Here is a 72,089-nt window from a genome sequence, read left to right on the forward strand (position 1 = left end):
ATATTTGGTCAGCAGACGGGGTAAGTCCAGGTCTTTTAAAACATTCATGCCCAACCCAGTGGACACTGCCTTGTTAACTAGACCGCAGGTCACCACTACTCCTACACTCTCTCTGCCACTTGGTCCTCAATCTGTACCCTGACCCAGGTGATCCCTTCAGCCAAGATATGCAAGTTATCGGCTACTCTAAGCCCCTGTACACACGGCCAGACATTCTGCCAACCAAATCCTTTGTATTTTGTCAGACGGATTGTGTCCGAAACTGTTGCATACACACGGTCGGACCAAGTTGTCGGAAAATCTGATCATTCAGAACGTGATGACGTTATTTCGTTACGACGGGACTACGACGGATTCTCCGACCGTGTGTACAAGGGCTAAGAGACAGCCAGCAGGGGTCCATTTGTTCCTGTACGCCCTTGTACACACGGTCGGAGAATCCGTCGGAATGTGTCCTATCGGACCGTGTTGTCGGATAATCCGACTCTGTGTGGTATGCATCGGACTGATTCCGTCAAAAAATCCGTCGGACCCAATTTTCAAACTTGTTGGAAATATTTTCCGACAAACTGGTCTGATCGGACATACTCCGATCATGTGTAGAGAATTCCGATCGGACGAAGTGCCACGCATGCTCAGATCAAATTCCTACACCAAAGCTATTGGCTACTAGCCTGAACGTAGTCCCGTCGTAACGAAATAACATTGGATTTTCTGACAACTTGGTCCGACCGTGTGTATGCAACAGTTTCGAATACAATCCGTCGGACAAAATCCGTCAGACAAAATCCAACAGATTTGGTTGGCAGAATGTCCGACCGTGTGTACAGGGGCTACCACATGGTACTTCTTGCCAGAGATCAGGGTGGAAACCACTGGGCTTGGTGGAACCATGTTCTGGGTCTTGCTGTGACTTTGTGACTTCTGGTTATCCCTCTGCCCCGGGAGCCACTAGTTTAGCAATGGCCAGGAGACGTTTTTAAACCCAGATTGTCCACAGTTTCTGGAGATACAGTGTATATATGTAAATTGTTACAAAGCTGGTGTATTTCCTTAACAGCTTGATATGGTCCACATTCAGAAAAAAAAAAATTAAGCTGGAGCCGTATAATTAAGCTGTTCTGACAACCCTTATTATCTCAGCACCTGCAGAAAATGATGAAAATTGGTGTCACTGACATGCAGTATTTGCTACACTGTCCTATGATTTTTGCTAATCAGTGATGTGAATGTTCATTAGCAGTTTTAATTAACTGCTTGAGTCAGAAATAACTTCCCCAGAGGATGCGTCTAAATGAAATTGCACTTATTTGCATAAACATACGCTGTTAATGATCTAAAAGCATTAAACACACACACAGTAATAGAAAACAATTTTATTCTGCCCTTTTGATTCCTGGTATATAGCTGTCTTTGCAGAGTATCTTACACTCTTCCATCATTTCACAATACATTCCAGTTCCCAGTGCTCTGTTTCTTAGTACAGTTATAAATTATGAAAAATGTAGGGGATTTGTTCCCCCCTATTCATGCAAGTAGTGACAAATTACACACTTTTATAGCATGCTCACTGACACGGATGATAAGTGCAAACCTAGATCTGAACATACACAGGCAAGTGCAAATTTATGTTACATGGATACAGTCAGTGCTATGAGCATGTAATGCTTATTTGTAAGTCATTGTGATGGCACCGAAGGACATAGCTTAGAATGAACATAGATGGGAACTTTGCTTTAGGGCTTCTCCACACTAAACTGAGTGGAGACTGATTCAAGGTGAGTTTTGTGCTGTTTGCAAGTTTTTTGAACTTATGATCCAGTGCTTGAAAGCATTAGCATAGTCTGTTTAAAAAAATGCTTACCAATCACCTTGATCCTATTTGGCTTTCAAAGATTTCTTCTTAGACCATCCTTTTTCAACCAGGGTACTGTCAAATCCCCAAAATAAGAAACGGCTGCACTTCACGTGGGCTCCAAGTAAATTTTATTGGAATATGAAAATATCCAAAATGACACCAGAGGACACCAGCAGTGGTCAAGGTAGATGCGTTTCACAAAACAGATTGTGCCTAATCATTAATCAGTGAAATGCGTCTACCTTGACCACTTGGAGCCCACGTGAGGTGCATCCGTTTCTTCTTTTGACAATTTACCATGGAGGCAAGCTGGGGCTAGCACTCAGGTGTGTTTTCCAGTGGGCGTATTGCCGCGTATACACAACCGGTTTTTCTGTCAGAGTAAACTCTGGCGGTCTTTCCGACGGAGTTCTGCTGAAACGGACTTGCCTACACATGATCACACCAAAGTCCGTTCGTTTGGAACGCGGTGACGTACGACGGGACTAGAAAAAGGAAGTTCAATAGCCAGTAGCCAATAGCTACCCTAGCGTTGTTTTTGGTCCATCGGAATAGCATACAGACAAACGGTTTTCCCAATAGGAATTGATTCCATCGGAAAGATTTAAAACATGTTCTATTTCTAGATCAGTCAGAATTATTGAAAAAAGTCAGATGAAGCCCACAGACGATCAGAATATTGATGAAATGATTCCGTCTGCCCTTTTCTGCCGGAAAGTCCGATCATGTGTACACGGCATATCAGTTACACCTGGAGCGATGAGTTCTTTTCATTTCTACTGTCAAACTCCATTGGTTCCTCTGGACCTTGCTATGGGATCCTTGAGCTGTGCTGGGTTTATCTCCCACATGATGGTGCTTTCATATATCCGGCATCAACTTTACTCAGCAGAGTCATTGGTGTAAAACTCATGACCACCTATGTAAGGGAGCCCTTCTGGTCCTTCTACACTGATCACAGAGATCAGAGGGTCCCTTCTGCTCTCACCACATATGGAAGGGGGAGCTTTTGTGTTCTTGCCACCAGTGTAACGGGAGTGGGGCCTTCTTGTTTTGTCATCACTACATGGGTGTTTTTCCCCTCTTGTATAGTGGAAGGTGGGACCCTCTCATTTCACTGCCAATGTAAAAGGGTTCTTCTCTTTATCACCAGTGTAAAGGAGTCCTTCTACATTAACCACAAATGTAAGTGAGCCCATATTCACTCATTATTGAAAAGGGGTCCTTCTTATCTATCTGTATCTATGTAACTATGTGTCTATGTATCTATGTATCTATGTATCTATCTATCTATCTATCTATCTATCTATCTATCTATCTATCTATCTATCTATCTATCTATCTATCTATCTATCTATACACAAACACAGGTTAGACATAAAAAGTGGAAACACAAGATGATTTGCATTCCCAGGAGAATTCAGGCCATCTTGGGTGCCAACGGTGTTTCAGCACCATATTAGGTAACGATTTTGTTCTTTTACCATACTTGTTTCCATAATTTTGTCTAACCCCTGTTTTCACAATCAGTGCAAGGGTGGGGTTGGGGGCTTCTCCTCTCACCAACAATACAAAGGGGGCCCTTCTCCTCATACCCAATACCCTCATACCTAGTGGAGGGGGTGCCCTTTCTGGGTATGGCGTAGCCATGATGGCCATGGCCCTGGATAGACTGCTTTCCCTGAAAATCCTCCTAATCATTTTTAAACAAAAATATATCTTAAAGAGAAGCTCCAGGCTCCTTCAGATTTTTTTTAGGTCAGCAGCTACAAATGCTGTTGCTGCTGACTTTTAATATTAGGGCACTTACCTGTCCAGGAATCCAGTGGTATCCTCACCCGAGCTGATTTTTCGAATATCAGGTGCTGCCGCTGCCATCTTGACTAAGGGAAACTGGAAGTGAAGCCTTACGGCTTCACAGCAGGTTCCCTACGTGCTGCGCTTTGTGAATGGGCCTGCTGTGGGGGAAGGAGGAGGGGGGCCTAACTTCTGTCTGAGTTTGCCACAGTGAACTTAGCCGGAAGTGGGAGCGGGTACCTGTGAAAACCAGGTACCTGCTCTCCTCTTCCCCCTCAAAATGTGCCAAACGTGGCAGTGGAGGAGGCAGACAAGCAGAGCTTCCCCTTTTAGGCGGAACTCTGCTTTAATTATGGGACCTCTATGTTTTTATTTATGAGGAAAGAAGGTTTTCCTAGCAGCTACAAATGCTGTTGCTGCTGACTTTTAATATTAGGGCACTTACCTGTCCAGGAATCCAGTGGTATCCTCACCCGAGCTGATTTTTCGAATATCAGGTGCTGCCGCTGCCATCTTGACTAAGGGAAACTGGAAGTGAAGCCTTACGGCTTCACAGCAGGTTCCCTACGTGCTGCGCTTTGTGAATGGGCCTGCTGTGGGGGAAGGAGGAGGGGGGCCTAACTTCTGTCTGAGTTTGCCACAGTGAACTTAGCCGGAAGTGGGAGCGGGTACCTGTGAAAACCAGGTACCTGCTCTCCTCTTCCCCCTCAAAATGTGCCAAACGTGGCAGTGGAGGAGGCAGACAAGCAGAGCTTCCCCTTTTAGGCGGAACTCTGCTTTAATTATGGGACCTCTATGTTTTTATTTATGAGGAAAGAAGGTTTTCCTAGACTGTTAAGGTACTATGTTTTTATCCTTTGAGGTAGTGTTGAAGGCATCACTTTGAGAACATTCAGAATTCATTGACAGGTGCATTTGATCTGCCGTTTACCACCTTCAAGTAGGCTTTGCATTTCTATAGACTTGAAACCTGCTTGAAGTGAACAAAAGCCTGTTGATGCAGGCCTCACACTACTAGAGAGAGAAAAAACAAATTGCAAGCTGAAAAATCTGGATTTTTTAACCAGCAGATCAGGGGTAGGTAACCACTACACTGGCTTCCTCCCACTTCATTGATAGACTAGAATTACACCAGAGACCAAAACAATCTAGGGCAAACATTGCCTTTTCTTCTGCTATTGCAGAAGAATGTTGGGTGACTGTTAGGAATGTTCTCAAGAGAATAACTCTTTGGAGTGCTTCTAAAGGAATCCTGGTCCTATTCAATAGCAGGGACGGACTGACCATTTGTGTACTACCCGAGGGCTTGGGGCCAGTAGGGAGCCCCATGAGAGGCCCCTGGCAGAGAGAAGACCAGGGTCACTGTGAAGTGACCACAAGGATGGTGATGGGAATTGCAGGGCTGAAAGCGGCTAGAGAAGTTGCAGAAGTTTTCTGCACTTAGCGCAGCCTAGCTACAGTGCCCCAAAGTGGCCATTCAGAAAGTTGCTCCAGGGCTTTTACAATCCTAGCAGCACCCCTGGCACATTGAACATCCCTGCACATCCCCACTCTTCACGCTGGTGTACTAAGCACTATGATCTTGCCAACAGGCCCACTGACTTCATAAAATACCCCTGATTACACTGCAGGACAAGGAAGGAGGTGGCTTGTCTGTGGTCTATGTACATGATCTGTGGATGATCTTCTATTCCTACCCTTGTGTTTTTCACCTTTCATTCCTTCCCTGACCACACATATTACAATCACATTTTTCTGTACGCTCTAATTTTCATTCGCATTATATCCACTAAGCTGCGCTGACCGGCGTAGATCATTGAAGGCTTAAAGAAGAATCCCAGGTATGAATATTTTATTAATAGTTACATTGGTCCAGCTTGGACCAATGTAACTGTATACACTATACCCAGCCAATGCCCCTTAAAGCTGGAGATCAGTTAAGTAGACATCGATACTCCAGTGATCTCCACTTTCTTCCAGGGGTCCCATGCCAATCAGCCACCAATATATATGTGTGGCTTTTGTGTGGGGGTAGCTTGAGTGTGGGTGGGGACACAGGGGGTCCCATGATCTCCTATTGCCCCGGGACCCCATGAGTTGAGAGTCCGCCCCTGTTCAAGAGTGTGAAGAAGAGAGATCAATCGCTGATAGTTTCTGCTATGCAATTAAATTGCAGCACTGTGTGATCATGAGTGACCAGTCGTTCTACCACAAGTGTAGCTTTTGTCCAACTGCTAGAGTTGGATAGTAAAGGAAACCCATTCTGATATACAATACATGTGTCGTCAGCATTTGCTGACATCCTTCTAAAAGTCCTGGTACTTGGCTATCAAATTCAACCCTTTAAGTTAACTGGCCCAGAAAAATTATGCCTTCAGAAAATGTGCATAACAGCTAGGCAACTAATACTTCCAGAAAATCAAAAAAGGTAACCTTTGTCTCAACCTGTGACCAAAATGTTCAGCACCATAGACAGTGTGGCTTCTCTGATATAGTTGCTATTGTTGCTTGCAGAGTTGAGGGTACATTGAGAACTCAAAGAAGCATCAGTCATATGGCATTACTCTGTATCCATTCATCTAATCTGGCACCTGTCATTTTAGGCTGTGAGGAATGATCAAGTCTTCCAAGTACCATTCATACAGTTGAAATACAAGTCTGAACTACACAGGCATTTTTTAGTAACACAGTGCCAGGAGCAGCCGATCCAAAAGGGGCGCAGGGGCACCGCCACCCCTAGTGTGCATGTGGAGCACCAGACTAATTTTCAAGCAAATGGTTAGAGCCTGGGGCTTTAAATGGCTTGAAAAAGGTTGAGCTCGAGGTGCAGAACCCCCCCCACTTGTGACACTAGTGAATCAATATTTATTATCGGTTTCCAGCTTTTCCTCCTGGCCAATCAGGACAGGAGGCAGATCTAAAAAAGACCGGATTAAGCGGGAGAAAAAGCTGGAAAAGCTGTGACCCTGGATGGGCGGGGGGTTTGTTCGCGGGGGGGGTTTGTACGCTGCCCCCCAAAAAAGTTTAGCACCAGCCGCCACTGCACAGTACTAAAAACACTAGCGATTGTGATTGGTTGAATCAATAACCCATGGTATAATACTGCTACACACAATTGCTTTGTTTACTATTCAATCTTGATTTTCAGACCTGGATTAAAAATAAAGCATCTGATTGGTAGCTCTTGCCCAAAATTCTATTTTTCTTTAGAACCTCTAAGGCTTCTAATTTTAGGTTTCTGAACAAACATCAAGGTGTCAAGGGGTATGGCTATGACCATTGTCACTGCTGATTTATAAACCTGTAGCTTGTCAATCAGCACCTAGCCCTGCCCACTGCTTTCTGGGTTGACATTAATGCTTCTGTTGCTGAAACCCTCCCACTGTGAGCTGCAGTGTCTGTGAGGGGAGCTAGTGAGACCCATATGAAGGGAGATTTTGTTCAGTTAAGGAACTTAAAGGTTTTGTTTACTTTATATTGTGTGTCACAAAGAAAGCTTTGGTTATACGTATACATTACTTAACCAATAAAGCAGAAATGTTTAGACTACCTGGTCAGCTATATGTATAATTGATCTATTCTATACATTTTTATAACATTCATTATCAAAGTAACCTTTAAGTTATGAAAGTTTGCGTTCTTCATATCAGGTGTAAAAAACACTTATGATCGCTTGCTTACAGTGTACGTTCAGGAGAGAAACAATATTGCAGAATTGTATCTAGCTACAGTCATGGCCAAAGACAACATGGATTGTGTTACCCTAAATGAACCTGTAACAAAATGAGTAGTGTAATAAGCATATATGTGTATCACAGGGAAAAGTGGATGAAGCTAGTCTTATTTAAAGTTTTTTGTGGCACTGCTAAGCATGTGCCTAGTTCCTCTACTATCAAATCAGCCAAGTAAAGGTCAATTACTGTGGCAGTATCCATTAGATTTCAGTGAGAACAATTTCTGACTTTTGCCTTGTTTCAGGCATTGGCTGCTTGGGAGCCAATTCTGGGTAAACCAAGAAACCAGTGAACGTAATGTACTTTCCATGGTTGCTGTAGGCGCCATACCCTTCGCGCTTGTGGCTGTAAAGCCACACTGTGTCTCCAAGCTGCAGAGACAACATTATACTTTGGCTCTGCATCTCTCGTTTTTTTGAGTGACTGTCATCATAAATCATTGCCTGAACCTCGTTCTGGTTCTTCATCAACTTAACAGACATGGTTTTGTAGGGCATTTTTCCTATGGTGAAAGAGAAATAATAGGCCCCCGCCAAACGGCACCAAAATTCTCCGGAAGACAAATTGAAATCACTTCCAATATTGACAAACTCTGTGTCAAAAGTGATTGGCTGATGCTGTGTCTTTCCTTCATCTGATCCAATGAGGCTTTTGGTTCGGGCAACTGAAAAGGCTGACCGAGGATCTTTGTTTACTATTGGTTGGTCTGCTGCCATTGCATTCTTGTTGTAGACTTCATTGTGCTCTGAGGAACTCTCTTGAGACGTCACCATGTTTTGTGAGTCTTGCAGCTTGTGGTTGTCACTGCCGCTCTGGAAATAATAAGATGTATCTGGGTAGATTAAGTAGCCATTAAAGGTCGTATAAGGCCCAACATTGCTGTAGAGGGCATATTTTGGATCTCCATGTAGCCGAAGCCAAACTGTGTCTCCATAATCCAACTGCAGCATTGCACTCTGACTGGCAACTTTGCGCTCATTGTGATGATGTTCATCATAAGCAATAACCTGGACCTCATTCTTGTTCTTCATTAGCATTACTGAAAGGTTCTTCTTGGGGAACTTCCCGACAGTGAAGGAGAAGTAGTAAGCCCCCGGAATGCGGCATCGGAAAATACCAGCCTTTGGATCAAAGTCCCCCCCGATGTTCACATAAACCTTGTCGAAGGTGATGACCATTTCAGGGCCCCCTTCCATGCTGCTTGTACGGGCAACAGAGAAAGCTGAGCGGAAATCGGTTCCCAGGGCCAAAGGAGAGAGAAGAAGTAGCTGAGCCATCAGCCCGAGAAGAGAATGAGCGCCAAGGGAAAACATTTTGCCTAAGTAAAAGAAACAAACATAAAGTCACATTTTCTAAGCACAAAAATAGGCACTACAACCTTGTTTGAGTTGTCAGAAAAACTAATTCCTTGCAAGTATGAATTTTGATTTAGAGAACACTACTCTGTACATTGGAAGTCCCGTGACCACATGAGTGCATAATGCTTGGGAACCTGTGCCTTTTTAAATGTCATGAAACTTCATGGTGAACCCTAACATCCATAAAACAGAACTCCAGACAAAAATAAGATAACAATGAATAGTCCGATTAAAATATAAAATAACAAAAACAGCTTTGCTGCAATATTTACCTCCAATCAAGGCATTCATTTTTTCTGACACGTCTTCAGCCATGGCCAGCATCATTTAACTCATGTCTTCTGAGCCCAGGTTGTCCTTGACCTGCCCCATCATGTGACTGGACAGGGAAAGGGAAAGCAGTACAATGATGAGCTCATCTCTCTTAGCCCTTGTACACACGGTCGGATATTCCGATGGACAATGTCCGATAGGACCGTGTTGTCAGATAATCCGACCGTGTGTGGGCTCCATCGGATACTCCGACGGACCAAGTTTTCCAGCTGGGCTATAAAATTTTCCGACAACATGATCCGATCGGACTTTTTCCGATTGTGTGTAGAGAATTCCGATCGGACAAAGTGCCACGCATGCTCAGATCAAATTCCTAGACCAAAGCTATTGGCTACTAGCCTGAATGTAGTCCCGTCGTAACGAAATTACGTCATCACGTTCTGAACGATCGGATTTTCCGACAACTTTGTCCGACCGTGTGTATGCAACAGTTTCGGACAAAATCCGTCGGACAAAATCCAATGGATTTGGTTGTCAGAATGTCCGACCGTGTGTACAAGGGCTAACACAGCTTTCTCCACCAATCAGCTTGCTACTTATCAACATATGAACTGATTGGCTCTCTGTACTGCTTCTTTCCATGCTCCAGGCACAGGGACCACTTGAGGTTGATGCAAGGTGCAAATTCAGGTGATTACACTGCTTGTATTTAAAAATACATTTTAATTGTATTTATGGTTACAGAGTTCATTTGTGTCTTTTATAGATTTGAGTTCAGCTTTAACAATTTATTACATAGGTTTATTATTCCTGGTAAACAGAGTCAGTAACAGGTACAGATAAATATTGATGGAAAGACATAAATAAAAATAAATGATAAATAAAATAAACAATGGCCTATTTGGATCATTACCCCAGGTTACATTGATGAGAACCAGTAACTAACCCATGACTAAGCTTATACAAGAACCTGAATATTATTATAACTGTGCAAACTTACTTATAATAAATAATCTTCAGGTTTTTTTTATTTTACTTGCTGTATTTCCTTTTGTCTGTATTTGATTCTAGCTTATGTCCTGGCTTTTTCAGACTTGTCTAAGTCCCGCCACCAGCCACTATCCAAGTAGACTGCCTTGGTGACCATGAGAGACCCTTATTGAGCAGAGTTGTGGTAATTAGTGGAGCTTGTCCCTGAAGTCAGGCCCTAGAAACTAAATCAGAGAGGAGCTACTTTTCTGGGTAGTAAAGATTATATACTGTATATGCAGTGGAACCTTGCTGTTACTGCATTTGGCCAGAGGAGTGGGAGCCTCGGGGACACTCGGAACGATTCGGAGCCGCTCGGAAATAATCAGAATCACTCGGAAATACTCAGTTCCCAAGCCTTTCCGAGGCTTTCTGAGTTCAGTCGAGCTGTCCCTGAGTATTTCCGAGGCTCTCCAGCGCCCCCCCCCCACCTCTGGCCACATGCGGTATTGCATGTAATAGAAGTCAATGTATAATGAATTATTTCTGATTCCATTGAATTCTATGGGGAAATTCACTTTGATATGCAAATGCTTTGGATTACAAACATTCTCCTGGAACAGATTATGCTCGTAATCCAAGGTTCTACTGTATAGTAGTGTATGCTGTTAGACTGGACATAGTTTAAATTACAGGTTGACTTTAAAGTAAAACTCTAGTCCACAGTGCTTACATCTACTCCAACTATACAACAACCACAAGCTTGATCGCTGCTGCTGCCATCTCTGCTTAGTCTTCTGGGTTTGGCATCATCAGCCAATTTGATTAACTGGCCAGGGATAAGGTAAATTTCGAGCATGTGTACAGGAGCCAATTCATCTTGGCACCAAGCCATGCCTACTCTCTGTGAAAAAGCAGAGGTCTTTCTGCAGAGGAATGACAAGAGCTTTTAAATCACTAGGGTGCATGAGCTTGGGCATGAGTTTTACTGATTGCAAAACTATAGAGCTGACCCAGCAGGGAATATGTTAGATCTCTGCAGAGAAACCCCTCTTTCCACAAAGAGAGAAAGGGTTCTTCTCCAAAGCGTGCTGGCAGAGGACAGGCTTGTGTACTCGAGCTGTGGCTGCTTTCCATGGCCTTGTTCAAACGTGCATTAGGTTTTTTTAACATCCTGCACAGGATTGCATTTTAGAGATGGTTTAGAGCAGGTTGACAAATGTTCAGGAGGTGATTTTTTTTTATCCACAAGATGGTATTTACATTGAAATCCCACTGGACCCAGCAAAATTGTGTGCCTTAGATATGGTTGCAGAGTGGTCCAGCAGATTTGAATAGGGGGCTGTTTGCAAGCACCACCTACCAACTGTGACATGGGGGGTTTATTTACTAAAGGCAAATCCACTGTGCACTGCAAGTGCACTCGGAAGTGCAGTCACTATAGATTTGAGGGGGATATGCAAGGAAAGTCTAAAACAAAATTTTTGCTTGCACATGGCTGGATGATAGAAATTAGCATAGCTTCCCCCATTTCAGATCTTCCCCTCAGATCTACAGCTACTGTACTCCCAAGTGGACTTCCAAGTGTAAATCAACTCCATGGCATTTAAAATTTGGCGTATTGCCAGTAGGCAGTACTACTTGGCAGTAAAATCACCCGCTTTTCACCCATTCAATATTTGAGGGTTCAGGTCACTAGGACATATATCAGACTAGATCCCTGATAATATTAGAACCATTATTTACTGTCCTAAAGACAAACCTGGGCGCAGCTCCCACTAGGGGTCGTGGGGAGGATAAACCTATATGATCTGGCATTCCCCAGTGCTTATCCCCCTTAAGATCTCCAAACCAATTGATCCCATTTTGAATAATTTTGTATGGGGTACAGGAAGACACACGTTGTCCTGGCTTACGCTAAAAAACCCAACTAACATGGGAGGGACGGCTTTACCTGACATTCACTCCTACTACCTCGCTGCTCAACTATCTAACCTTTATCTCTTGGGCAAATTTAACCATAATAGATATCAAGCTTTGGTGTGTAGAAAGTAAGACCGTCTAGCTCACACACCATTACAAGTTATTTTTCATGGAGGAGGGAATGCTGTGACATCATATGACCGTACCTCTATGCTATACCATCAAAAAAGTGTATGAGAATTGGCCTTGTGATGGCTACATTTCACACACATGTCCCACTATGGCATTACCCCCAGTTCCTGGAGCAATTCTCCACTTCGAGTCATACTTTGTGGGCCTCTAAGGGGGTCCTCTGCCTTCACCAGCTGCTCATGCCTGATGGCACTAAGCCATTCCAGACCTTCAAGGAGGAATTCAACCTCCCCCATTTTATGCTATTTACAACTCCACCATGCCCTGCTGGCCCAGTTCCCTGACATGTTTCCTACACTTCAGGTACTACCATTAGTAGATGTTATTTTGGTTAGGTAATTACTAAATTGATATAAATTGATATCTACTTTCTATAATATACTGCACACCCCCTCTGCCACTGACATGGCCTATAGGGTTAAGTCGCCCTGGGAGGCAGATATAGGGGCTCTAGACAACTCAGGAAGTAGGTGTTGAATTATAGCCACAAACTGGTTTCCCCTAAGGTCTCTCTCCACCTTATGCAATTATGCACTGACCGAACCTTACTCCACTCCGGGTATCTAGCTATCACCCAGACCACATCCCATTGTGCCCCCCAATGCTCTGCTGCATCAGACACATTCCACCACCTGATTTGGAGCTGCTCAGTTAAACAGGCCTTTTGGTCACAAATCCCACATGCCCGGATGGGTTCCCCTCTCCCACTAGATCCTAAACCCTGCCTGCTTCTACCTGACCCTGATACAGACACATTTTTAATTATATTTCTGCATGTGACCCTTTTCAGCCCCAGGAAGCTTAATACACACTCCTGGGTGCAGGCGACTTCTATTCTTCAAGCCTGTTTGAAAGATGTTAACTCCACACTGCCTTACAGAAAGTTTATCTTCATAGGGGTTCCCTGTCCAAATGTGGAAATATGGGATAGGTGACTTACGCAACCTGATACCTGTGTTTAACATTCACATTGCTGTATCAGATTCCCCTATTATACCTCATTGAGCCCATGAGCAAAAAAATAACTCAACCGCTTGCAGGGGCGGACTGGCAACTCATGGGGCCCCCAGGCAATAGGAGATTATGGGGCCCCCAGGCAATCAGAGATTATGGGGCCACACAGTATACACATACACACACATACAGTATACAATCACACAGTATACACAGACATGTTTCTATTGGATGAGAAAGTACTGGAGAGGTGGGGCAGCTATAATCTCAGGATTTTTAGACCAAAAGGATGTCGGTAAGGGACATTTCAGAGACAGATGTAAAAAACCCCCACAGATTTTGACATACTTTCCTGGGTTTTAATGAGGCTGGCAACCCTGATGGGGCCCCCTAGTGGCACGGAGCCCTCGGCAGTGCCCGAGTGGCCCAATGGTCAGTCCGCCCCTGACCGTGTGTTTTTACTGCTCCCCCTCAACCGCAAATGTAAACTAACTGTCAGAGTAGCCATTCTCAACCATAGTTCTGTGGAACCCTAGGGTTCCTTCAGAGATTGTTCAGGGATCCTTGAGCTGTGGCTCATTTACCTCCCATGGGGGGGATTAATACCAGTTGGCAGAGCCAGTTGCATGGCGCCAGTGATCACTTTAGCTGTCTGCAAGGGTGTCATTCTTCCCACTGGTCACAAATGTAAAGGGGCATTTATCCCACTGTGACCCCTGATGAATTGATTTTAGCAGAGATTCCCCAAGACCTGAACATTTTTTTTCAAGGGTTCCTCCGGGCAAAAAAGTTGAGAAAGGAGGCCTTAAGTGTACAAAGGTTTATTTTTATGCTGGTTTGATGCAACCGTGCTGGGGGGGTGGTAGAGATCTCACGCCTGGGATTCCTTTTTTTTTTTTTATAAATTCTTTATTTAGAAACCAAAAGGGTATATAACAGTACAGAAAATAGAACGTGACTGTCATGGTTATGCAGTGATCTTCCTGTGTCTGCTTACCTCCCCTCATGTCTTCAGCCTAAGAGCCCAGCCACTTCCACCTGGTGGTTTTTATAACCTCTCCTCTAAGCATGGCTCCACCCCAGGCCCTATCAGGGAGCCCTATATTAACCTGTGCACTGCAGGCCATCAGTGCTGATCAACCATTGTGTATTCCTTTGTGTGTTAGCTTCCTGTTTCCTGCCTTGTGCTCTGCTACTGTTTTCCGTTACCGACTTTGGCGTGTCTTGACTATCCTTGTTTGCCTGTGATCCTGACCTTTTGGCGTATACCCGACTATTCTTGTCTGCTTGTGGCCCCGACCTTGGCTTTGTCCCTCACCATCCCTATCCTCCTGTTGCCTACTGTGGGTGTGAGCTGGGGGACCCTGGGGGTCGCGACCTGGAGCCAGTTGCAGCCAAGTCCATCCTCACCACTGGAGGCTCTGGTGAACACCTGCTGGCTCTTAGACTCCGCGCCCCAGGGAATCTTAACCACTTGCCGCCCGCTCTATAACAAATAGACGGTGGCAAAGTGGTTGCATAATCCTGACCGGACGTCATATGACGTGATCAGGATTATGAGCCGCTGCGCGCCCCCGGGGGCGCTCATCGCGGCGATCGTTGTTGCGGGGTGTCAGTCTGACAACCGGCAACTACGATCTCGGTAAAGAGTCTCCGACGGAGTCTCTTTACCACGTGATCAGCCGTGTCCAATCACGGCTGATCAGTGTAAATAGGAAAAGCCGGTGATCGGCTTTTCCTCACTCGCGTCTGACAATCGGCTGCTCCTCTGACAGGGGGTGTCTGTGCTGATCGATTATCAGCACAGCCCCCCCCCGAGGATGCCCACACTGGACCACCAGGGACGCCACCAGACCACCAGGGATGCCCAGGACAAGGTATGCCACCCTAGACCACCAGGGATTCCAGTCAGTGCCACAATAGATGCCAATCAGTGCCCATAATGGATGCCAATCAGTGCCCACAATGGGCATCACTGATTGGCATGCATTATTGATTGGCACTGATTGGCATCCATTAGTACAATATATTATAATACAATGCTGTCTATCAGTTCCCATCTGTGCCGCCTATCAGTGCCCATCCATGCCACCTATCAGTGCCCATCCATGCCAATCCGTGCCAGCTATCAGTGCCAATTTGTGCCACCTATCAGTGCCCATCCGTGTCGCCCATCAGTACCACCCATCAGTGCCGCCTATCAGTGCCACATATCGGTATCCATCAATGCCACCTCATCAGTGCCACTTCATTGGTGCCACCTCATCGGTGCCCATCAGTGCCGCCTTATCATTGCCCATCAGTGTAACCCCATCAGTGCCCATCAGTGAAGGAGAAAACTTACTTATTTGCAAAGTTTTGAAACTGAAATCGTTTTTTTTTATTTGTTTAGCAAAAAATAAAAACCGCAGAGGTGATCAAATACCACCAAAAGAAAGCTCTATTTGTGGGAAAAAAATGATAAAAATTTCATTTGGGTACAGTGTAGCATGACCGCGCAATTGTCATTCAAAGTGCGACAGCGTTGAAAGCTCAAAATTGGTCTGGGCAGGAAGGTGTTTAAGTGCTTGGTATTGAAGTGGTTAAGCTCTAACCCCAGTGGGATCTGTCCCCCGTCTGCAGCAGTCAGCCGTAGGGTCCACAACCTTGCGGTGCACTCCTGATCCCTACGGCGTGCACCTGTCACCTCGCCTCAAGGTGACCTGACAGTGACAATGTATAAACTGCTGGGATTCCTTAACATTACGGACAACCCAGTGACAGATCAAGCCTTCCTATGCTCCACCCAGATTAGGTATACCCATAATGCTGGAGCTGCTTTTCAGCGTTTCTGTAATCAACAATATTCTGCATCTCTGTATCTCTCCCCTGAGTGATTCTCAGTCTAATCACATTCACCTTTATTGTGATCATGACTTGTGAGAGTGCTGAGCTTTACGACTTAAAGATCTGTGATCAAAGACATCACATTCCCATGAGTGGCAGTAAGCGGCAGACTTCGGAGTGAACCCAGAGGGGGGTGCAGTGTGTCTCCAAGGCAACCGCAGACTGGAGGGGTGTCTTATATTGCAGGGAAAAAGAGAAGTGCCAGAAAAATATGTTCAGGATCTCACAGAGAACAGTCTTTCCAGTCTTTTCCGAGCTAGGATGCCATTACATATCCTTTCTCCCAGCCATGAGGAATCCTGACATTCAGGCGAGAATATCCTTATTCAAAGATTAGATTACAAATCTCAAAGGCTTTTTTTATCTTACCACTTGGCAGATCATCTTTATTTGAATGTTCTCATTCATTAAATGAGAATTAGGAAATAATGATAGCGCATATTCCTTAAAAGCCAATCTGACTTGCAGAGAAAGCCATACTGAAGCGTTGGCATGAATAATTGTAGATTTTTCTGCAAAGATATACAAGTTGTCCAATTTCTGTAAAAATATATACACTATATCACCAAAAGTATTGGGGCGCCTGCCTTTACACACACATGAACTTTAATGGCATCCCAGTCTTAGTCCATAGGGTTCAATATTGAGTTGGCCCACCCTTTGCAGCTATAACAGCTTCAACTCTTCTGGGAAGGCTGTGCACAAGGTTTAGGAGTGTGTCTATGGGAATGTTTGACCATTCTTTCAGAAGAACATTGGTGAGGTCAGGCACTGAGGTTGGACGAAAAGGCCTGGCTTGCAGTCTCCACTACAATTCATCCCAAAGGTGTTTTATCGGGTTGAGGTCAGAACTCTGTGCAGTCCTCACCCCAAATTCGCTCATCCATGTCTTTATGGACCTTGTTTGTGCACTGGTGCAGAGTCATGTTGAGACAGGAAGGGGCGAGTTTGGATATAGAGAAACCTGACTGGCATGCACCTGACCTCAACCCGATAGAACACCTTTGGGATGAATTAGAGCGGAGACTGCAAGCCAGGCCTTCTTGTCCAACCTTAGTGCCTGACCTCACAAATGCGCTTCTGAAAGAATGGTCATGCACTCCCATAGACACACTCCTAAACCTTGTGGACAGCCTTCTAAGAAGAGTTGAAGCTGTTATAGCTGCAAAGGGTGGGCCAACTCAATATTGAACCCTACGGACTAAGACTGGGATGCCATTAAAGTTCATGTGTGTGTAAAGCCAGGCGTCCCAATACTTTTAGAAATATAATGTATACCAACTGTTTTTGGCTGGACAGGTATAGGTGGTGCTTAGAGAGCTAAATCGTCTTCTGGTTTCTTATATCTTATGGTACATTCAGTAGCAAGTTCTGTTTCTTTAAAAACAAAAATCTAAATATCAATTTTAGGTAGACAGAATCACTCAGTTCGAAGGAACAGGCATGCCACACCAAGACGATAGAATCCAAAAATGTTTATTCCGCTAAAGTAGGTTGAACAACATCGGTAGGTACAGCTAACATGTTTCAGGTACCCGGAATTACCTTTTCCATCATGGCTTGTGTTGTATGTACACTATATTACCAAAAGTATTGGAATGCCTGCCTTTACACGCACATGAACGTTAATGAATCCCAGTCTTAGGCCGCGTACACACGGGCGGATTGTCTGCCCAACTAAGTTCGTCAGACAATCCGACAGACAGTCCTTTCAACTTTTGAATGAACGGACTTGACCACACACGATGAACAGACAGTCCGCTGAAAGCTTGCGCGATGACGTGTACAGCACGTACGACGGGACTAGAAAAACGACGTCCAATACACTGCAATGCAACCTTCGGCCGTGTAAATCCTTTCTGAGCATGCGCCATACTTAGTCCGTCCAACTTGCCTACACACGAGCGGACTGTCCGCTGAAACCAAGTTTGGACGGATAAAACCAAGTTTGGACGGACAAAATTACGGAAATTCCGAAAGACTAAGTCCGTCAGACTGTCCGCTGAAAAAGTCCGCTGAAGCCCACACACGAGCGGATTGTCCGCTGAAACGCGGTTCAGTGGACTAAGTTGGACAGACAATCCGCCCGTGTGTACGCGGCCTTAGTCTGTAGGGTTCAATATTGAGTTGGCCCACCCTTTGCAGCTATAACAGCTTCAACTCTTCTGGGAAGGCTGTCTGCAATGTTTAGGAGTGTGTCTATTTGAATGTTTCACCATTCTTCCAGAAGCGCATTTGTGAGGTCAGGCACTGATGTGGACAAGAAGGCCTGAACACAAAGGTGTTCTATCGGGTTGAGATCCGGACTCTGTGCAGGCCAGTCAAGTTCATCCATCCCAAACTCACTCATCCATGTTTTTATGGACCTTGCTTTGTGCACTGGTCCAAATCATTTGGTGGAGGGGGGATTATGGCGTGGGGTTGTATTTCAGGGGTTGGGCTTGGCCCCTTAGTTCCAGTGAAGGGACCTTGCTTTGTGTACTGGTGCGCAGTCATGTTGGAACAGGAAGGGGCCACCCCCAAATTGTTCACACAAAGTTGGGAGCATGAAATTGTCCAAAATGTCTTGCTATGCTGATGCCTTAAGAGTTCCGTTTACTGAAACTAAGGTGTCAAGCCTAACCCCTGAAAAGCCCACATCTTAATCCCTCCTCCACCAACTGATTTGGACCAGTGCACAAGGTTTAGACACACTCCTATACCTTATGGACAGCCTTCCCAGTAGAGGTAAGGTTTATAGCTGCAAAGGGTAAACCAACTCAATATTGAACCCTACGGACTAAGACTGGGATGCCATTAAAATTCATGTGCGTGTAAAGGCAGGTGTCCCAATACTTTTGGTAATATAGTGTATAATCTCCATTGGGAGGAGGGATATTAAAATTGTGAAGAAAGAATTTACAGAAACTTTTCAGCAACTGATATTATCAGCCATAGCTTACCACCAGCTGTTGAAGAGTATTCCTGTCAATCTTTGCACCACAGTTTTAATACCTGTACACCCGGTAGCAAATCTACGTACAACACAAGCATTGATGAAGGGTGAAATTCTGGGCTCCTGAAACGTGTTATCTGGACTTATTGGTCTTGTTGATTCTACTTTAGTATAATGAACGTTTGGATTCTAACCTCTTGGTTTGGTGCTTTTGTTCCCTTTTCTTTCTTTCATTTCTGCCCTGAAGTGGGTTGGAAAGCATTTATCCACATAAAAGCTGCCTGCTCAAAGTTAAAATGATGACAGTCACAAACTCTGCATTACCTGTGGAGGTAAAACCAACCTGGTGTTCCAACGCCATATTGTCAGGGCTTGGCTCAGCCCTTCCTTCTCAGAGCTAGCCTCTCAGCTTTCAGCTAATTGCCAGCTATTATCTCTCCACAGTTACTCAGCTATTGATGATTTCCTGCTCATCAGTCCTGCCTACTTAAGCCGTCCAGTCCAGAAGATCTCTGCCTTTGCCATGGTCAACATCACAGATGTTGACCATGTTTAAAGACTTGCTTTGCTGACATCCCTTCTGGTTCCAGATCCTGCTTGCTGTTCCACTACATTGATCCCTGACTTATGGCTTGGCTGACTATCCATTCTGGTTACTGAGTTTTGGCTATGTTTTGACTACATTTGTTCTTTTTACTTTTATTATTAAACAAGTGTGATTTAACTGTACTTCTGTCTCAGTCTGATTTCATGGTTTCTGACAACAGAGGTTGTTTTCCTCAGCTGCCTACAAGAATTGCTTGGATTAATTGCTTGCTGCTCTCCTGGCAAACAAAAAATTGTCCAAATCAAAGGAAAAGTGTAATCCTCTACTAGCTGTGCCCAGCTCAGTGTAAAATATGCAGGTCATGAGTATTTCTGCTGGCAGATCACAAGCTCCACGCAGCAGGATGAGTTTCTTCCACTGAGACCTGCAGTCAGTGTGATTAATTGCAGAAGGGAATCTGCTTCCTAATATTTTCTTTGGTTAAACTAGCAAAGGCAAGGCCTGCAATTTCCTGTCTGGGTAATGAAGATGTATTGGTGCAAGAGGAGAGACCGTGCATAGTGCTCTATATTTCCTGACACCTGTCCAGCCAATGTAATAAATTTCAAAGTGGCTTGGGGAGATATGGCGGGTAAAGCTTTGATTTTTCCGTCCCGTGTAAAAAACAAGCCTGCGATTAATTCTACCAATTCTACCACTGATACTGAAAAAATGCATTAAAAGAGAATGGACAGTGTGTACTTCAGTGGTTCATTCAGTGACAGTGGTGGCCTCTCCATTAGGGGTGCAGGGGCGAGGCCCCCCTAATCCATGCACCTGGCCCCTAATCTACATGCAGGGCGCCGGACGCATTAATTTCAATGGGGTTTTTTCTCTTTTTTAAGCACATGATTAGAGTCTGAGGCTCTAATTGGCTTCAAAAAGGGTAGGCTCGGGCGCAGAGCATTGCGCCCCAAGCCCACCCAGTTTTGTAACAATAGCAAATTAATATTCGGTGTTGTCTTCCTGCTTCTCCTCTTGGCCAATCAGGAAGCAGGTCTTAAGACCAATTAGCCGAGAGGAGAAGCAACTGTATTGGCTGGGAGCAGAAGCAGGGGGGAAGCCGCAGAGGAGGAAATGCAGAGGCAAGCCACTGAAGCTGCCCGTGACATGGATAATGTAAGTGTAGGACTGGTGGGTGAATGCACAAGCGACGGGGGGGGGGGGGGGGTTGTTCGTCAATCAACCAAGCAATGGGAGGTGGGGGATTGATCGATCAACTGGGTGGGGGAGTCGGTGGTTTGTTTGCCACCTGCCCCCCCAAACAAAATGGAGAACCAGCCACCACTGCTCAGTGATTTGCATTACTGGGGTTAAAGTATCCAAACCCAAGAACAACATTCTATTATATTGCACCTTGCCAGTCCTTAGGTATAATGGTTGCATTGGTATTCCTTTTTCTTTCATTTTCAACATACTTCCTGTTCTAGGGTGACAACGCTTTCTCACTGTACTGTGGAGTAGCAATGTTGTCAATCTTGTACAGGAAGTGTATTGAACTACAGAACATCTCTTCCTCATCTCCATGACATAGAGGGTGGTGTTCTTTATCCATAGAGAACTAGGCAAAGCCACAGCAGCATAAGAATTTACCAGCTCACTAGATTTTCGACAGGATCAACATGTATTTTTCATTACGTTTATTGAAGGGTATAACACAATAGTTTTGCATGTTATATTTAAAGTGATATGTCAGGTTTTTTTTTTTTTAAATAACATACATGTCATACATGTCATACTTACCTGCTCTGTGCAGTGGTTCAGAAGATCTTCATCTTCTTGGGTCCCCCGTCGGTGTTACTGGTCTCTCCTGCCAAGTGCCCCCATAGCAGACAGCTTGCTATGGGGGCACCCAAGCAGGTGTAACGACGTATTTGGCGACCCATCGCAGTTTGCTACGGAAGTGACGTTCCGTCGCCGCCATCTTGCTACACCCCACACTTGTCTACAGTAAAGCTACACTTAGCCCTTGTACACACGGTCGGACATTCCGATAACAAAATCCGTCTGATTTTTTTCCAACAGATTTTGTTCGAAACTAGTGTTGCATACACACGGTCGGACAAAGTTGTCGGAAAATCCGATCGTTCGGAACATGATGACGTTCATTGGTTACAATGGGACTACGTTCAGGCTAGTAGCCAATGGCTTTGGTCTTGTAATTTGATCTGAGCATGCGTGGCACTTTGTCCGATCGGAATTCTCTACAAACGATCGGACAAAGTCCGATTGGATTTTGTCGTCGGAAAATTTTAGATCTAGCTCAAACTTTGTTGGTCGGACATTCCGATGGAAAAAGTCAGATGGAGCCCACACACGGTCGGATTATCCGACAACACGGTCCGATCGGACATTTTCCGTTGGAATTTCCGACCGTGTGTACAAGGGCTAAGAAGGGGGAAAGCGGATATCTTGTTACACCCACCGGATTTTTGCATTTTAGAAGTATTTATAAGTGAGTTTCTATAGTGAAATACAGGACTTAGAACTCCATCTGACTGGTTAGATGTTGAATTTTAAAAACAGAGAACTTCTGTCAGATTAGCAAACCTATGAGATGAGCAGGGTTGCCGCTGCTTTTAAAATTCAAGATCTAAGTAGTCGGACGGAGTTGTAAGTACAGTATTTCACTATATAAACTGACTTTACTGTTATAAAGACGTGTAAAATGCAAAACTCCGCTGGGTGTAACAAGATGTCCACTTTCCCCAGGGCCCAAGTCCTGCTGGAACGCATGGGAACAGAGTTCCTGTACTTTTTTTCACAGCAGGAACTCAGTTCCCGTTAGCAGCCGTGTCCTGCAAGACTTTGAAGTATGCAAGCTGTGTGGCAGGTGCTACACCAGCAGCCCCCGACACAGCTCGCAATAGTAAGTGCCGCACACCTGACCATTCAGGCATTGCCAGCTTCCGCTTCGATCTACCTGTCAATCACAGATAGCTGACGGGTAGATCAGGTCCCTGCTGCTAAGAGATTGTATTTAGTCAGACCTCTTGTGATGCGTTCCTCCCCGCCGGCCCCTCCTGATTTTCTGTCTCCTCATCATTTTCTGTCTCCTCATCCCCCCCCAGTCTCCTGCATACTTGCTCTGTGTGTCCCGCTGAATCCCCCCCTCCTCTATCTTCAGTGCCATATGATGAGAGAACCCAGAGGAGGAGCACAGCTATTCTGTTCACAGGACATGCAGGGAGAGAGATGAGCTGAGGGAGGAACATCAGTTTGGGGTGGTAAGCTGAGCACAATATCTGGCTAAGTTTAATGCCAGGAGGAAAGTTTATGTGGAAATATGTGAAGGGTTGGAATAGCAGCGAGTGTGTGTTGGAGCCCTGCAGAGTTTGCAGCCCCCCCAAGCTAACATACATCTCCTAAGCAGGAACACATCACTATCTCCCCAAGCATTCTGTCCAGATAATGTGCAGTTTATTTATGACCTTTCCGTTTAACCCTGTGTTATCCAAACTCTGTTCAATGAAAAGTGTAAACTCCCCGCATAAACACTCTATATACAAAATAAAATTCCGCAATAAACATCAGAACATGATGTTCACATTTGCATGGAAGCACAATTGAATGAATGCTGATTATTCAGAGAATTACCGTATTTATGTTTATTGAGGATTGTTTTTTTTTTATGTGCTAACAGTTAAGCTTCATACACACAATAGGAAAATTGGATGAAAAATACCACTTTTGAAGCATTCGTGCATATGAGCGTATCATTTTTAATTTTTTTTTGGTGGGGGAGTGGATCTTGGGTGGGAGTTCCCACACTTTTTTCCCCAGGACTTGACCCCTGACTTTCCCCCTTCTTAGTGTATCCTTACTGTGGAAGAGTGTGGGGTGTAGCAAGATGGCGGTGACGGAACGTTACTTCGGTAGCAAACTGCAATGGGTCACCGAATATGTTGTTACACCGGCTCGTCCCCAAGTCGCTGCTTTGTGTGTCCATTCACACACAAGGAGAGTGGCTTGGCCCCACTTCTGCCCTCTCCTCATTGGCTCACTAGCTATGATTGACAGTAGTGGGAGTAAATGAGGTGGAAAAGATCCTGGAGATCCACTGCTCTTGTGCACATTGCTGGATTGCTCGTCCCATTTTCACGGGACAGCAAAGAGCAGCCCACTCATTTGAAAGGGCTACCTAATACACTCATAGATGTGTCAGAGAAGCTCTTGTGCCTTGTTTACTACATGACAAAAATGCATGTTTTCTGACCACGTTTGGGGTGCTATTAACAAATAATGGAGCTGGACACGTGACACACATTTTTCATGCATAGTGGAAATGTGTGTGCATCTGTACACATTCCCAGAACATGCAGATGTGAATTCAGCTTAAAAGACATCTGTGCTTTTAGTACAAGTTCTTTAAGATATACATTCACCCCAGAGTGCATCTCACCTGGTCTGATACTTACCTCTCCCCCCGATACAGTGATCATCAGAACTGTGTGGCCCTTCCATAAGATGGCAGGCTACAGTGACAAGCTGCATCTGGTAGCAGGCTTCAGTGGCAAGTGACAAGATGCATCTGGTAGCAATATCAATATAATAGCCAGGTAGCTAGCATTATCAGAAGGAGGGGTCAGCAATGGGGGACCTCCCTGTCTCTTTCAAGACAGATTTGCTTTAATATGTACACTACATTGCCAAAAGTATTGGGACGCCTGCCTTTACACGCACATGAAAAATGATGGCAGCCCAATCTTAGTCCGTAGGGTTCGATATTATGTTGGCCCACCCTTTGCAGCTATAACAGCTTCAACTCTTCTGGGAAGGCTGTCCACAAGGTTTAGGAGTGCGTCTATGGGAATGTTTGACCATTCTTCCAGAAGCACATTTGTGGCAAGCAGTGATGTAAGTAACTCAGTTAAAATAAACAGAGTTACTTAACGCAGTTACTTAGAGGGTAACGAGTAATCTAACTGATTACTCTTCCCCTCATGGTAACTCAGTTCTCATTACTTGGGCGGCGTTACCGCAATTGCATCTATTGCACGGGAGGCACGCTGCCTGGCCATTTGTTCCCGCCGCAGGGCTGAGCTGAGAAGTGTCTGTGACTGTCTGGACACTGAAAAATTAAGTCAGCTGACTAGCTGACACCAATCGAGTGAAGGGGGGGGTCTCTCTCTCTCCCCATGAGGAAAGGCATCCCTGGAGGCATTCAAGTAAGTGACTGTCTGACGATTCGAATTGGAGTGCAATCGATCCATCCCAAGTCCTCTACCACCTCTGCTTCTTACTTATCCCATCCCTACCCACCCACCATCACTTCTACAACATAGTTAATGGGGGGGATACGGTAGGGATGAGATCAGTGGTGGTAGGGGTTGGGATCAGTAAGAGGCAGAGGTGGTGGTGGTAGAGGATGGCACCACCACTGCTGCCACCCCCCCCCCAAGTACCACTGCTGCCTGCCACCCCCCCAAGAACACCACCGCTGCCATCCTCCCAAGTACCCCCACTGCCACCCCCCAAGTACTGTACATCACCACCACTGCCACTCCCTCAAGTACACCACCACCACTGCCACCCCCCCCAAATTCCACCGCTGCCACCCCTCAAGTACCACCGCTGCCACCCCTGTCACAGTTACTTTGCTGAGTAACTACTTTTCCAATGTAGTAACCGAGTTACTAACGCAATTACTTTTTGGGAGAAGTAATTTGTAACTTAACTAATTACTTTTTTAAAGTAAGATGACCAATACTGGTGGCAAGGCACTGGTGTTTGGGAGAAGGCCTGGCTCGCAGTCTCCACTCTAATTCATTCCAGAGGTGTTCTATCTGGTTGAGGTCAGAACTCTGTGTTCCTCCACCCCAAACTCGTTAATTCATGTCTTTGTGGACCTTGCTTTGTGCACTGGTCAATATCATTTGGTGGAGGGGGAATTATGATGTGGGGTTGTTTTTCAAGGGTTGGGCTTGGCCCCTTAGTTCTGGTGAAGGGAACTCTTAAGGCGTCAGCATACCAAGACATTTTGGACAATTTCATGCTCCCAACATTGTGAGGACAGTTTGAGGATGGCCCCTTCCTGTTCCAACATGACTTCACACCAGTGCACAAAGCAAGGTCCGTAAAGGCATTTTGGAGTTTGGAGTGGAGGACCTGACTGGCCTGCACAGAGTTCTGACCTTAACCTGATAGAACACCTTTGTGATGATATAGAGTGGAGACTGCGAGTCAGACCTTCTCAACAAAAATCAATGCCTGACCTCACAAATGCGCTTCTGGAAGAATGGTCAAACATTCCCATAGACACACTCCTATACTTTGTGGACAGCCTTCCCAGACGAGCTGGAGCTGTTATAGCTTCAAAGGGTGGACCAACTCAATATTGAACCCTATGGACTGGGATGCCATTAAAGTTCATATGCGTGTAAAGGCAGGCGTCCCAATACTTTTGCCAATATAGTATATCTGTAGCTAAGGTTGGTGCAGTGAACACAGCTTTTCAACTCAAGCTCCATGTCTGGATTCACAACATCTTTTATCTTTTCTGAGAAAAAAGGAAGAGGAAATCTGCGCTACAGTGTATACTTAACGAAAATGTGTGATGCAGCAATTCTAATATATACCCAAAGTGAAATATACATATAAAAACAAAGAAAAAGAAGAGAACTGCGCAATCCCTAATACTTCTATTAGGATGTAAACCACTCTACCTTAAAGAAGTGTATCTTGTGATCTATTATTCTAACACACCAAACTAATGACTAAATAAACCATAAGGCATTACTTATAACTAAATACAGTAAACATATATATTGCCCCTCATAGGTTATGAACCAAAAGGAAAAAATGTACAATTCTAAGTCAGCGATTCAAAAACAAGAAACATATAAAGTAGAATCAATTAGTACTGAAAATGTATGTGATAACATAAAGTCCATTAAAAGTCCAACTGGAGAAACACCCTGTGTAGAAGGGATCTATTCAATCGTAAAACTTTTCAATCAACGTGAAGTAAAACCAGGTGCACCTCCACCAGACAAGTAATAATAGCCCCTTACCAGACGTCCCGGTAGGGAGCGCTTAATCACAAAATGGGTCTGAAGATGGATCAAACTTGAGCCCTCCAAATGGAACACTTTTACGTAGGGCAGGTTAGGAGATACGCCAGTCATAAACCATCCAGCAGGGGAAAACGCTGTTTGAAGCGGGACTCAGATGTGTAGCATTGTAGGATTCACCATAGGGAGGAAAAGATGCTCCAAATAGTGTAAAATCATTTATTAAAACAAAAATATAAAACAAGAGATGCACTTACAAACATGAAAGAACATCGGGCATATCATCAAACTGGGCAAGCGTCGGCCGATCGCGAACACCAATCGATATCCCTTCTGGTACCAGTTCACATGAGGCAAGTCAGCGTGTCACGCCACCCAACGCGTTTCGTGAAAAATTCACGTCGTCTGGGGTATGGGTGACACGCCATATTGCCTCCATTATATAGTGAATGTTGGAACAAGCCACCTCCTCCGTTGTGTGAGAGCCTGTTTCACTTCCGGGATCAAAGGACCAGGCCTCACTCTCATATCCAATAGAGTGAGAGCCTGTTTCACTTCCGGGATCAAAGGACCAGGCCTCACTCTCATATCCAATAGAGTGAGAGCCTGTTTCACTTCCGGGATCAAAGGACCAGGCCTCACTCTCATATCCAATAGAGTGCGAGCCTATTTCACTTCCGGGATCAAAGAACCAGGCCTCACTCTCATATCCAATAGAGTGCAAGGTCAGAGAGCCAAGGCGGCGGAAATGATCCATGCAATCACCCGCCCCTCCCTGTTTACGACTGTAAAACGACGCTCCTTACAACGGCGTGACAACACGCCGTACAAAACGAGCGGATGACGCCACATCGTACGTCACGAGCGGATGACAACACGTCGTACGTAGCGAGCGGATGGACGGCGCACATCACCCACTACAAGGAAGTATGTGCGCTCCATCTGATGCCAAGTCTCGCTTTCAATACAATGTACGTAACGAGCGGATGACAACACACCGTACGTAGCGGGCGGATGGGCGGCGCACATCACCCCCTGCAGGGAAGTGTGTGCGTTTCATCTGGTGCCATGTCTCGCTTTCAATACAGTGTAGTCGTGGCTCCAGACCTCCATAGCAAATAAATCTTCCTCCATATCACGAAGGAGGAAGAATAAAGAATTATATATATATATATACCTCAAATAAAATTTAATTAAAAAGGGAGGAGGGGACTAGTCCAACCACAAAATTAAAAATTATTAACTAACACTTAATAATCAAAAATGGATAAAACATACAAGGCACTTTGTAATACATGGCTAACTCAATATGTGGTTAAACACTTCATAATATTAAGATAGCGGTATTAACTAAGCTACAAAGTTCACCCACAGCAAAAAGTGAAAGGGGCATACACAACTGTATTATGTAGAACTCAATACATTATGAGAAAAAAGATGAGAAAAAAGATATTTCTCTCTCAAAATGGAAAGAATGGGAGCTTACAAGAAAAACCATCAAACGCTACATTGAGGTAGAAAAATCCACAAATATCCAGATCCCACAATGTCTGATGGAAAAAGTCATAAATGCTTTACGTTTGTGCCTAGAACACTGGCAGGAACAACACGTTAAGCATTATTAATAAACGCATTAACATCTGTATCTGTATTCATACCGTAAGGGGTGTAAGTTTTTAGTCTATGGATCCACGACATCTCCAGCCGTGAGATCTCTCTGACCAGAGCTCCCCCCCTCCAGTGGGGTTTGTACTTATCAATCCCCATGTACAAGGTGTTAGACGGATCCCTTCCATGTTTCTCGTCATAATGTCTAGAAAGGGGATGTTTGTCAAAACCCCGTTTAATGTTGGCGATATGCTCATTCAATCTGACCTTGAGGGCTCTCTTAGTTCTCCCCACGTACTGAAGCCCACAAGGACATTGGATGAGATAAACCACTGCTTCTGATGAGCATGTGATGAACGGCTCCACTATATACCTTCTCTGGGTGCTGGTGGAGACGAATTCAAGGATTTTAGAATTTTTGTTCTTATTGTAGGAGCACACCTGACAATTCCTACACCTATAGAACCCTTTGAGGTTCTGAAAGAAGCATCTGTCCTTCACAGGGGGGTTCTGTACACTAGGAGCAATCATATTGCCTAGTGAAGAGACTCCTTTAAAAATTACTCTAGGGACTTCCGGTAGGATAGTTCCAAGAGTTTGGTCATTGGTCAAAATATGCCAGTGTCTACGGATCAGCTGTTTAACCTTCTGATGTTGCATCGAGAAGGTAGTAACGAAGGGTAATAAAGACTGATTGGCATCGGCCTCACTCTCCCTATCTGCCAGCAAGGTAGATCTGTCTCTCTCCCGTGCTTTTGTATAAGCCTCGGTCAACAGGTCTGCCGCGTAGCCTTTCTCCGAAAACCGCTGAGATAGTAACTTGGCTTGCTCATCAAACTTGTTGGTGTCAGAACAGTTTCTCCTTATGCGTAGGTACTGTCCCAAAGGGACCGACCTTAACCAGGAGTCCAAGTGACAGCTGCCCATAGGAATATAGGAATTCCTATCTGTGGATTTGAAGGTGGAGGTAACAAAACTCTCACTATTAACCTTGATGTTTAAATCTAGAAAGTTCACACCTTCCTGGCTGGCTTCATAGCTAAATTTGATGCCTCTCGAGTTGTTATTTAGCCCTTCCATAAAGGCATGGAGTTCATGTTCGTCACCATCCCACAGGAGGAGGACGTCATCAATATATCGTGCCCACAGCACTATCTCCGGTCGTCTGGGAGAATCGATGACATCCTCCTCCCATTTGGCCATAAATAAGTTAGCCAAACTGGGGGCATATTTGGCCCCCATGGCAACCCCTTTGTCTTGACGATAAAACTGGTTGTCGAACCAGAAATAATTGTGCTTGGCTGCAAAATCTAAAAGGGCCAAAATGAAATCAATCTGGATCTGTGTTAAACCAGAGTCTCGCTCCAAATAAACCCTGGCGGCTTCAAAACCCAATTCATGGGGAATAATGGTGTAAAGTGATGTGACGTCGGCTGTCACGAGCCATAAGCCTGGGGTTGGTTTGTAGGAGTTTAACATATTAAGGATTTGCTTGGTATCCCTCACGTATGATGGGATTTTCTTCACAAGTGGCTGAAGAAAAAAGTCTATATACCTGCCCACCCTGGACGTCACCGAGTCTATACCGCTAACAATAGGGCGACCAGGGGGGCAGGTAGTACTCTTATGTAGCTTCGGGAGATAATAGATAACTGGGGTTCTAGGGGCCATAGGTATAAGGAAAGATTTTTCCTTGTCCGTAAGGATCCCTCTACGGAAGCCCTCATCTACAATCCCTGTTAATTCCTTTTTGTATTTAATCACTGGATCCCTGCTAAGCAGGGAATAAGTCTCCCTGTCATCAGTAATGCGATGCAACTCTTTGAGATAGTCGCACCTGTCCAGGATGGCAATGCCGCCCCCTTTATCTGCAGGTCTGATGACAAGGGACTTATTGTTGCAGAGGGAATCCAAACCCTTCTGCAGATCACCCCGAAGTTTGCATTTCTTTACTTTCATCCCATCCAAATCCTTAAGTACTAGATCCCTAAAGACTTTGATACTAGGAGCCAGTGTCCCTGGGGGATTGAAAAGGGATGCATTGGCAAGGCTGGAATGTTGAAAGACCGGACTCGACCTATTATTCTCCTGAATGGGGTTACCCAACATGTACCGCTTGATGTTTAATCTGCGTACAAACTTGTGTATGTCCATGTAGGTCTGAAATTTGCTCAGACATCTTGGTGGAGCAAATTTCAGACCCTTATCCAAAAGCCGTTTTTCGGGGTCAGAAAGTGCCTGGGTGCTGAGATTAAAAATACCCTCCCCTAATGCCTTTTTCGTTTTAGCTGCTTGTATCCGTCTCCCCCCTCTGACTCCCCTCTTGGTTCTATAGGCCTTTTTAGGCCTCTGTGGTCCCTGGGAAAATCCCACCCACGATTATTGATGGAGTCATGACTGGGTTGGGAGGGCCTAAACACTGCACTTTGATCTACCCTCCGTGATCCAATCGGGTATGGTGCTTGCTGGGGATTATCCTCTCTCTGGCTCCCCATGTATGGGGCTTCAAAGTCTGCCAACGGGAAGAAACGGTTTTGAGTTGGAACTTCCCAAGGTTGATTTCTCCTATTGGAGTATACCGACCTCTCTTGGTCAAACCCTTGAATGGAGTCCCATACTGGATAACTGCCAGGTCCTTGAGTTAGGGTAGGTCTCTGATGACCTCCCTGATATGGGCCCTTATTGTACTTTTTCTTGTTTTTGTTATTGTATCTCCCATTTACGGGTCCCCTCCCCGGGGAAGCCCACGGGGGTCTTGGAGATGCCAGAGACAAAGAGGTATTACCTCGTAGCTGCCATGGACCTGTGCCCGAATGGGCCTGATTGCTCGGTGTGACTCTGACTCCCTGTACCCATTCTGTGGGATAATGCACTATGTTGTCCCTTGGGACTGCCTCAGGAGGACCCCTCTGAGTATTATTAGGAGCATTGGGAGGAAGAGTATCCATCTGTTCTCTTTCCATGGCTAATTTCTTCTGCCATAGAAAGATGATCCCAGACTGGTAATCCTCCTTGTCCCTGATGAACTTCTTTTTCTTCTTGAGCTTTTGCTCTTTCTCCTCTTTCTCAAGAGTTTTAAGGAGGTTCTTAGAACACTCCTTATACTCTTCAGTAGTGCTCAGAGGAACTAGTGATTCCTTGATTAGTTTGATTTCTTCATCAAGGCGGGCTAATTTCTCGCTCTTTTTTTGAGCTAGAAACCGTAAAAGACAGAGCCCTGAATCATTAAAAAACTTTTGCCACCCTTCCATGTCGGACTCATCCCTGTGTGGGCTCAGCTCCCACCTGAGACTCCTGGGGACCATGCCCTCTCTGAGATATGTCTCAAAGAAAGCAATGTCCCACTGGGCATGTAATTCGGAGGTGGTGAGATTTTTTAGTCTGGTGAATACACCTTTCATATCTGAACCCGCAGATATGGGTGTAGAATCAAATACCCCAGCCGTGTCTATCACCCTCTTATTTCTAAACTCAAAGATGTCCATAGTGTAGGACTGAACCTATCTACTGAAGCCGCGAGATTATTATTTGGAAAAGAACAGAGAAAAAAGGAAGAGGAAATCTGCGCTACAGTGTATACTTAACGAAAATGTGTGATGCAGCAATTCTAATATATACCCAAAGTGAAATATACATATAAAAACAAAGAAAAAGAAGAGAACTGCGCAATCCCTAATACTTCTATTAGGATGTAAACCACTCTACCTTAAAGAAGTGTATCTTGTGATCTATTATTCTAACACACCAAACTAATGACTAAATAAACCATAAGGCATTACTTATAACTAAATACAGTAAACATATATATTGCCCTCATAGGTTATGAACCAAAAGGAAAAAATGTACAATTCTAAGTCAGCGATTCAAAAACAAGAAACATATAAAGTAGAATCAAACAGTACTGAAAATGTATGTGATAACATAAAGTCCATTAAAAGTCCAACTGGAGAAACACCCTGTGTAGAAGGGATCTATTCAATCGTAAAACTTTTCAATCAACGTGAAGTAAAACCAGGTGCACCTCCACCAGACAAGTAATAATAGCCCCTTACCAGACGTCCCGGTAGGGAGCGCTTAATCACAAAATGGGTCTGAAGATAGATCAAACTTGAGCCCTCCAAATGGAACACTTTTACGTAGGGCAGGTTAGGAGATACGCCAGTCATAAACCATCCAGCAGGGGAAAACGCTGTTTGAAGCGGGACTCAGATGTGTAGCATTGTAGGATCGAGGAAGGTTCACCATAGGGAGGAAAAGATGGTCCAAATCGTGTAAAATCATTTATCTTTTCTGGCCTACTTTTTGTAGCAGAAAACTAGGACCGTTACATCTCATCCAGCGTACTCAGCTCTTTGAGTTGCCAGAAGCAGCGGTGTCCCCGCTGACTACTAATTATAAGATTATAATCATTTTACTTTTTAATATAAATTCTTAGGCTTTTATAAGTAATTTTTTTTATCTCATGCATATTTATTATGTCATGTATTGTTATAATTGTGAGGTCAAGTTATATAATGCTTGTGGCAGCTTTCCTTCATATCCGTGAAACTGAACCCATTTCGGACTGATTTGCTGGTGTTGTTATAGATTGCAGGACTGAGGCAGTGGGACTTTATTATCTTAATTGCACCATTGGTTCCATCAATGGGCACTTGCTTTTTTGCTATTGTTTGATCTTTTTAGCACGGCTTTTGTGTGTTTCATTATGTGTTTAAGAAAACTAGGACCATTAGATCTCATCCAGTGTACTCAGCTATTTGAGTTGCCAGAAGCAGGGGTGTCCCCGCTGACTGTTACTATGTCAGATATCTTAATTGCTGTAAAGTTACAGATGTTTTAACTAGGACACACCAGAGCACCGGGAGTTTTTTACAGCTGCATCCTTATCAGGAAATCCACAGCTGCACTAGGAATTTGTATGTGTCCCAATTGTTCATATAAACCTAAATCTGAACTCTAGGCAGATATAAAAGGCACAAATTAGTGCAGGTCTTTATTCATTAATACAAGAAAGGTATTTTTAATGCAACCAGTGTAAGTATCTGCTTTTGATTTGGTATCAGCCTCCAGTTAAACGCGGAGGGGTCTGTAAAAACCTGGAGGAAGGGAGTTGAAGATGTTGGCTGTCAGACTGACCACATCTAGTGAGGAAAAAGAGGTACTGCAAGGGACAGCTCTGCATTGGAGTGAGTATTGCTACGAAACCTGCTTGTGTAACCTTAAAGCTTGATTCGCACCTATGCATTTTTAGTGTTTTTTTTTTTTTTGCAATTTGCAGATTTGCACTACAGAACGTGTTCTATAGGAAACCATGTTAACCACTTCAATACCAGGCACTTACACCCCCTTCCTGCCCAAGCCAATTTTCAGCTTTCGGCGCTGTCGCTGTTTAAATGACAATTGGGCGGTCATGCTACACTGTACCCAAACAGAATTTTTATAATTTTGTTCCCACAAATAGAGCTTTCTTTTAGTGGTGTTTGATCACCTCTGCGATTTAAATTTTTTGCTAAACTAATAAAAAAATCCTGAAAATATTGAAAAAAAAAAGTTTTTCTTTTGTTCCTGTTATAAAATTTTGTAAATGAGTACGTTTTCTCCTTCACTGATGGGCACTGATAAGGCGGCACTGATAAGGCAGTACCGATGAGGTGGCACCAATGGGGTGGCACTGATGTACACTGACAGGCACTGATGATGGGCAATGATAGGCAGCACTGATGGGTGGTACTGATATGCAGCACTGATGGGCACTGATAAGCGGCACTGATAGGCGACACCAATGTTCACTGAAAGGCTGCACTGGTGGGTACTTATGGGTCGTACTGATAGGCGGCACTGCTGAGCACCGGTAGACCGATAGACTGCACTTCTGGGCATTGATACGTGGCAGTGATATACGGCACTGATAGGCATCACTGATGCAACTGGCAGGCATTGGGGATAGCCACTGATTGGCAGCTGCCTGAGCACTGATTGTCATTTCCCTGGTGGTCTAGGGTGCCATACCTGGTGGTCCAGCATGGTGGCAATCGCTGGTGGTCCTGGCGGCATCCTGATGGTCCTGGGCGGGCATCCGAGGGGAGTTGTGCTGATAAACAATCAGCACAGACCCCCCCCCCTGTCAGGGAAAAAACAGCCGATCGGCTCTCCTCTACTCTGTCAGACACAAGTGAGGAAAAGCCATTCAACGGCTCTTCCTGTTTACATCGTGATCAGCTGTGATTGGACACGGCTGATCACATGGTAAAGAGCCTCCTCCAGAAGCTCTTTACCGAGATCGGTGTAGGGGGGTGTCAGACTGAACTGTAGTGCTAATCTGCAAAATGCAAAAAGCGCTAAAAATGCATAGGTGTGAATCAGGCCTAATGGGCTGTTTATTTCTATCTTGATATTTTTGGTTGCAGTTCTGTGTTAAAGATACATATACTAAAGGATATATGAAAGCGGCCACAACAGAACAGAAGAAGATTGATATATATCACAAACAACTGAAATTCTTGCAATATATTTAAATGACCTGAGGGATTTTTTTTCTCTTAAAATATGATTTTTAGTTTAAAGCTCTCAGCACATAAACAACAGTACATATTGTGTATATATAGGCTGATTCAGTAGTGGAGGTTCAGGATTTCATTCTCTTTCCCAAAGTACATTTAAAATAACAGCGTTGGCAAATAAATGATATGCAAAATAAATGTGGTTATTTTTGTTGTTGTTTAAAACCATAAAAGCTTGCTTAGTAGGCATGTGTACACAATTCTTGAATACTGGTAATATAAACACATTAGGAGGTACTTGAATTTAACTACCACACACCAGGGGGTAATTGCTGCACATTCAATTATAAAGGGATAGTTCATTAAATATGAATGAGAAACTACTAGCAATCATTGTACTGACAAGCACATAACGATGTACAAACTGCTGAAGCTTACCGTAACCAATCAAAATTTCACTTTGCATCAACACAGACCAGCAAATAAAATGAAATACGATTACTGATTTGTTGCTATGGTCTAAACACTGAATATGATGTTTACTTTGGACCAGCCTAATAAGTAAATCTAGCCGTATTTATTTCCTTTTGCATAGGGTATGGAGAGGTTAGAACTAGGGATGCACTGATATCGATACCGGTATAGGTATCGGTGCCGATAACGAGTATTTTCACGAGTACTTGTGAAAATGCTCCCAAAGCCGATACTTTGCAGTGTGATTTGCGTCAATACAAAATGAATGGGTGCAAGGCGCACTGGAAATAATTGCATGCTATTAGAACAGGAACGTGCTGCGATTCCTGTCTGAATTGCATGCGGTTTTCCGCACAGCTCCTGTTTGATCCCAGGCTTGTCATAGTAAAGTTGACACAGGAGCAAACCTCCCTGCCCGACGGGTTCCACAGGCTCCCCTCCGACTGTCAACATCTGTGGCTGCGGCTCCTCCTGCCTCTCCAATGGGTTTGTTCTCTCCCCCCCCCCCCCCCCCCCTCCGCACTACCAGTCTTCAGACATTTGAGCCATCTCCTTCTGTCTAACTGGGCGACTATGTGGCAGATGAGGTTTATTGTTGATAAATGTAAAGTTATGCACTTGGGGGCTAAGACTATGCATGCATCATACATACAAGAGGAGTACAGCTGGGGGGATCCATAGTGGAGAAGAATCTGGGGGTTTTGGTAGATCATAAGCTCAATAATAGCATACAATGCCAAGCTGCAGTTTCCAAAGCGAGCAAAGTCCTTTCCTGTATTAAGAGAGGTATGGACTCCAGAGAGAGAGATATCATTTTGCCCCTGTTCAAATCATTAGTAAAACCTCATCAGGAATATGCAGTTCAGTTTTGGGCACCAGTTTTCAAAAAGGATATCGGGGAACTGGAGAAAGTGCAAAGAAGGGCAACCAAACTGATAAGAGGCTTGGAGGAGCTCAGCTAGGAGGAAAGATTAGAGGAACTGAATGAATTCACTCTTATATCACATATAGTGAACTTGGTGTTGAGTTATTCACTTTTTGGCAACACAGAGGACAAGGGGGCACTCTTTACGTATAGAGGAAAAGAGATTTAATCTCCAAATACGGAAAGGTTTCTTCACAGTAAGAGCTGTGAAAATGTGGAATAGACTCCCTGCAGAGGTGGTTCTGGCCAGCTCAGTGGATTGCTTTAAGAAAGGCCTGGATTATTTCCTAAATGTACATAATATAAGTACTAACATTTATAGGTAAAGTTGAGTTTTTTCCCCCTGCTGTAGCAAATTGGATGATGCTCTGCTGGGGTTTTTCACCTTCCTCTGGATCAACTGTTGGTATAGAATTGGGTATATGGGATTGTATGATATTATTATTATTTTTTTTGTGGTTGAACTGGATGGACTTGTGTCTTTTTTCAACCTGACTAACTATGTAACTATGTAGTGCTGACAGTATGGACTACAGGCATTCTAATTGGTCAGCACCGTCACATGAATTCTCCCCTGGCTCCACCCCCTTACCCCTGCCCATCTAAACCCCACCTTTTTAATGAAGCGCCCATCAAATGCAACCTCACCAACATCCATCAATGCAGCCTCACCAGCACCCACCAAATGCAGCCTACCAGTGCCCATCAATGCTACCTCACCAGCGACCATCAAAAGCAGGCTCACCAGCGCCAATCAAATGCAGCCTACCAGATACCATCAATGCATCCTCACCAGTGCCCATCAATGCAGCTTTAACAGTGACCATCAATGCAGCCTACCAGTGCCCATCAATGCATCCTCACCAGCACCTATCAAATGCAGCCTACCAGCGCCCATCAATGCATCCTCACCAGTACCCATAAAATTCAACCTACCAGCACCCATCAATACAGCCTCACCAGCGCCCATCAAATGCAGCCTACCAGCGGCCATCAATGCAGCCACACCAGCGCCCATCAAATGCAATCTCACCAGCGCCCATCAAATGCAGCCTCACCAGCACCCATCAATGCCGCCTACCAGCGCCTATCAAATGTAGCCTCACCAAGCCCATCAAATGTAGCCTCACCAGTGCCCAACAAATGCAGCCTACCAGCACCCATCAATGCAGCCTACCAGTGCCCATCAATGAATGCTTGCTTGCTTCCATTCATTCTGGAGTCGGGACACAGACACAGTCCTCTGCTGCTGCTGCTGCGCCTCTGAAAATATGTGCGAAAGGAGCGGCGGCTGCCTGCTGATGCTGAGGCTTAGTGGATTGCTGCAGAGAGCAGAGAGTAGGAACAGTGGCCGGAGCAGGGCACCCTAGGTGGCTGCCTAGTTTGGTTAGTGGTAGCACTGGCCCCGGCTGGAGAGATTTATGTCCTGGTGACTCGTGCCATTGGCACAGAAAGTACTAAGCAAATCAATATTTTACAGTTCTCACAAAAACTAGGATAGAGGAGAAACCTCCTGTGGAAAAACTTGCTCTGAGGACAACCAAGACTCTATTCCCCTCACTTTTAGAGAGGTCCAAATCATTTGGTGGAGGGGGGATGATGGTGTGGGCTGGGGTTGTTTTTTAGGGGTTGGGCTTGACCCCTTAGTTCCAGTGAAGGGAACTCTTAAAGTCTCAGCATACCAAGACATTTTGGACAATTTCATGCTCCCAACTTTGTGGAACAGTTTGGGGATGGCCCCTTCCTGTTCCTACATGCGCACCAGTGCACAATGCAAGGTCCATAAACACATGGATGAGCGAGTTTGTGGTGAAGGAAATTGACTGGCCTGCACAGAGTCCTGACCTCAACCCAATAGAACACCTTTGGGATGAATTAGAGCAGAGACTGCGAACCAGGCCTTCTTGTGCCTGACCTCACAAATGTGCTTCTGGAAGAATGGTCAAACATTCCCATAGACACACTTCTAAACCTTGTGGACAGACTTCCCAGTATAGTTGAAGCTGTTATAGATGCAAAGGGTGGGCCAATATTGAACCCTACAGACTAAGACTGGGATGCCATTAAAGTTCATGTGCGTGTAAAGGCAGTCCCAATACTTTTGGTAATATAGTGTATATATAATATTATTTTTTTAATTTAACATTTTTTATTTAATTTTGTAACTTTTTTTTTGCGTATTGGTATATGTCTGTCTGAGGCTAACTGACTGCCTCTGCTGGAAGTCTATTCAGACCATTAACTACTCTTTTGGTAAAATAATACTTTCTAGGATTAGTTTTGAACTTTCCCCCAGTTAGTTTGAGGTCATGTCCCCGTGTTCTTTATCTTAGCTTCATATTGAAAATACCGCCCTCCTGACCACTTTTCACAACCTTAAAGAGGGATTCCACCTACAAAAAAAATATTAAAAGCCAGCAGCTATAAATACTGCAGCTGCTGACTTTTAATAAATGGACACTCACCTGTCCCAGGGTCCAGCGATGTCGGCAGCCGAGACCAATCGATCGCTCGGCTCTCGGCTGCTGCCGTCGCTATTCTCGGTGAGGGAATAAGGAAGTGAAGCAGTGCGGCTTCACTTCCCGGTTCCCTACTGCCACTGTCTCACTGGCTGTCATGTCTCTCCTGGTTCAGCATGACAGCCAGACAACCAGCATTTTTTGAAGGAGGAGTCAGCAATAGCAGCATCTATGCCTGCTCTCTACAAAGCTAGCGCTGGGCTGTAGAGGGGTATGGCTTATCGAATCCTTTATCGTGGCTGTTTTCTCCTTACAGAAACTATGTATCTGTGGACACAGAACCTCTTCTGATTTTATGGTTATTTTCCTTCCTAGCTCGCGCAGCTGCAAGAGGAAAACATAACAAGGAATGTATTCAAAAAATGACAAAAGTAAAATTGGAGTTTGAAGGTGTAAATAATCAATTAGAAATCGATATTACAAAAATGGATACATTTTATTATATAAACATTTAAAATAAACAATATTGTATATAAAAAAGAGCATACTAAGATTAATGGTAACAGTACAAAAGAACGGTTGCCTCTACATGTTTCACCACCATCGTGGCTTCTTCTAGAGCTTTTGTAGGGCCTTAATATATTTATCACTAAAAACACAGCAACTTGAAATAAAATTAAAACTTGATAATTATACAAAAAAAAATTGAAATATAATTTTTTAAATGAGAAACATTTTACATGTTTTTTTTGTATTATTATCAAAATTGTCATTTAAATTCAATTTGCTTTGTTTTTAGTGATAAATATATTAACCACTTGCTGCCCGCCATATAGAAATATGACGTCGGCAAAGTGGTTGCAATATCCTGACCGGACGTCATATGACGTCTCCAGGATATCAAGCCACGATCATGTCGATCGTTGTTGCGGTGTGTCAGTCTGACACATCGCAGCACCGATCTAGGTAAAGAGTCTCTGACAGAGACTCTTTACCACGTGATCAGCTGTGTCCAATCACGGCTGATCAAAGTGTAAACAGGAAGAGCCGTTGATCGGCTTTTCCTCACTTGCGTCTGTCGCGAGTAGAGGAGAGCCAAGCGGCTGCTCCTCTGACAGGGGGGTCTGTGCTGATCAATTATCAGTGCAGCCATCCCTTCCGAGGACGCCCACATTGGACCACCAGGGACGCCACCAGGACTACCAGGGATGCCCACCACTAGTCGCCACCAGGTATGGTACCCATGGCCACCAGGAATAACAATCAGTGCCCACAATGGAGCGCTGTATACATCGCTCCCAAAATGCCCTGCCCATTGAAATGAATGGGCAGCGTTTTTAACCCCTTCTTCAGTCACTAGCGGGGGTAAAAGTGCCCTACTAGCGCCCAAAAGCACCGCTTAACCACTTCAGCCCCGAAAGATTTGGCTGCTCAATGACCGGGCCATTTTTTGCGATACGGCACTTGAACTGACAATTGTGCAGTCGTACGGTGCTGTACAAATAGAGCTTTCTTTTGGTGGTATTTGATCACCTTTATGGTTTTAATTTTTTGCTCTATAAACCAAAGAAGAGCGACAATTTTGAAAAAAAAACACGTCATTTACTTTTTGCTATAATAAATATCTGAAATGTAAAAAAATAAAAAGTTTATGTATTCTTCTACATATTTTTGGTAAAAAAAATAAAAATAAGCGTATATTGATTGGTTTGTGCAAAATTTATAGCATCTACAAAATAGGGGCTAGATATATGGCAATTTTATTATTATTATTATTATTATTTTTTACTAGTAATGGCGGCGATCAGCGATTTTTATCAGGACTGCGACATTGTGTCGGACAAATCAGACACTTTTGACACTATTTTGGGACCAGTGACATTTATACAGCGATCAAAATGCACTGATTACTGTATAAATCGCACTGGCAGGGAAGGAGTTAACTGTGTTCCCTAAGTGTGTTCTAACTGTAGGGGGGATGGGACTGACTAGGGGAAGAGAGAGATTGGTGTTCATACTCAGTATGAACACATGATCTGTCTCCTATCCACTGAGAGAGCCAGGATGTGTGTGTTTACACACACGTGTGACGGACTGGGGTTTATATGGTCACAAAACAGACACCCCAAAGCAAAGTACATATTCATTTTTTTTTATATTTCTAAACATCTCCCTTCTATTCTATTAATAACCAGTAGATGGCAGAGAAGGTACACAAACAGAGTCTATATAAGGCCACACACCATGTGACTGGAAATTAAACTACTTCCAGCCATAAAGTCAGTGGTCATATCTCATGCTGTTTGTGTGATTCTTTGCAGGTATGTACTCTAAATTGTTCCTAATCTGTATTAACCTGTGATAGAAAGATTCCTAAACATCTTGAGCAGATGCAGAAAAAGTCTCAGCAGATTTTATGCTATAGTTTTGCTGTAATTAGAAGTTTAGAACAGCATTTGTCAGAAACAAGTGAAAAGTGCATAAGAACATGAAAATACTGCATTAGTCAGAACAAATGTCTATGATAAACACTAAACCTTTCTAAATAGGTATATTTAAACCTGATTTATTGGAAATTGCATAGATTTATAGAAGCACATGTTTTCTGTTATTTAATATAGAAAAACCTATTGTATGTAAAGCTTATGTATTGCATCATACAGACATGCAATGTGCACCATCTAGTGGTTAAAAAAGAGTACTACCATGATAATATTTGTATTAAAGCAATGCATTGCTAGTATGATTATTGCACACTTAAAGAGTACCAGAGAGATAAAGATAATTATCTATAACACTGAATAACAGGGATATATATGTTATTAAATTTAGTAATGTTCATTGTTATAACTACGTTTTAAAATACTTTAGTTAAAATCTGTATTATATATATATTGTTAATGTTTATAAACATGTGACTATAAAAATGTAAAAGATGTATTGTTATGTAAAAATTAAACTACTTCCAGCCATAAAGTCAGTGGTCATATCTCATGCTGTTTGTGTGATTCTTTGCAGTCCACGCCAAGCTGATCACCTTATCTCATCGCGTCTACAATCATCGGCTCTCTTAATTCACATTTTGAGGCCGGTAACACACGCACATCCCCGTTCTCATTCTGTGCCCGCTGGGCACTCGCATTGGCTCTGGGCACATGCTTCGGGAGTGAGCATAAACCGCCGGAGGTGTCTTAAAGAGCTGACGTACAGCTACGACGGCTCGTGCAGGGGAGACAACCTGCCGTATTATAACTGGTCTGGAAGCGATTAAACAGCGCCAGCGCTAAAGCACAACTAAAACGAGCGGCGCTTTAGCACTAACGCACGGGCGGCCCCAGTGTGAAAGTAGCCATAAAGTGGTTGTAAATCCTCACATATACCTAGTAAAGTGACTGTCCTCAGGCCATACACAAAGATGAAACTAATCCTCCTACATAAGCTGTACCTGTTTATCTACAGACATTCAAAGTAAAGCTTGTCTGAACAGCCAGAAAAAAGGGGGCGGAGAGCTGAAGTTACACAAAGGGCACAGTGGGGAGAGCTGATTGGAGGGAAGGAAAAGCACACAGAGAACAGAACAGAGCTAAGGTCTGTCAATCACAGGCTGTGTTCTGGAGCTCCCTCCCCTGTCAACTTTTTTGTGTTGGTGTTAGAAAAACTTGTCAGAAGTGACTCATGCAGATAGAGGAATAGGGCAGCAGACAGAAATTACACTTTGTGCTCTGTATTGAGACCAGTATACAATGAAGAGGGATATGCTTTGTTCAGATTTCATGTCTGAGGTTTACAACCACTTTAAGTAACATTTACAGGCCTTGTCTTTCCCCCAGCATCTGATTGGACAAAATGAGAAACAGTAGGCTGATGGGGTTATTCTGCTATCTCCTCCATTTCAGATATTTATGACCTTAAAAGTCCAACTCGGGGAATTAGATAAAATCCACCCTTGCAGTAGGTCTTCCATGCACTGCAGGGGTTAAATGCTCATTAAATCAAGGTGGAGATGAAACCATGAAACCATGGCTGGGAGCGCTTTAGACCCCATTCACACCAGCTTTCCGATCAGGTCCGCCTTTCGGTTTTTCGATCGGACCCTCCATTCACCTCTATGGAGCAGCGGATGTTAGCGGTGACATGTCCGCTGACATTCGCCGATATCCGATCCTGTCCGTCAAATTCAGACGGATGGTGACTCTATTTTTCCACCTGTCTGGTGGATCGAATCAGATAGAATGGGATAAAAGAGGACAGGTGGTCCGTTTTCATCCGATCGCCCCATAGAGGAGAGCAGGGCTCTGACAGGTCCATCTCTGCACAGTGAGGGGAAACGGACCTATCATCCACCTGCTCAGAGGGGATTGATCCCCCCCCCCCCCGCTGAGCAAAGTGGAGTCCGCTGGGCGGATCGCCCGTGGGAAAGGACCCTTGCAGGCCTGGTGCCACCTCTAGAGGGACCCAGCTTGCATGTGGAATAAGGTAAGCATTATACCCTCTCTCTGCACCCCTGGACTGAACTGGAAGTTAACCCTTGCAGTACAAGGCGGTCCCTCTGTCCTTCCTGGAGTTGGGCTTTCCCAGAAATATGAAGGCTGCCATTGCTGTCCTTACTCTAATCATGCTAAATGACTGGTTGTCCTCTGGTTTCAGTGCCTACCATGTCACTGAGCCGGAACAGGCACGCTTTTTAGGAAAGAAATTAAAGCCTCCTTTTTCTTAGAAAAGAAGTATGCAATTATCAGCAATTCATCAGGTATTCGGTTTTTTCGTGATTGGTTGGTACAGGCTGCTTTCCTTTCCCACTATGCTTTATTACATCTAAGACTTATTGGTGCAATTAATACAGCAATGTCAGACTGATGAAAGGGTTAAATCGGAGCAGTTGCTAAGGACTACAGCGCTTTTCAAAAATATATTTTTGCCTTATGCCGCGTACACACGATCGGAGATTCCAACAACAAAATCCATGGGATTTTTTCCGATGGATGTTGGCTCAAACTTGTCTTCCATACACACGGTCAGACAATGTTGTTGTACATTCCGAACGTCAAGTACGACGAGCCCAGAAAATTTAAGTTCAATAGCCAGTGTGGCTCTTCTGCTTGATTCCGAGCATGCGTGGAACTTTGTGCGCCGAGATTGTGTACACAGGATCGAAATTTCCAGCAACGGATCCAGCTCTCAAATTTTGTGTGTCGGAAACTCAGATGGAAAATGTCCGATGGAGCCCACGCATGGTCAGAATTTCCGGAAAATAAAGCCCCCATCTAATATTTTTCATCGTAAAAACTGACCGTGTGTACGCGGCATGAGACCCCATTTTCTGCAAATTTTTGTCTTCAGATTTACCAAAACCATGTAGTGCTTGATTGCATACAAATTTAAACTCTTAAGGTTTGACCTCATATTATATGGTTTTGGTAAATCTGGAGCATAAAATCTGCAGAAGATCTAATAGTGTGTATGGGGCCTTATTGGCTAAAATATACTAAGTTGTCTTCTGTAAACCATTGGCAGATGGTTCAGTATTGAACGCCCCCTCTCACACACGCACGTTCCCTATAGTGATAAGGCTGCTATGGAATCATTATGTTGTATGATCTATACTCAGTGTCGGCTGTCACACGCATAATACTAGTCAAGGAAAATAACATATTTCAAAGCAGGAAAGCATCTGTGGCACTGATGGTCCCTGGGTGATTTAATAACGGTCCCTGGGTGATTTAATGGTACTTGTCAGACTGATATGAAATATAGCAATCAGGACAGCAAGAAGGGACAGGATGGCATTCCAATCAATTGCAAGAGGGAGGCTGATGAGAGGGGACAGACAGGCCAGGGATGCCACAGGGGATGCCATGCACACACAGGCTGATGGTATAAATACAATGGGTGAAGGTACCTGGTACTAAGCTGGAGATAGGTTATTCTTGCAGCTCTTCTCCTTGGCAGGTACACAAAGCTCTGCTCTCATCTTCCAGCATCCTCCCAGCTCATCCCCTTCTCCTCCCACCAACACATCTGTATATATCACCTCCACTTGCCCTCCTGAGACCCAACATCCCCCTCCTTCCTGCACTTACCTGTCCTGCTGGTCACCAGCCTCTTGCCTTCTCTCTGCCTGGTGTCTCCTGGAAAGATTTGGTGCAGCCTGGGCTGGGAAGGGGGGTGCTAGAGGGAGGGGGGGGACACGCAAGGGGGTCCACATACACAGGGTACAAAATCATGGACAGGTGACAACGGCAGACTTGTGTGGGATGAAGACGATCGTGAAGGCAGACGATCGCACGGGTGTAGAGGGGTGTAAGGAAAAACAGATTGGGAAACAGATAGGGGCTACAGCCAGCGCACGTCTTTTTTGCTAATCCATGGGCTGCAGAGGCATAGAAAATGCAGGAAATCTCACATTCAGTAAGGATAGATAGATAGATAGGTATTGGAGCAAGGGAGAAAAGGAAAAGAGAGAAAAGAACAGAATGTAGATAAAAGAGAGCGATGTAGGATAGATTGGTGAGACGGGGAGCAAGTGAAGAAAATGGAGGAGAAAGAAGAAAATAAAGTGATAATGGGATAGAGATATAGAAGAGAAAGGGATGTTAAAACAGATATGCCAAAATCAGCAAAATGCCGCTGTGCAGGGACAATTTTTAAGGATAAATAGATTACAGAGAAAAAAAGAAAGAAAATGAAGTGTAAATATGATATAGATTTAACCACTTAAAGCGGAGTTCCACCCAAAAATAGAACTTCCACTTTTCCGCTTCCTCCCCACCTCCGGAGTCACATTTGGCACCTTTCAGGGGGGAAGGGGGTACAATCTAAGATCGGCTTTGGGTGCCGACATCGTGGGCACCCTGGACAGGTAAGTGTCCATATTTTAAAAGTCAGCAGCTGCAGTATTTGTAGCTCCTGAGTTAAAAAAAAAAAAAAAAAGGCGAAACTCCGTTTTAAGGACCGAAAGGATTTGCCCCCTTAATGACCGGGCCATTTTTTGCAATACGGCACTGCGTCGCTTTAACTGACAATTGCATGGTCATGCAACATTGTACCCAAACAAAATGTATATCTTTTTTCCCCCACAAATAGAGCTTTCTTTTGGTGGTATGTGATCACCTCTGCAGGTTTTATTTTTTTCACTATAAACAAAAAATAAAATAAAAAAAATTTGAAAAAAACAAACAATATTTTTTACTTTTTGCTATAATAAATATCCAAAATAAAAAATGTCCTTATCAGTTTAGGCCAATATGTATTCTTCTACATATTTTTGATTAAAAAAATTGCAATAAGCGTATATTGATTGGTTTGCGCTAAAAGTTATAGCGTGTGCAAAATAGAGGACAGATTTATGGCATTTTTATAATTTTTTTATTTTTTTTACTAGCAATGGTGGCGATCTGCGATTTTTAGCGGGACTGCGGCATTGCGGTGGACAGATCGGACACTTTTTTGGGACCAGTGACATCTATACAACAATCAGAGCTGGCAGGGAAGGGGTTAACACTAGGGGGCGATCAAGGGGTTAAGTGTTCCCTAGGGAGGTGTTTCTAACTGTGGGGGGGAGTGGACTGAGAGGGAGTAGAGAGAGGTCGCTGTTCCTCATCACTAGGAACAGCGGATCTCTCTCTACTTCCCAGACAGAATGGGGATCTGTGGGTTTACATTGACAGATCCCCGTTCTGTCTCTCTCTGGAGCGATCGCGGGTCACTGGCAGACATTGCGGCCGCTGGACATTCACATCAGGTCCAGCGTCCCGCCGCGGGCACCCATGCGCCCCCTAGAGCTCTTAAAGCGCCTGACGTAAACCTATGGTGATTTGCGCAGCTGTGCCAACCTGCCACAGTATAATGACTGCAGGTGGTCGGCAAACAGTTAAAGAAGAGAGCAAATAGAAGCAATCTAGAATAGAGAGCTGATACATACAGTAGGTATGCCATAATCAGAAAAGAGCCCCTTTATAGGAACAATTAAAAAAAAAAAGATAATTTAGAGAGGTATAGAATAAACATATAGAAAAGAGATAATAGGAGAGGAAAGGGACAGAGAGATAGGTTAGACAGGGAAAGAGATACATATAGTGTGTCATAGTCAGCAAATTACTCTTGTGCAGGAATCATTTTTAGGGTTAGATTGCCCCCTGCTTTTTGTAAGCTTGGATAAGCTGTATAAATTCTGCACTTTGAACAGCTGTAGAGAAAAGATCTCTGCAGATAAACAGGTACAACTTATGTAGGAAGATGTGTGTCATCTGTGTGTCTCCTGCGGCTAGTCATTTTACTGGGCATATGTAAGGATTTACAGCCACTTTGAGGCTCTTCCTATGTTTAACTTTACATGCCAACGCTTACTATGTTTAGATCAGCCTTGCTCAACCAACCTTTTTACCTTAAATACATTTTCAGTGCTCGTGGACCCTCTGATAAGATTAAAGGGGTTGTAAAGGTTCGTTTTTTATTTTCTAAGTAGGTTCCTATAAGCTAGTGCATTGTTGGTTCACTTACCTTTGCCTTCGATTTCCCTTATAAATGTTTTTTTTCTTTGTTTTCTTTGTCTGAATTTCTCACTTCCTGTTCTAACCACCGCTCGGATGATGGTGAGAAGTTTACTGAGGAGAAACAGGAAGTGAGATATTCAGACAAAGAAAAAAAACATTTAGAAGGGAAATCGAAGGAAAATGTAAGTGAACCAACAATGCACTAGCTTAGAGGAACCTATGTAGAAAATAAAAAACGAACCTTTACAACCCCTTTAATTAATTGGGGGGTCATTGGCTGCCTCTTGGGGTTTTACAGGGCTACTCAAAATGCCACCCTTACATACAGCTAACAATATCATTGCTGTCATGCCACTGGTTCTGGTTGTACCAAATCAGAAGTCAACCACAGCTCAAGGACCCCCTAGCAATCTCTGGAGGAACCCGGGTTGAGAATGGCTGATATAAATAGACTGATAGAAAGCTGACTAGATCCATAACATTTGACTATATCCAGATATGAAAACCTTCACTTTTAGTTCAAACAGCATCAACAGGAATTGGGAGAATCGTTCTGCATATGTCGGTGAAGCGGGGAATGAAGGAGGCTCTCATTGCAAAGCACCCCTTATATTTTGGAGCCAGGGGTGGACTGACAACTCATGGGGCCCCCGGGCAATAGCAGATTACGGGGCCCCCAGGCAATCAGAGATTATGGGCCACACAGTATACAATCACACAGTATACACAGACATGTTTCTATTGTCTGAGAAGGTACTGGAGAGGTGGGGCAGCTATAATCTTGAGATTTTTAGACCAAAAGGATGTCGGTAAGGGACATTTCAGAGACAGATGTAAATGAAACACAGATTTTTACATACTGTCCCTGGTTTTACTGAGGCTGGCAACCCTGATGGGGCCCCCTAGTGGACCAGGGCCCTCGGGCAGTGCCCGAAGGGCCGAATGGTCAGTCCGCCCCTGTTTGGAGCACCACTGGGGCATCATGAAGATAACAACCCACTCCTCACCTGTCTCTGGGACGAGCTGCAGTACACATGGGCCGAATATTTGCCAGTTTCTTCCGACATTCGGCCCACGTGTACTAGGCTTTAGTGAGCTGAGAGAGAGGCTAGAGAAATTAGATAGGGGGAGAGAGAGATGATAAATAGACATGATATGAACAAGCTTTAAGGTTCTCCTGAACACTTACTGTATATATACTAATAGATACAGGCAAAAATCAGCTTCTACAATGCTCTAAATTCAATTACAGTCCATAACATGCAACTATACTCAGAAAATGAAAAACCTTTTCCTCTTGTCCAAACAGTATCAAGAGGAAATGAGATAAGCATTCTGCATGTATTGGCCAAGCAGAAAATGAAGGCGATACTCACTGGCTAACACCAATTAGATCAGAGGTTCTCAACCTTTCTAGAGCCGTGATCCCTTGATAAAATTTTCCAAGTTGTGGGCACCCCTAATAGTAAAATGTTTGCAGCTTGGGTTGTCAGCTCCCAGGGCAAGACAAGTAATTTTCCGCCCCTAACCTGCGGACATTTAGCGCTCCCTGAGTCCCTTCCATTCGTATAGTATTAAAACCCCTTATGGTACATTTTAGGATGTACCACTCTTTCTCTTTGTTCTCCTTTCTCACCCTTTTATCTCTCTCTATCCTAATTTCTTATCCCCCCCCCCTAATGCCTCGTACACACGATCGGATTTTCCAACAACAAAACTGTGGAATTTTGTTCAAAGGTTGTTGGCTCCAACTTGTCTTCCATACACACGGTCACACAAATGTTGGCCAACAATTACGAACGTAGTGACGTACAACACGTACGGCGAGCCGATAAAAAGGAAGTTTAATAGTGATGCGTGGTTCCGTGCATGCGTGTTTGTACTCTGGACTTTTGTCTGATGGACTTGTGTATACATGATCGGAAAATCTGACAACACACATTTGTTGGCGGAAAATTGCTTTCACACTAGAACGGTGCGCTTGCAAGACGGTAAAAAAAGTCCTGCAAGCAGCATCTTTGCAGTGCTGTAGGAGCGGTGTATACACTGCTCCTAAATTGCCCCTGCCCAGTGAAATCAATGGGGCGGCGCCCACCAAACCACCAGAAAAGGGCAGATGCAGCGGGCAGTTTTAACCCTTTTTCAGCCACTAGTGGAGGTTAAAAATAGAGCCGCTTTACCGCCGACACCTGCCCACCCCAGAGTGAAAGTAGCCTTATTCTTTCTATCCCTTTTTCTTTTTTCCTCTCCCTTCCATGTATTCTCTATTTTTATTTCTTCTTTTACTCCTTGGTGGGGGGGGGGATAGCATGAGTGGCGGGGAGTGGGGATGAGTGGCAGTGCTGGTGGAGGGTGGGATCAGTGGCAGCGCTAGGGGTGTTCTGATCGGCCAACTTGATCAAGGTCATCTGCTGATCTGAGAACTGCAGTGGGGACTTTTAATGGCAACTCTAATCACAGGTAGTGTTACTCACTGACTCCAGCTTCATTGTGTCTCCCGCTCTGTGGTGTCTCGTAGCAGTGACACCTATGCCGAAATCAGGAGATAGGGTCTCCTCCATCCCCACCACACTAAACAGTCCTCACCAGTCAGCTGACCTCCAGTCTCTGCCCCCCAGCCATGCCGTGAACTGAATGGGTGGCTGAAAAGAGGCTGAGTGGGTGGCCGTGGGCTCCAGGAACAGCACAGCTGGGCAGCCACAGGCTCCAGGGACAGCCCTGTTGGGGGGCTGCAAAGGCTGGGAGAGCAGTGCAGGCTTCAGGAATAGACCAGGATTCATGACCCCTGGCAAATTGTCATTTGGCCAACCACATTACCACCAGTTACACCTTCCTGTTTGTAATGTGGTTCCTTTCTTTTACAGTGTGCTTAATGTATGGCCTGCCTAAGTTAGGCCCCTTTCACATGAGGCGGACTCTGGTTCCACGGAGTCCGCCTCTGTCTGCCTGCGCAGCGGGAGATCTCTCCGTTGATCTCCACTGAGCCGGCGGATGACAGGTCCCTCTTTGCTCACTGAGCGGGGAGGGGCTTCTTCAGCGTCCGCTGGTCTCTATGGAGAGATCAGATGAAAACGGACAGCATGTCCGTTTTCATCCGATCTCACCCGATCCGATAGCAACGTAGAGCCATCCATTTGCTTTTGGTGGATTGGACCGGGTCGGATGTCAGTGGACATGTCTCCGCTGACATCCGTCGCTCCATAGACCAGCATGGAGCGTCCGTTCAGGTCCGCAGTCAAAACTGACAGGCGGACCTGAATGGTCCGTCAGTGTGAAAGGGGACTTAGGGTTTATTGCTACTTTTGCAGAATATATTATTAATGGATGTTAAAATATTTTTGTATTTTGTTCTGGTTTGAGATGCTCCTTGCATTTTGGTTGGTGTACAGTATTTGTTGAAATGCTGGAAGTCCATTTATTATTTATTACAACATTGTATGCAAACATTTTGTACCTGTGTGAGCTCTTTTAATAAAGTATTTTGACATAAATATGTTTGTTTTTTGTCTTGGCTTTTCAAGGAATTTGTTGATAATGGGACAATACTACAACCCCCTGGAGTCCTTAGAGCGGAGGTGCCCAACCAGTGGCCCGCGGAGCCCTCTGATGTGGTCCACGACATCCTGATCTGGGACGGCTTGTTGGCAACAGGTTTCTGACCCGGCATCCCAGAGCATCAGTGTTGTGAATGAAGCTGGCGGTAGAGGAAGCAAGCGGTAGCCACATAAGACAATGCTTCCTGTATAGCGCCACCTCCTGTCACAGGCGGAGTAATACCAAATGCACTCTTCCTGGAACAGCAACAGCTGGCGATACCCGAATTGAAGACTGTTATTAAAGGTATGTTTAATACTATAATCACAGTGTATAAATGGGCATATCTGTTCTGCAGTGGTTATCAGGCTGCTTTCAAACTGCACATAGTCATAGACCTCTGTTATTACCTACGGGTTTGGTTCACTTTCAGAAAGTGCTACCTGCAGGATATAATAGAATTCTATGGCAAAGAAAAAAAACAGAAGGGGAGCTTTCCCTTTCCATCTGGGCGGATCGAAGAGCCCATAGAGTAGAGTGGGCTGTGTCCGTGTCCGCTCTACATATGCAGAGTTTACACGGACCTGTCATCTACCCACTCTGCTCATTGTGGCCCACGACTGGTTACCAGGTCACGTAAGAGGCCCTTGCTCTTCAAAAGGTTGGGCACCCCTGCCTTAGGGTGAGCTCTTTGGCATGGGAGGCAGTGCTGTGTACAGGTGTGTGACTGGTGACAGAAGAGTGGAGATCTCCCCTGTCATTGCTCATTTCTCCTAGTCACTCTATGGAAAGGTCAGTAATTGTACCTACATAACAGTGATACATTTACTTAACTGGGATTTTATGGGCTAGTGAGCATTGGCAATGAAAGATGAGTTCTCATCTGGGGTTGCAGTTGAGCCCACCCACAGGTGAACCACTCAGCTCCTGTCCACCTGCGGCCCACAGCTTATAGTCTGCATGTTTGTGGGTGGTCTCTGCTAAACAGAAGAGGAGCCATAGGGAAACTGAAGGTAAGAAGCGGATAACTGGGTTCTGTTGCTTCGACCTGCTTTTTGAAGGTGTCCACTGCTGTTCCCCAATTTGGGATTTAAGGAAAACGCCACACCATGTCATAAAAGGTGCCCAACTCAGTCAGATATCTGCTACAGCTAGGGGAGACAGTGGGGTCGATGTGATGCAATCTCTGAGGGTATAGGACAGATCCTAGGTAAAAAGTTCAACTGAATAAATTGGTCTTTAGCAGAGATGATTGGTCCGGTTTATCGTAATCAGTGAAATGCCCCCGCCCCCAAGTGTCTTCGTAGGGTACTCAGGATGTCATTGTGGATCATCCAGCAACCTGAGGCTCCGTCTTCATCCTAAATTCTGTGATGTTTACATTTCTTGCGATAGCAACAAAAAAGTGATAAAAAATAAATAAAGGAAAAGTTTAAATATAAAAAGTGCGAAAATATAATAATAAAAAAAGATTTAAAAGCGTGCTTGCGTGCATTGGTGAATGCATGCATACGTCAGGCCCACATATGTAAACAGTTTTCAAACCACACATGTGAGGTATTGCCTCGAATATCAGAGTGAGAGCAATATTTCTAGCACTAGACCTCCTCTATAACTCTAAACTGGTAACCTGTAGTAATTTTTAAAGTGGCGCCTATGGAGATTTTTAGGTACCGACATTTGGAGCCATATCATGAGCGCACGCAATTTTAAAGCGTGACATGCTCGGTATATATTTACTTGATGCAACAGCATCTTAATTACAAAAAAATTGGGGTATATATTATTTTTAGTTTTTATTTTATTATTATTGAATTGTATTTTCTCCCAAAAAAATGCGTTTGAAAATCCGCTGCGCAAAAACCATGTGACATAAAAAATTGCAATGACCGCCAATTTATTCTCTAGGGTCTCTTCTAAATAAAAAAAAATATATATATATATATATATATATATATATATATATATATATATATATAATGTTTGGGGGTTCTAAGTAATTTTCAAGCAAAAAATACTGATTTAAATTTGTAAACAAGTGTCAGAAAAATGCCTGGTCAGCAATCGCCTAATATGGTAGAAATATCTGCAGGTTGTTTACATGAGAAGACTGGCAGGCTGCCAAGATTCTGACCTCCATTGAAAAACAGCTGAGATTTCACTGCTTCTGTTCAAAAAATTAATTACAATGAACTCCACAATGTCTATAGATACAGAGATAAAGGTGGACTTATTTTTATTGGAAATTTACTGCTTGTTCAAATTATGTAAATATTTCTCAGCACATGATCTGGGCACAGGTTCACTTTAAATGGGTTTAAATGTTTCCAATAAAAAGTCCCCTGGCTTCTAAGGCCGCGTACACACGCGGGGACTGTCTGCCGAAACTAAGTTCGTCAAACAGTCCGCTCAAACTTTTGAATGAACGAACACGCCCACACACGGCACTTTTTGAGTCACATGGGTTGATGTCACATGGGGACTGTGACATCGTAAGGGGGCGGGGTCACCATGTGACCAACCCATGTGACATATACCATGTGACACCGCCCCATTGTCACTATATAAGTGGCCGCACAGCGCGGCTCTGGCATTCCGGCCGGAGAGAGCGACGTGTCAACATCTCCTGGAGAAGAAGAACAAGAAGAACGGAAGGCAACCGGAAGGCGACAGCGGCGACAGAAGACCGGGCCACCGCCTCTAAAAGAGCTATAAGAAGGGGCGGTGGCCCGGCAGAAGAACGGAAGGCGGCGGCGACAGAAGACCGGGCCACCGCCTGCAAAAGAGCTATAAGAAGGCGCGGTGGCCCGGCAGAAGAACCGACGAGGGGGACAAGACCCCCGAAGTCGGGAGAAGAGGCCGGCGGCGGGGAGGAAGAAAGCCGGACTCCTCCGCTAGCAAAAGAGCTACAAGAAGATAGCGGAGGAGTCCGGCGAGAAGACCCCCGAAGACGGAAGACCCCCGGAGCTGTGCAATAAAATATTTTATCTCGTGTGTTGTGTTTTTTTTTGGGTACTTTTATTTTACAGGTGAATGGGTAGGGGTACATTGTACCCCATACTCATTCACATAGGGTGGGGGGCCGGTATCCGGGGGCCCCCTTATTAAAGGGGGCTCCCGGATTCCGATAAGCCCCCCGCCCGCAGACCCCGACAACCAACGGCCAGGATTGTCGGGAAGAGGCCCCCCAACCTATCAACATGGGGACAAGGTGCTTTGGGGTGGGGGGGCCGCGCGGCCCCCCCTTCCCCAAGGCACCCCCCATGTTGAGGGCACGCGGCCTGGTACGGCTCGGGAGGGGGGGGCGCGCTCGCTCGCCCCCCTTTCCTGGCCGGCCGGGTAGCGTGCTCGGACAAGGGTCTGTTGTGGACTTTGGGGGGACCCCCACGCCTATTTTTTTCGGCGTTGGGGTTCCCCTTTAAGTCCATACCAGGCGGCGGGGCCCGCGACGTCTCCCTCGCGGGCCCCGCCTACCTGGAGACGCGCTCGAAATGAGCAGACTTTCCTCCGAGCGGGAACAGTTTGCTCATTTCGAAAGTGGCCTACACACGGGCGGACTGTCCGCTCAAACCAAGTTTCAGCGGACAGTTTTTCGGAATTTCCGAAAAACTTTGTTCGTCAAACTGTCCGCTGAAACTGTCCGCTGAAGCCCCACACACGAGCGGACTGTCCGCTGAAACACTGTTCAGCGGACAAAGTTGAGCGAACAGTCCGCCCGAGTGTACGCGGCCTTAGACAAAGTTGAGCTCAAGCCCCATCCAATCCGCTGTCAATAAATAAATACATAAAAAAACAGCTTCTAATCCTTCCCCATTCTATCATAAATTACAGAAATGTAACTGCCATTCACAGATATCATAAGGAAATCATTATCAGACAAAACACTGTGGCTTTTTAAAAATGTCAGCAGTATTGTGTTATGCGGTTATTAAAAAAAAAAACATCAGAGAATATTGGAGTTTTATTTCTAATTAAATTCATTGTTTTCATAACATTTGAAATGCAGTGTCTGCCTGAAAGCAAAGGTCCCTTTTACTGTCACCGTGGCAACAAGCCCACTGTGACAGTTGGTGATGACATCATAGTGGGTCTGAGGTTAAAACAGCTTCTAATCCTTCCCCATTCTATAACACATTACAGAAATGTAACTGCCATTCACAGATATCATAAGGAAATCACTGTCAGACAAAACACTGTGGCTTTTTAAAAAATGTCAGCAGTATTGTGTTATGCGGTTATTACAAATAAACCATCAGAGACTATTGGAGTTTTATTTCTAATTAAATTCATTGTTTTCATAACATTTGAAATGCAGTGTCTGCCTGAAAGCAAAGGTCACTTTTACTGTCACCATGGCAACAAGCCCACTGTGACAGTTGGTGATGACATCATAGTGGGTCTGAGGCTATAAAAAGCTGTGTAGGTGAGCCAGTAGAGCATACCAGCAGTTAGAAGAGGAGTTAGCAGCACATTGTTAGTTCTGAACCTTGGCGAGTTGGTTATATTGCAATTTCTTTGTTATTTCCTGGGAAAAAAAAATGGGAAACTGCTGTAGAAAAAAACGCACTCATGTTGATGAGACAGCTTACCGTCCCAAGTCACAGGCAAAATCTACATCTAAGCCTTTAGTGACTGGAACACAACAGACATATCAGTCTGCTGTCTCTCTCTACCATGATGTGTCCATTGTGCCTAGTGGCGCTTGGCCAACTGCCACTAATGGCAAACCAGAGGAGTCCCTTCAGCTGGAAACACTTCCAGTGATCTATACTGATGTAAAGGAGTTTGTTCATTCTGAGAGAGGCAGTAGTCCTCAACTGAACACTCCTATTACCAATGAAGACACATCTATTCAGTCTGATGGAGTCAGTAGCCCTCAGCTAAACAATCCTATAAGCTATTCTGATGAAGAGGGGTCAAAGCCTGAAACTTCTCAGCTGAAAACTGCAGTGACCGATTCAATTGAAGACACATCTGTTCGGTCTGATTCCTCCAGTAGTTCGCTGATTAGCAGTCCTGTAAGCTATTCTGATGATGAGGAGTCCTCTCAGCTTGAAACATCTCCGCTGAGCACTACAGTGACTTATTCCTTTGAAGAGAAAGCTGTTCAGTCTGATGGAGCCACAAGCTCAGATCTGGACAGTTCTGAAATCTTTTCCGATGGAGAGGTGACCTTTCCGCTTTTAACACTTCAGCGGAAACCTCAAGTGTCCTATTCCAATGAAGACGCATCTGATAGGTCTGATTCTTCCAGTAGCTCACAGCTTAAAAGTCCTGTAAGCTGTTCTGATGAAGAGGAGTCTTTTCAACTTGAAACATCTTCGCTGAGCACTACAGTGACCTATTCCTTTGAAGAGAAAGCTGTTCAGTCTGATGGAGCCACAAGCTCAGATCTGGACAGTTCTGAAATCTTTTCCGACGGAGAGGTGACCTTTCCGCTTTTAACACTTCAGCTGAAACCTGGAGTCACCTATTCTGATGAAGACACATCTGTTCAGTCTGATTTCCCCAGCAGCTCAAAGCTTAACAGTACTGTAAGCTATTCCGATGAAGAGGAGTTCACATCTGAATTAGAGGTGTTCACTCAGCCAAGCAAAAGAAAAATGGATGACAGAAGGGCAATTAGTCAGTCTAGTTCCCCTTCTGTTCAACCCACTTTCACAAAGCTGAAGCCCTATGACTCACCTATCTGCTCAATGAACCCATCTGTGGGACCATATAACCTCCATACTCTGAGAAGAGACCTGCAGTACCTTATGGAATATGGAAATGAAAACTATGCCTACAGTCGGAGCATTGAACACTACTTCCTACCAGACAACTGTCTTAGTCATACAGAACTGGATGAAGAAGACCGAAGAAAAGTGGTGCTCAGTCTTATCAAATCACACTCAAAGCATTCCCTGAGCTTGGAGTCCCTGTGCCTGGCCATAAACTACCTGGACAGGCTCCTACTTAACCTCACAGTGAATCAGTCCACCTACTACATCATGGCCATCACCTCAATGGTACTTGCCTTGAAAATATCAGAAACATATACCAAAGAAGTGCACCAGTTGATTCTGAATTTTCGCACGTATTACACAAACACCACTATGTGGACTATGGAGGCAATGATCATGAGGGAACTCCGGTACCGGCTAATTGCTCCAACCACCAACTTTTTCTTGGAGCATCTCATCATGAAGCGGATGGCCAGTGCAGAGTTCACCGCACAGACAGTGAAGGAGAACCATATGCTGATGGGATGTGCAAAAGCAGTCGTTAAACTCTGCCTGACAGAGTACTATTACTGCTCTATCCCTCCATCACTGCAGGCCATCTGCTGTGTCAAAGCTGCTGAATGGGTGCTCTCCCCAGACAAGACTGTCACCATCACTGGTGTACAAGGATACCCAAATGAAAGGGTGCAGGAGGTGCTAGAGTACACGATTACTCTGATCAAAGACAACCATGACTACTTCTGCAGCCTCACAGAATTTGACGATATCTACCTAGATCACTAGAAAGTGTGTGTGTGTGTGTGTGTGTGTGTGTGTGTGTGTGTGTGTGTGTGTGTGTGTGTGTGTGTGTGAGAGAGAGAGGGGGTGGTGTGTGAGAGGGGGGGTGGTGAGAGAGAGAGGGGGCGGTGAGAGGGGGGCAGAGAGAGAGGAGGGGACAGAGAGAGAGGAGGGGACAGAGAGAGCTGGGGCAGAGAGAGAGGAGGGGACAGAGAGAGAGGGGGGCAGAGAGAGTGAGGGGGGAGAAAGGGGGGCAGAGAGAGAGATAGTGGGGGGACAGAGAGATAGAGAGATGGGGAACAGAGAGAGAGGGGGGGACAGAGCGAGAGGAGGGACAGAGAGAGATAGAGAGAGGGGAACAGAGAGAGAGCGAGGGAGGGGGACCAGAGAGAGAGGGAGGGGGAGAACAGAGAGAGGGAGGGAAGGGGTCTTGCTGAGAGCGAGAGAGGGAGGGAGTGAGAGAGAGGGGGGAGGGAGGGAGGGAGGGGGGCTGAGAGGAGAGTGAGGGGGGAGATTGGAGAGAGACCTCTTTAAATCCCTTGCACTGGCTTTGTGGGCAATAACAGTTAACCGTGTTGCCCAGCGACAGCCCCAAAACATCACTGCTCTAGAGGAGATCTGCATGGAGGACATGGACCAACATACTAGCAACAGTGTGTGACAACCTTGTGAAGACTTACAGAAAACATTTGACCTCTGTCGTTGCCAACAAAGGAAATATAGCAAAGTATTGAGATGAACTTTTGATATTGACAAAATACTTATTTTCCACCATAATTTGAAAATAAATTCTTTCAAAAATCAAACAATGTGATTGTCTGGATTTGTTTCCACATTTTGTCTCTCATAGTTGAGTTATACCTATGATGATAATTACAGGCCTCTCTCCATCTTTTTAAGTCGGAGAACTTGCACAATTGGTGGCTGACTAAATACTTTTTCGTCCCACTGTATATGCAAGTTGTGCGCTGCCACCTAATTGTACGTGATATATCTGTATTTATCAACAAAAACAAATGAATATAATAAAATAAAATATAAACATAAAAGAGGAAAGTGAACAGAGAGTTTCTGCTATCACCTATGTGTTCTCACATCAACAACAGAAATGTTATGAATATGTAATATGTGATGGCGCTGCTTATTCATTCCGGACCGGCTCACACCGATATACATCAGCATTTTGAAGAGGTATATCATTGTTATGGCAGCAGCTAGCTGGCAAAAACCCGGTATCGTCTTCTTCAATGAGCGGCCCGCTTTCCGATAATAATGGTCTCTGTGGGGCGGATTCGCCGCTCTCCGATGCCCTCTGCCGCTTACCAGTCGGTAGCGGTGGAGAAGATCGAGTCCTCTTCTTGGCTTGGCGTGGAGACGAGTGAGGGGAAGATCGCCCCCACCCATCTCCATACCATTGCTGGGCAGAAGCGATGTCAAATCATCACTTCCGCCCATAGCTCTTAAAGCAACATTTTTTTATTTATTTCATTTTTTTTAAATTGCATTTTAGTGTAAATATGAGATATGAGCGGGCGCAATTTTGAACCGTGACATGTTGGGTATCAATTTACTCGGCCTAACATTATCTTTCACAATATTAAAAAAAATTGGGCTAATTTTTCTGTTGCCTTATTTTTTAATTCAAAAGTGTAATTTTTTTCCAAAATAGTGCGCTTGTAAGACCACTGCGCACATACTGTGTGACAGAAAGTATTGCAATGACCGCCATGTTATTCTCTAGGGTGTTAGAACCCCCAAACATTATACATTTTTTTTTCTAAGTGGTCGTGCAACGCTGTACCCAAAACAAACTGAATGTCCTTTTTTTTCCCACACATAGAGCTTTCTTTTGGTGGTATTTGATCTCTGCGGTTTTTATTTTTTGCGCTATAAACCTTAAAAGGAAGGACAATTTTGAAAAAAAATACAATATTTTTTACTTTTTGTGCATATAATATGGATTGCGCTAACTACCACCACAACTATTTAGTGACATATATCACTTCCACAGTATTTTGTACAAAACCATATAAAGTGCCGTGCCTTAATTAAGTTCCTCACTTTGTTCTCATACCCCTATATAGAGTGCAATTAATATAAACAACGTGGATAAAAAAATCCAAACATAAAGAATATGTATCAGTATATAAATAAAAGATAAAAATAAAAAAATTAAGCAAACAATTTCAGTGCCACATGAATGTCCTAAGTGAGTGATCACTCCAGTGAAAATATGTATCCAGTATATAAATAATAAAAAATAGAAAAAACAATTTCAGTGCCACATGGATGTCCTAAGTGAGTGATCACTCCAGTGTCACTAAATTCCTCCTATTTAAAGTGCTTCTTCTATAAAGTGCTTCTTCTATTCACCAATCAAGTGACTTCACCACCACCTGCCAAAATGGCCACTCACCAGATTGAGTCTGTGTATGCACCTTTCGTTCATTTAGGATAACCACTCCGTTAAAGGTTTCACCAACAGCCTTTCCAAGCAGTATATGGGGGCCTCTTGCACTAGTTATTTCTCATAAAGATATATGAATAGCCGCATAGTGTAGTATATAGTAAAAAGTTTATTTAAAAGTTAAAAAATAAAAATTCAAACTCACATGTGCCTGTGCCTATGCCGGCACCAAGCATGTCCAGCCGTATGTTTGGGGATGGTGTTCAGATCTGCCTTGCTAATGCTCCAATCCCCTACCAGTGGCGGTGTGTGTCCCACAGTCTGCGAGTGCGTTCCAAGCTTTGTTTTCCCATGGTGCCAGCAGTGACAAAAACTGAGTTCCCAGCAGCCTCTACGCATTTCTCAAAATGTATTGCATCATCAGGGAAGCGAAACGCGTAGAGGCTGCTGGGAACTCCGTTTTTTTGGTGTCTACAGGCACAGGCACATGTGAGTTAGAATTTTTGTTTTTTACATTTTAAATAAACTTTTTACTATATACTACACTGTGATGGCTATTCATATATCTTTATGAGAAATAACTAGTGCAAGAGGCCCCCATATACTGCTTGGAAAGGCTGTTGGTGAAACCTTTAACGGAGTGGTTATCCTAAATGAACCAAAGGCGCATACACAGACTCAATCTGGTGAGTGGCCATTTTGTGAGGTGGTGGTGAAGTCACTTGATTGGTGAATAGAAGAAGCACTTTATAGAAGAAGCACTTTAAATAGGAGGAATTTAGTGACACTGGAGAGATCACTCACTTAGGACATCCATGTGGCACTGAAATAGTTTTTTCTATTTTTTTTATTATTTATCTACTGGATACATATTTTCACTGGAGTGATCACTCACTTAGGACATTCATGTGGCACTGAAATTGTTCGCTATATTTTTTTATTTTATCTTTTATTTATATGCTGATATATATTGTTTATGTTTGGATTTTTTATCCACGTTGTTTATATTGATTGCACTCTATATAGAGGTATGAGAGCAAAGTGAGGAACTTAATTAAGGCACGGCACTTTATGCGGTTTTGTACAAAATATTGTGAAAGTGATATATGTCACTAAATAGTTGTGGTGGTAGTTAGCGCAATCCATATTATATACACATTTTATGTTAAATTTGTTCACTTATATTGTGGTATTTATGCCTGATTGCAGCAAACTAACACATAATCTGTTGAAACCTAATTCATTGGTTTTTCACTTTTTACTTTTTGCTAATAAATATCCCCAAATTTAGGCCGGTATGTATTATACATATTTCTGGTAAAAAAAAAATCCCAGTAAGCGTTTATTGATTGGTTTGCGCAAAAGTTATAGCGTCTACAAAATCGGAGATAGATTTATGGCATTTTTATTATTATTATTTTCTTTCTTTTTTACTAGTAATGGCGGTGATCTGCGATTTTTAGCAGGACTTCGATATTGCGGGGGACAGATCGGACACTTTTGACACAATTGACATGTATACAGCGATCAGAGCTAAAAATAGCCACTGATTACTGTATAAATAACACTGGCAGGGAAGGGGTTAACACTAGGGGGCTATCAAGGGGTTAAATGTGTGTCCCTGGGAGGCGTTTCTAACTGTAGGGGGATGGGACTGACTGGAGGAGGAGAGAGATCGCTGTTCCTCATCACTCGGAACAGACGATCTCTCTCCTTCCCTGATAGAAGGGGGGGGAGTCGCTCTGTTTACATTGACAGATCCCCCGCTCTCTCTCAGGATCGATCGTGGATTGTGCATCAGCTCCTACGTCACGCATGCTCGCTAAGGCTACCGGCCGCAATATAATAACGGTGGACTGGTGGTTAAATTATGTAGATCAGCGGTCTCCAAACTGCGGCCCTGGGGACGGAGTTGGCCCTTCGCTTGCCTTTATTTGGCCTATGGGGCCCTATTCCTCTCAATGACAAAAAATAGGAACTCTTCTTCCCACTGACACCCTTCCCTACCCAATTCCCCTCCCCCCTCTAGCACAAACATTCCCCCCCAACCCCCCTCATGGCTCAAATCCCCCCCAATCCTGAATACACTTCTCAGTACAGATAGCTGAGATAGAGAAGGGGTGTCTGAGGGGGAGGTCTGGAGGGGTCTATGGAGGAGAGGGAAGGTGTGAGGTAAGTTGCCCCCCACCCCCCTTCTACTTACACATGACCACACTGAGAAGTGTCTTCTTCCTCCCTCCAGTCATGTGACAAGGTGACAGAGGAGAGGAAAAAGGGGCAGCCTGCCCCCCACTGTACAGCTCTCTACTGCCACCTGCAGGCTGGAGGGAGGATGACGCTGAATCCTCTCTCTAGCTAGATGTGTGTTCCCCACTGTGCGCTATCGTATACAGCCCCTCCCCCTTGTCCGGGGGAACTTTGATAGACAGACCACCTGTCCCAGGATTGGACGGGTGATCTGTCTATCAAAGTGCCCGGACAAGGATGAGCTGTTATGTTCCCCGCGTTCTGATCAACCAGGCGGCGGCTCTCCTCTCTCTTCCCCTGCACAGGTAGGCTGCATTAGTGACACAGGCTGCACTAGGGACACAGGCGAGCACAGTCAGGCTGCATTAGTGGGCACAGGCAGGGTGCATTGGTGGACACGGGCAGGCTGCATTTTTGGGCTTGGATAAAGTTGTTGTTAATATTTATTTTTATAACTTAATTCTGCATAAAACATTTAAGTGTAATTTCATGAGATTATTAATGAGGACGTGTTTAGGGGTGGAATTAGGGGTGGGGCAGGGTAGGGGTTATGTGGGGCAACTGGTGGCGAGTAACCCTTGAGACCTGGCTAGTAGCTCAGGACTTGAAATTTTGAGCCCTGCCCTACATGACAGGGGCCCCCAACACCCCACATGACAGGGTCCCCCCCAACACCCTACATGACAGGGTCCCCCCAACACCCTACATGACAGGGTCCCCCCTTCCCTACCTAACAGGTGTCCCCCTCCCTACCCGACATGGCCCCCCTTCCTTACCTGACAGGGCCCGAGCACTCTACCTAAAGGGGCCCCCCGTCCTCCTACCAGTTCTAATCCCCGCCATCCCTCCTCCAATCACAAATCCCCCCCAATCCCTCCTACAACATTGGAAAGGGAAGAAACCATTATTTATTCTCTCACCTGCATGGTGAAGGGACAAACCATTTTGTCAGAGGATTACAAGAGAGAACAATTTGATTTTTCATCTCCCCCTTTACTTTGGACTCGTATGTTTTGTGGCAGAGCGAGGCTCTGTCCCTATGAAAATGGGGTTAAAGTGGACACAGAGTCTGCATATCGGCGGATTGCAGAGCTACAGAGCGTAGATTTGAAACAAGGAAACCTGCTCAGACAGTTTTCTCTGGATCTAGCTATTTCTGATAGGGGTTCTGTAGTTTGGAGATCCTTCAGAGTCTTGGGTGGGACGAAATCTCCAACCCTGTGTCTGGGTCTTGTGGACAGGCAGCAGGGTGTGCGCCCAGGTGCACACAGCCCATATAATGAGGGAGAGCGGAGAGGAAGATGGAGCAGGAGCTGTGGCTGATAGTGAGAGAGGCTCTGTGTGAAGATAGACGCTGTGTGCGTTCAAGGAGCCTAAGACTGTGTGCATCCAAGCAGCTTGTTTGAGGGGCTAGTACTTATAGCAGCAGTACTGCTGAAGAGCAGCCAGGTGGGCTAGCATTTTCATTTGGATTTTGTGTATTTAATTGAAGCTTGTGTGGGATTCCTGGATGGACTTTTGTTTTGTTTTTCCCTTTAATAAACGTGGGCTACCAGGCCCTTAACTATAAATGCTTGTCTGATGTGGACTCACTGCACCAAAATGCAGCTATCCCCTTGCGCTAAACACCCCAATATCAGTCTATAAATCACTATTAATATTCAGCCGTTTTCATAGCAATCACTGAATATTGACAGATGAATGCCTACATATTTTATATATATTTGCACCTTCTTTTTCAAATATTTATTGCACTATTATCAGCACCTAAAGTGGTATGGATTGTATTATTATTATTATTATATGAGTTCTCACGTTTTTAGATATTTATTTGGTCAATGTCACATTATTTGAATCACCATTGTTTACATCCTTGCACACCAATGTCAAGTTAGCTTTGTTGCATAAATTAATTTGACAATCGCTACAGCAGTGCAGCCCCTCCATTCTATCCATCTATCTATCCCAATCACATTAGATACGGATAAGCTATAAGGTGCCTGCAGCAGCGAGTCACTTTTCATCAGTATATCCAGGCCCGGACTGGGACAAAAAATAGGCCCGGGCATTTTGGATTGAGCAGCCCATAACATGGTAACCGGCCCCTTCCCCACTCTCCACTCTGACAAATCCCCTGAGAGAGGGGAGGGGGGAACCCAGCAAAGGCGTGGGGGGGGGGGGGGGGGGGTGAGGTGGGACCAGGAAAGAGCATGGGGGTATGGAGAGCACAGGGAAGAATCTTTAGAACATGGGGTGGGGCAAGAGCACAGGGAGGAAGAGAAGAGCACAAGGGGCAGCGGAGAGCATGGGGGGAGGTGGAGAGGACAGGGGGCAGCAGAGAGGATGGGGGGTGGTGGAGAGCACAGGGGGGGCGGTGGAGAGCATGGGGGGAGGTGGAGAGTGCAGGGAGTGCGTCGGAGAGCATGGGGGGAGGTGGAGAGTGCAGGAAGGCAGCAAAGAGCATAGGGGGAGATGGAGGGCACAGGGAGGGTGGTGGAGAGCATGGGGGGATGTGGCGAGCACAGGGAGGGTGGCAGAGAGCATTGGGTAGGTGGAGACGACAGGGAGGGTGGTGGAGAACATAGGGAGGGGGCAGTGGAGAGCATGGGGAGGTGGAGCGCACTGGGGGGTTGGCAGAGGGCATGGGGGAGGTGGATTGCACTGGGGGGTGGCCGAGGGCATGGTTGAGGTGGATTGCACAGGGGGGGGGTGGCAGAGAGCATGGGGGAGGTGGATTGCACTGGGTGGGTGGCAGAGGGCATGGGGAGGTGGAGCACACTGGGGGGGTGGCAGAGAGCATGGGTGAGGTGGATTGCACGGGAGAGTGGCAGAGGGCATGGGTGAGGTGGATTGCACTGGGGGGGTGGCAGAGAGCATGGGGGAGGTGGAGCGCACTGGGGTGGTGGCAGAGGGCATGGGGGTTGTGGAGCGCACTGGGGGGGTGGCAGAGGGCATGGGTGAGGTGGATTGCACTGGGGGGGTGTGGCAGAGGGCATGGGGGAGGTTGATCGCACTGGGGGATGCAGCGGGCATGGTTGAGGTGGATTGCACTGGGGGGGTGGCAGAGAGCACGAGAAGGCAAAGAGTATGGGTGGTGTAGAGAGCACGGGGGGGGGGGCAGCAGTAATAAGTAGGAAAGGAGGAGGGGTGGGGGCGGCTGCATATAGAACAATCATTCTCTTCAGCTTCCTCCTGCAGTCTCCTGCTTCTCCTCTACCTCTCACAGGCATTCTGATACTGCAGGAGGAAGATGGAGAGAATGATTGTTCTATATGCAGCCGCCCCCATCGCTCCTCCTATCCAGGTTATAAGGGGGTGAGCGCAGAGCACGGCGCGGAACTCACGTTTTCTGTTATCTGGTGTTCTGCCAGGACTCAGCAGCAGGTGTCTGCTTTGGCTCCTCCCCCTTCACAGTCATCATATACAAGAGATGACCAGAGACTGCAGATCTGATACAGGAGATGACCAGAGACTGCAGATCTATTACAGGAGATGACCACAGACTGCGGATCTAATACAGGAGATGACCAGAGACTGTGGATCTAATACAGGAGATGACCAGAGACTGCGGATTTAATACAGGAGATGACCAGAGACTGCAGATTTAATACAGGAGATGACCAGAGACTTTGGATCTAATACAGGAGATGACCAGAGACTACGGATCTAATACAGGAGATGACCACAGACTGCAGATCTATTACAGGAGATGACCAGAGACTGCGGATCTAATACAGGAGATGACCAGAGACTGCGGATCTAATACAGGAGATGACCAGAGACTGCGGATTTAATACAGGAGATGACCAGGGACTGCGGATCTATTACAGGAGATGACCAGAGACTGCAGATTTAATACAGGAGATGACCAGAGACTTTGGATCTAATACAGGAGATGACCAGAGACTACGGATCTAATACAGGAGATGACCAGAGACTACGGATCTAATACAGGAGATGACCAGAGACTACAGATCTAATACAGGAGATGACCAGAGACTAGGGATCTAATACAGGAGATGACTAGAGACTACGGATCTAATACAGGAGATGACCAGAGACTGCGGATTTAATACAGGAGATGACCAGAGACTGCGAATCTAATACAAGAGATGACCACAGACTGCGGATCTATTACAGGAGATGACCACAGACTGCGGATCTAATACAGGAGATGACCAGAGACTGCGGATCTAATACAGGAGATGACCAGAGACTGCAGATCTAATACAGGAGATGACCAGTGTGAAAGGGATCTCTAAGAGAGACTGACCACTTTTATTTTTTTTTAAGATCAGTTTTAGGCTGGGTTCGCACTGCTGCGGCTACGAGAACCGGATGTGATTCGCACCGCACTGCAGTGCAAATCACATCCGATCTCTGTGCGATGCAAGTTCAGCCATAAAGATAGTATGGCTGAATTCGCATTGCACCCGCCCCAAACTCGCGCAGGACCCTTTTTTTGGTCCGCAGCAGAATCGGTTTGCATGGGTGTTCACACCATGCGATCCGATTCCTGTCCGAGTTTGCAGATCGCACTGCGATATGCGAACTGATCTGGGGGTGTCATTAACGTTTCACTGACACTCCCAGCAGTTCGTATAGGGCAGTGTGAACTGCCGCCGGGAGGCATGCGATGCGGGAACCCGCCGCGGATTTGCGGCGTTCCCGCATCGCTGCAGTGTGAACCCAGCCTAAAGCATTGCCAGGCATGAAAAAAAAAAAAAAACACTATGAGCCAAGATACAAAAAACACATTGGCAGGCATGATAAAAAAAAAAAAACATTGGCAGGCATGAAAAAAAAACCACATTGGCACAGGCATGATAAAAAAAAAAAAAACACGTTGGCAGGCATGAAAAAAAATTAAAATAAAACATTGGCAGGCATTGAAAAAAAAACACATTGGCACAGGCATGATAAAAATAAAAAAAAACACATTGGCAGGCATGGAAAAAAAAAAAAAACACATTATCAGCAAAGATGCATAAAAAAATATACATATGAGGCAGGCAATAGTGTCACTTACCTTTCTAGCAGTTGCAGGTCCTTTTACGACACTAGGCAGATGAGGTGTCCTCCAACTCCTCCCCCTTCGGTCACATGACCTCTTCTTCATTTCCTGCTAAGGTGAAAGGCTGGCCGGATGGCTGCGGAGGTGGCTGTGGTGAGCGGTGCTGGCACAAGGAGCAGTCCAGCCCGCAGCCCAGCCCGCAGCCCTTGACTCCTGCAGAAATAAATGCGGCCGTCTCCCCGGAGTCGGCCGCGGAGCCGGCCGCGGAGCTTGTTGCAGGACCAGCTTCCCAGGGACATGCGGCCCGGCGGTCCGCGGCCTACCGGGCAAATGCCCGGTGTGCCCTATGTCCAGTCCGGGCCTGAGTATATCCAATTCAAAGTGTGAGTATATGCTACACAGTTATTATGCCCCCCAATCCCGCATCCCAACTCACATCCCACTCCAATCCCTCATCTCTTCTAGCACAACCTCCCCCCCAATCCTTCCTTCTAGCCCAAGTCCCCTAAATTACTACTTCTAGCACAGATCCCCCCCCCATCCCTTTTATCTTAATGCATTGAGAGATGCCTTCAGCCTCCCCCCAATACTTATCTGAGCCCCCTCTCTATCCAGCGATGCCAGGACTGCCTCAGTCATCCAGGATTCTCCCTCCTGATTGGCTGAGACATAGCAGCGACACAAATTGGCCCGCAATGCTGTCAAACTCAGTTAGCCAATCAGAGAGATGTTTGAATGGATACATAGAGCTGCAGCTCATCTCAGGTGCCCCCATAGCAAGCCACTTGCTATGGGGGCACTCAAATGGAAGGAGGGGTCAGGGACCTGAGACGGAGGATCTGGGCTGTTCTGTGCAAAACTACTTCAAACCCCTCCTCTGCACTTCAAAGTATTCAAAACGTCAAGATCTGCATTTTTTAATACTTTTTTTTAACTGCCGCCTTTTAAGATGCCAGTAATCGGAAGTGAAGTCTACTACTAGATTACTAGATCCGAGACTGGAATGAAACATCGGCTGTGTTCGGGTCTTCGGCCAGCCGATGGACGTGCCAGCTGGTTGCTCGGGCCTCCTTTTGGGACAGGCGAGTGGCAGAAGGCAGCTGGGTGGTGACGTCCCCTCCTGTTGCTTGTAATAACAGTCGAGCCACATCGGTTGTTATTACAATAAGGCTCCATGCACACTGAAGCTCAAAAAAGCTTTTTCTGGACGCCAGATTGCTGGCAGAAAACGCTGGTTGAAAAACGTGCTTTTTAACAGCGTTTTGTACTAGCGTTTATTAGCGTTAGCGTTTATGGGCGTTTTCAATAAAAATACACAGAGGACACTCCAAAAATCCCACAGTGCATTCCAAACTCCCACAATGCATTGAAAATATAGAATGCCGAACACTAATTAACGTGTGTTTATGAGCGTTTATCGGCGTTTGTCGTTTTTTGGCAGTGAAAAACTGCACTTTGAACGCGAATTTGTGGCGTTCAGAAAAAAGCCCATAAACTCCACTGCTCATTAAAGCTAAAAAACTTCCATGTGTGCATGGACACATAGGCTAACATAGAGTGGAGTTTATGGGCTTTTAAAAAAAAAAGCCCAAACTCCAATAAACTGCAGTTTATGAGCTCCAGTGTGCATGGAGCCTTTAGCCGACGATCTGCTCTAAAGAGCGGTACCAGGGTGATACAGGCAGCTGCATGCATCACCCTGGTAAAACCCCTTGAAGCAATATCGGTACTAATAATCAGTTTTTTGACCAATACTTCTAAGCCCATGTACACAAGGTCGGAGATTTCCGCAACTAAATCCGTCGGATTTTGCCCGTCGGATTTTGTCCGTTGGATCTTGTCCGAAACTGTTACATACACACGGTCGGGCCAAGTTGGCGAAAAATCCGATCTTTCAGAACGTGATGACGTAATTTCGTTACGATGGGACTACGTTCAGGCTAGTAGCCAATAGCTTTGATGTAGGAATTTGATCTGAGAATGCGTGGCACTTGGTCCTATCAAAATTCTCTACACATGATCGGAATATGTCCGACCGGCCCAGTTGATCGGGAAATGTTTCCATGTTGGAAAATTGGGTCCGACGGAGATTCGGACGGAATCCATCCGATGCATACCACACACAGTCGGATTATCTGACGACACGGTCCGATAAGACGCATTCCGACGGATTCTCCGACCGTGTGTACGCGACATAAAAGTGAATATCTACCACCGATAATCGGTCGATCCATACTTCACAGCAGAGATGTGTTACTCATTGAAGGGGATAGATAAAAGCCCAAATGACCCCAGCCATCCAATCTGTTAAACTCCTCCTAGAGACTTTGCTCCATGCATTTCAAACTCAGGTCCAAGGACGGGCAGAAAGGCAGTTGCACCTTCAACCAAGGGTTGCACTATAGTCTATTAGAAGCAGCTTATTGGAAATATCCCATTTATGATCAAATAAAAGAAGCATTAAAAGCCCAAAATGACCTCTGTATTTTGACAGCTATAACCGATAAAGGGAAATTTTTTAGCTTTGAAATCAATGGGCAGCACCGGCGCGCCATGGCAGCAGCGATTTGAACCATTTTTTCGGGCACTAGCATGGGTTAAAAGCACCCTGCTAGCGCCCCAAAAGCACATTATATGCACATCGTTTATTAGCACAGGGCACTTAGCATTTTATTAGCAAAAGATATATTGTTTTATTTCACAAGAAATAAGTAATATTGGATACAGGTGATATATACAGTAAGGGGGGAGTATTTGATCCCCTGCTGATTTTGTATGTTTGCCCACTGACAAAGAAATTTATTAGTCTATAATTTTTAATGGTAGGTTTATTATAACGGCGAGAGACAGAATAACAAAAATATCCAGAAAAACGCATTTCAAAAAAGTTATAAGTGGATTTGCATTTAGTGACGTAAGCATTTGACCCCTTGAAAAACAGGACTTTGTAACCACAGAGGTCAGACGTTTCTTGTAATTGGCCACCAGGTTTGCACAAATCTCAGGAGGGATTTTGTCCCACTCGTCTTTGCAGATCCTCTTCAAGTCACTATGGTTCCAAGGCTGACACTTAGTAATTCGTATCTTCAGCTCCCTCCATGTATTTTCTATGGAATTAAGGTCTGGAGACTGGCTAGGCCACGCCAGGATCTTAATGTGCTTTTTCTTGAGCCACTCCCATGTTTCCTTGGCCATGTGTTGTGGGTCATTGTTATGCTGGAAGACCCATCAATGCCCTGGCTGAGGTTCTCACCCAAGATTTGACACTACATGGGCCCCTTCCATCATCCCTTTGATGCAGTGAAGTTGTCTTGTCCCCTTAGCAGAAAAACACCCCCAAAGCATAATGCTTCCACCTCCATTATGGTGGGGCTGGTGTTCTTAAGATCATAGACCGTATTCCTCCTCCTCCAAACACGGCGCGTTAAGTTGATGCCAAAGAGCTTGATTTTGGTCTCCTCTGACCAACACTTTCACCCAGTTCTCCTCCGAATTATTCAGATGTTCATTAGCAAACTTCAGACGGGCCTGTACATGTGCTTTCTTGAGCAGGGGGACCTTGCAGGTGCTACAGGATTTCAGTTCTTCACAGCATAGTGTGTTCCCAATTGTTTTCTTGGTGACTAGGGTCCCAGCTGCCTTGAAATCGCTGATAAGATTCTCCTGTGTAGCTCTGGGCTGATTCCTCACCATTCTCATGATCATTGAAACGCCATGAGGTGAGATTTTGCATGGAGCCCCAGACCAAGGGAGATTCGCAGTTATGTTTTCTTCATTTGCAAATAATCGCACCAACTATTGTCACCCTTTCACCTAGCTGCTTGGCGATGGTCTTGCAGCCCATTCTTATGTAGGTCTACAATCTTGTCCCCGTCATCCTTGGACGGCTCTTTGGTCTTGGCCATAGTGAAGAGATTGGAATCTGTAGACAGGTGTCTTTTTTTATTTTTATATAGGTAACAAGCTGAGATTAGGAGCACTTCCTTTAGGAGAGTGCTCCTAATCTAAGCTCGTTACCCGTATAGAATACACCTGTGAGCCAGAAATCTTGCCGATTGATAGGGGATCAAATGCTTATTTCACTCATTAAAATGCCAATCGATATAAAACTTTTTTTTAAAAGCATTTTACTGGATATTTTTGTTTTGTCTCTCACTGTGAAAATAAAACTACCATTAAAATTAGACTCATAATTTCTTTGTCAGTGGGCAAACATTAAAATTGACTGTATCCTCTTCCCTACCGCAAAAGGAAAATAACGAATGAACTATGCCATACAAAGTCTGGAGGAATACTAGGCTCGGCAAGCCTACTATGGGGAAATTTTAGAATGTGATATAGCAAAGATTAGAAAGAAAAAATATCGAACAAAGAAGTTCTGCATCCAAATGATAGATTAAAAAAAAATCTATTTGCTCTGTGCAGTGTGTGCCCAGGCTGGACACCCTGGCCCGGCGGCTCTCCAGCATTTCTATAAACTTCTCCCGGCTCAGCACCCTTTCTCCCCGCTCAGCCTTTCCTCCAGCAAGAGGAGCAGGGTGCTGTGGTGCCGGGAAACCACTGACTCCTGATCCCCCATGTTCCTGAGCCGAGCCACCACCTCCCGCAAAACCCTGGGGTAGGGTGGCAGCAGCAGTAGAGATGACAGGCCGTCAGGGATCCCCAGCTTGACTTCACTCTGCTTGCCGTTTGCTCCTCCCACCATGTCAGCGGCTGCTGCGCCACGCTTTTCCTGCTCCATCACCGCTGCACCGTTAATCATGTTCTAACTAATGTTGGTGGTGCCAAGCAGTGCTCTGTGTCCAGAGGGCCTGGCCAAGACCCCGCAGCCTGCCCTGTAGTAAAGGCACCTGGCACTGACAAAATCACAGGTGCCAGGGTGCAATTTCTAGTCACCATGGCGACCTGGCATTTGTCAAGCCACGATTTAAAAGCTTAAAAGCTTAAACAAAGCTTGCCGAAAGCTCTATAAATCTTTCATCAAAGTTCGCAGTTCACACTGCTCTTATACAAGTTAATCACTTCTGGACTGCCCGCCGTCGTTATACGCCAGTACTTTGACATTGAAGACCGTTGTTATGGCAGCAGATAGCTGCCATAACCCCATTATTTTTAGAAATAGCAGGTGGTCCGCTTTCAGGTAAAAGTGGTCACCACTAGATCACTTTTATCAGCGGCGGGAGAGGTGCCCACCCCCCTCCCATCGTGTTTTCGGTCATCTTCACTGATTATAGAAGCCGTCGGTAGCGGCGGAGACAATCCAATCTTTTCCCCTCTGAGGCTGGAAGTCGAGTGAGGGAATGATGGTGCCCACTCGACTCCATACCATTGGATGATGGAAGAGACATCAAATGTCTCTTCCGTCCAATGGTCTTAAGGGGGGGGGGATTTTTTTAACGCGCCCTGTCCCACTCGCGTGCAAAGGCAAACGCATACACAAGTCGCGCCCAC

General features: G+C 45.0%; 1 protein-coding gene across 2 annotated transcripts; it reads right to left on the reverse strand.

Moving 5' to 3' along the window:
- Nucleotides 1-1,361: 1,361 nt before the first annotated feature.
- On the reverse strand, nt 1,362-44,757 carry C1QTNF4 (C1q and TNF related 4). Of its 2 annotated transcripts, none has more exons than XM_077460942.1 (2): nt 44,525-44,757; nt 1,362-8,707 (listed from the first exon to the last, which is right to left on the reverse strand). In XM_077460942.1, exon 2 carries the CDS (start codon nt 8,700-8,702, stop codon nt 7,590-7,592), a length of 1,113 nt encoding a protein of 370 aa, XP_077317068.1. In that variant the 5' UTR covers nt 8,703-8,707; nt 44,525-44,757; the 3' UTR covers nt 1,362-7,589. The 2 variants fall into 2 exon arrangements, with proteins under 2 accessions (XP_077317068.1, XP_077317069.1); XM_077460943.1 differs by lacking the exon at nt 44,525-44,757 and adding an exon at nt 44,344-44,487.
- Between the last annotated feature and the right edge of the window lie 27,332 nt (nt 44,758-72,089).

Source organism: Lithobates pipiens, unplaced genomic scaffold (genome assembly GCF_037356315.1).
Source record: "Lithobates pipiens isolate NorthernLeopardFrog02 unplaced genomic scaffold, aLitPip1_a1.2 Scaffold_10, whole genome shotgun sequence".
Taxonomy (NCBI): domain Eukaryota; kingdom Metazoa; phylum Chordata; class Amphibia; order Anura; family Ranidae; genus Lithobates; species Lithobates pipiens.

Excerpts from the sequence above, each read along its gene's own strand:
- C1QTNF4 (XM_077460942.1), bottom strand. The coding sequence starts at position 8,702 with ATGTTTTCCCTTGGCGCTCATTCTCTTCTCGGGCTGATGGCTCAGCTA.